General features: G+C 41.0%; 1 protein-coding gene and 3 pseudogenes across 1 annotated transcript; 2 read left to right on the top strand and 2 right to left on the bottom strand.

The window, feature by feature from the left end:
• Positions 1-13,825: 13,825 nt before the first annotated feature.
• Positions 13,826-14,349, bottom strand: LOC147464583 (uncharacterized; annotated as a pseudogene).
• Positions 14,350-17,453: 3,104 nt separating this feature from the next.
• On the top strand, positions 17,454-18,156 carry LOC147464584 (uncharacterized; annotated as a pseudogene).
• Positions 18,157-19,555: 1,399 nt separating this feature from the next.
• LOC147464585 (uncharacterized) lies at positions 19,556-19,798 on the top strand. Its single transcript, XM_086509694.1, has one exon. It carries the CDS (start codon positions 19,556-19,558, stop codon positions 19,796-19,798), a length of 243 nt encoding a protein of 80 aa, XP_086365820.1.
• Positions 19,799-28,319: 8,521 nt separating this feature from the next.
• On the bottom strand, positions 28,320-38,430 carry LOC147464586 (uncharacterized; annotated as a pseudogene).
• Positions 38,431-72,089: the final 33,659 nt, after the last annotated feature.

Below are 72,089 nucleotides of genomic sequence, written 5' to 3' on the forward strand. Positions count from 1 at the left end.
TCAGAAGTCAGTTAAAAGAGGTCTTAGTGCAAATGCAGATTACTACGGGAGTTCTGGATCAGAGGGTGAGAGCTATTCTTGAAGACCAGACTACCACAAGCAAAGGATCTCAAACTTAAATGACAGTAGGAGAACAGGCAACTGCTCTTCGAAGATTATTTCAGTTGGTTAAAGTTACTAGGAAGATGATACAGCAGGAGAACCAGGCTGTTCTTAATTTTCTAGAGTTTGTACCTGATTCCCCAGTTCTCCTGTATGCTTTACTAGCAAGAGAAGCGGAGCTGCCAAGGTTTTTTCCAGCATTATATCCTCAACATACAGAACAAGTAGATCGGCTTACATACTTTAAGATTACTGATGATCTTCAAGATTGGTATGAGCGATCAACTGTGGAATGGAAAACCTGGCAAACGCTATTCAATGATGCTCTTCAATTAAATGATTTCCAGGAATTAAAAGATGAGGTACAGAGGATCAGGCTCTCTATGGGACAATGGAAAATTCAAATTAGAGGCCTCACTAAGATCACAAATCATCTGTTGCAACTCACTGTTGAGTCCTCTAAAGTTCCTGAAAAGGACATTATAGCTAAACCAGGCCTAGGACCCCAGTACAAAGAGATGGCTGAGATTCTCTTTGAAGCTAGGATCAAAACAAATCAACTTCTTCCAGAAGGATGGATCCATACAGCTTCTCATTGTCACAAATTGGCCAGGACTCGTCTAACAAAAGGCAAACGCACGCTCTATGATCCTGACACCAAAACTTATCACCCCCTCATGCCTTATGAAGTCAAAATGACCACAAAGAGGTGGGATCAGCTTGAGTAAGAGGCCATTTACAGACTCATTCAGAAGGCAATCCTGGCACTGGGACTTCTAAGACACCATCAAGACCTAAGGGCAAAAGAAAGTGGGTTCAGTGGAAGGATACTGGGTAGTTCCATCTCAGAACTCGATGGAGGAATTTTCCAGCCGTTCTTAGAATCAGACGGTGGATTTTCTCAGCCAAGTGTTGGTATCTCTTTGGCTAGACACCCTTGGAATTACAATTATAGGGGTGTCAAGCACTCAACAAAGCATGAAATATAGCATAAAGCTATGTTTCAAAAGGATTAGATAGTGGATTTTTTCAAAACATTTGGAGTCTTACCAAAATTCAAGAAAGGAGGGAAGGATGAAGATGGCGGAGGTAGTCTCACTGGCGGAGGCGGTTTCACTAGGTGGGAACGAGCTTCCGAAAGCCGAGCAGCACACCGGTCAGTAATTACCATGACGGTTACAACAGTAACTCCAAGAGACTATAAATAAGACCCATTACATTGTAATTAGGTTTCTTAAGTATGGAGCCTGATTTACCCTTGTAATTTTCTGTGGTAAAAGCGCACATTTGTAAGGCCCCCATTATGAGGAGAAGCCATGGTGCGTGAAAGAAAATCACTTACCGGAAACCAAAATTTTCACGGACAAGAATCAGGGGCAACTTTAAAGGCCTCGGGGGCAGAGGCCCCCGAGACTTTTTTTTTCGCCGGAATATTATGGCCGGACGGTGGCCGGAAAGTGGTCGGAAAACAACCGGTCGGTTGGCCGGTGGCCGGTAGTCAATGGCCGATGGCCGGTGGTCGGAAGTCAATGGCCGGTGGCCGGCGGTTGCAAGTCAATGGCCAGTGACCGGTGGCCGAATTCAAAAGCGGACTTGTCTTCTCAAGGGCGGCCACACATGGGCGGATTGGAGGGTCCAATTTGGACTTATTCGCACAAGGGCGGCTACACATGGCTGTCTCTCATAAGAGACGGCAGCCCTTTTGGCCTATAAAAGGAGGCCATTTCTACACACATTTCATAGTGTGAAGTTGATGTAACAAGGTAAGTGTGAGGTGGTGAGAGTGAAGCAAGGCGGGAGCTCCATTAAGGGTATAATCCCTTTGTAAACTACTTCTTGTTTTGAAGTACTAAATCCATTGAGTGGCTGCTTTCCCGTGGACGTAGCCCACATTGGGTGAACCACGTATATCGTGTGTACTCTCTCTCTCTCTCTCTCTCTCTCTCTCTCTCTCTCTCTCTCTCTCTCTCTCTCTCTCTCTCTCTACTCTATAATCTCGTGTATATAAATTTGTCTCTCTCCATTAAGTAATCTACTCAATTATCTATTTAGCTACGTCTTATTTCATTACAAGGTTGGCTGTACTTTTGGGCTGTTTTATCTTTTGACTTCTTACTCTTAGTTGTGTGGTTGTAGTCCTGAAGCTATTCCCAAGCTACATTATCCTCACTTGTACTCATACTTTGTAATCCCTCATACAGTAGTCGAGTGTACTTCAGCCAGATATACTTTGTATCCATTCCTTTTGAATCCGAATCTGAATCTGAACTAAATCTGAACACTAATTCCAGTCATTCAGTTGTCTCTCTCTCTCAGCAGATGTATTCCAGTTCATGTAGTTTTTCTAGTTGAGTTTCTATCTTTTCCTCCAGTTCTACTGATTGAACTAAGGAATCATCAGTAGCTGTAAATTCTAACACTGGAATCAGCTATCTAAAGAGACCAGCTCCAGTTCCACTCTTATAAAGGTAAATGCCATAAATCAAAGGCAACTAAGTAATTTGGTATTTTCTAAAAGAGGAACTATAATGCTCTCATGAAAGGCCCACAACTTTTTCTTGATTTTTCATGAATTATGTGTGTAAACATTTTAGTGACCTACTTAAGATTAATATCCAATTCTCTCAAGAAAGAGTTGAGTTTCAAGGGTAATTTGATCATAACCAAAGGAGTTCTCTTTGAAAGAGGATTTCCCTTCCAAGTAGGGAGATCCTCCCTCCCCTCTTTTCAATTGGAAAACCCAAAATCCTTAAACCTCTCCTAGCTACAAAACTAATCTTCTCCACGGTGGCAAGGTATGCCTAAACCCCATCTCAAAGAATAACTTTTTAATCATTCATACTTCATTGCATGCACATTTCTCACTGCACTAGCATGCCCACTCTTAGGAATGTTGCATTTTAACTCTTGCACTACCATCCATTGAAGGGTTCTACTTGTACACAATCAAGTATGGACTCTTTCATAATCACTCAAGTGAGGTATGTGATTGTAAGTTTCTGCACTGTAAAGTTCTATGTTTGTAATTTATGACCCACTCTAAACCAAAGATCATCATAAAGAGCATATGCATTGTTCTTTTCAAGTTTGTATTCTTTCTTGCTTCACCATTTTCTCCCTTACATTTGACCTATTCATCTCTGGACTTTGGAAACCCTTTTTTGCCATCGAGGAATGAGTGAAATCAACCAAATTTCTAACATGAGCCATGAGGGTTAATAATCTTTGGGCAAGTTCTTGCATACTGAGGCCATTGATCGTCTTTGCATCTTTTAGATAGGCATTGTACTTAACAATTTGAAGCACGACTATTTCCATATTTTCCCTAGCAGCTTCATATAGACAAGTTTGCAGCCACGATATGGTCCATAAATGGTTATGTGGCTAGTCATGGTCGATTGCAGGCTCACTCAACATGGGTTAATGGAACTCTAAATCATCTCAAGCCAAAGTGTAACTTCTAGCTGACAAAGCAAGACAATTAAGAGTCTTGGCCCTCCTTCTCAACCTAGCTATATAAAAGGGAAATGGCACACTGCAACAACCATTATTACTATGCATGGTACTGTTAATAATAACCATGATTACTACTCATGGGTGAAATGTTAAACTACTTTACTGATCTTAATTTTTGAAGATGCTAAAATAAATAAAAGTTTAAACCAAATTTTAAATGTGAGATTCTTAATTTTGAAGATGCCAAAATAGGTAAATATATAAATTTTGTCCAATCCATCAAATATGTATTTAATTCAGTCAAATATGTCAATTATGATTTTTATTTCATTAGTTTTGTGGAACACTTGGTCTCTGTGAAAGTGAAAGAGTACTTCCAAAGTAGAGGGATTTGTTTTTTGTAAGGCGCCCGATGCTTCATTTACAAAGGACTCATCTGCACGTTGGCATGCGGTCCTTACTACGGGAAATGGCACAAATTAGAGTTTGACGCCGCATTGAATCTTGCCTCCTAAATAATGGTAGCCAGATTGTGATCACAATGTGACATGAACAAATTGTTATCTGAGCTAATGCCCATCAGAGGGACTTCCTACAGGGCTCAATGAATCAAATGCTGCTATTCAATTTGCATGATTTTCTCCATTAGGAAGAGTCATCCATGGATCTCAAGCAACATGGATGACTACTATCTTATCATGTATATAGTACCTCTCAAGCTCACCCAATTCTACGACCATAAGGAGTTTCATGGCTCAAATTATATCAAGAAGGAAGAAATACCAAAATTTCCCTCTAATTTGTAGAAATTCCCTAAGTATCCCTCAAATTTAAAAATTTCCCAATATACCCTTGTATCATGTTGGGATGTATTGCTCTGATTTTTTCATATTATATATTCATGACAATTATTTTTAATTTTTCTAGACAAAACAATTCACGAAAACATTCAAAAATAGAGGTATACATGTCTAAAACTGATGAACAATTTCATTTTAAGAGCCCACAATACAATATAAGTCTTAGTTCTATCATCTTCAATTGAGGGAGAACCAATCTTCCTATGAAGAGTTGCACAAAAAAATCTTTAGAGATGTTTATGGGGTTAATGATGGGTATTTTGGGAATTTTGGAGAAATTGAAGGGAGGGGTATATTGAAATTTTTTAAATTTGAGGGGTATTTTCGTTTGCTGAGGGTTGTGTGCATGCTGACGTGCTAGAATATATACATTGTCAAACCAGATTAAGCATCTTATCAAGTGGGAAAGCACGCAAAGGCACCACATCCAAGGCCACAATTGGCCACAATTCCCCGGATAGATATGTACATAATAGCGACTTCAGTAGCCGCTCTAGCATATATCACCTAGCATACATCACAATATGTACATAATTTCTTTTCTTTCCAGGAATGGACAAGTGTCAAAAGTGAGATGAATGTTTTTACACCATGGGCCTAACCAATGCATGAGAAATTAACTTGTCATCACAAGAAAAGTAGCATAACGAAAAAAATATAAGGATAAAGGAAAATAAAAAGGTAAGGATAAAGGAAAGGAGAAGATAAAAATAATGTAAGTAACTTGTTGATAAAGTTTTGGAAAGAAAGATAAACTATCAAAATAGATAGAAAGAACTTATCGATAAGGAAGATAATCTATCAGGATCAGGATCAGAGAGAGAGAGAGAGAGAGAGAGAGAGAGAGAGAGACGAATATGTCCAAGTCAAGAAGAACACTATACCATACACACACTAAGGTAATGTTTTCTTGTTCTTTTTATGCTATTACACTTACTTGAAAGTGATTTATCTTGCATGCTTACTTAAATTCATGCTTAAGCTCTCATGTTTTCAAAAGCAAGACTTTCCCTTTAATTACTTGAGAAGAAGAACAACTTCTTAATTTTGTTTTTATTTCTAACTATGGTTCATTACTAATCATAACCAACCACGTTGCATTAGGAAAAATCTGGACTCTCAAATGGGCCATATAAGGAGGTTTGAATTTGCATCTTATGTCTAAAGTGGGCAACCCGGTGAAGTACATAAACGCTATGTCAAAACCCTACCAACCAGCATATCATCGAAAAGATCTTAGAAAGTAGGTTATAAATCCCCAAACTCCAATAAATTTGGAGTTGATTTGTAGAAGAAATGGACTCCCCACTGAAGTTGAAATGTAGGAAGAGGTTCCATTTATAAAATGAAGTTATCACATCAAGAAAAAGAATCTTTTAGAATATAAGAAATCTGATGGCATGATATATATCAATGGATAGATCTTGACGAGTATATTCTAAATCCCAAAGGTCCGGTAATTTTGATTTCATTTGAAATTTTACCATGCGTCCGTTTTGGACAAGAGGAAGAAAGTCAAAGTCCTTATAAGGTCCATTTGAGAGTCCAAAAATTCTATAATGCTAACAACTAACCACAATGCACTACAAGAGGTCACTTAAATTACAGCACCACATTACCAACGTCACTGGTGGGCGTCAGTATATGTCTAGGTGCATATGGAGGGAGCTAAAGTTTTTAAAAATTTTGATTTTCAAATTTTCGACGTCTGTTCCAGCGCCTTTTTCGATGTCAACGCGCATGCACTTTCCGATGCTCGCTCCAACGCGTATTTTGATGCCTATACCAATTTTTGTACCGATGGTACCTGCAAAAAATGAGACCACGGGCTTTCTCTGCGCATTTCTCTTCTTCTTGCACCTTTTCTCAAGATCTCTCCTTTCCCACCTCTAACAGATCTGGTACGAAACAAGCTGTCAAAAGTGCTAATATTGCTTGTGGCTCAGCCCATAACACTCAGGTGATATTGTTTTCATGTTTACTTGTAGATTTAGGATTTAGGGTTTAAATTTGTGTTTATGTGTGCGTTTTTGCAAGTTCCAAGACATTTACAACTTTTTTTATTGCTCAAATAGGACGAATGTGAGTGCTTGAATCTCTAAATGCATATTAAAATTTAATAAAAGAAAATTTCATGCTTTAAAAGAAATTATGATTTGTGATCTGAAATTTTGTTTTGAATCATGAAAATTTTTTGTTTTGGTTTATGAAAAAATCTTGTTTTGAAGAAATTTTGTTTATGTTTTAGGTTAAGTTTAGGTTACATTAGGTTAGGTTATCTTACACGTTAGGTTATTTGTTAGGTTAGGTTATACGTTAGGTTAGGTTATCTTATACGTTAGGTTAGGTTAAGTTAAGCTACGTTAGGTTAAGCTACATTAGGTTAGGTTAGGTTAAGCTACATTAGGTTAGGTTAGGTTAAGTTATCTTATATATTAAGTTAGGTTAAGTTAAGTTAAGTTAAGCTACGTTAAGCTAGGTTAGGTTAGGTTAGGTTAGGTTAAGCTACATTCGGCAATACCGCAAGCCATAGAGCTTACCCACAGTTCATATTAAAAACAACAGAATGGCTATCCGTTCATCAATATGGCAAGCCATAAAGATTACTCATAACGCATATGCATTGTGGGCAAGCTCTATGGCTTTCCGTATTGCCAACGGCTCGCCATTGTGTTGTTTATATATCCGCGAGCGGTTTTCAAGTCCTAAAATAGCTAAGTGACCCTGAACATAGCACAATGGAGAGCCGTTTGGCAATATGGAAAGCCATAGAGCTTTCCCACAATGCATATGCGTTGTGGGAAATCTCTATAGCTTGATGTATTGCCAAACGGCTCCCCATTGTGTTTTCTATATGTTTGCAAGCGCTTTTCAAATCCTAAAATAGCTAAGCGACCCTAAAAACAACACAATGGCAAGCCATAGATCTTGCTTACAATGCAGATGCATTGTGGGCAAGCTTTATGGCTTGTCGTATTGCCAAACGTCTCTCCATTGTGTTGTCTATATGTTTGCGAGCGATTTTCAAGCGCTAAAATTGTGTAATAGGACTAAATTTTGAAGTTCTTAAAGTCGAAAAGAATGTAGTAGGCCATATCTTTCGTTTAGCACGATTTGAAAGATTGTTGAATAATCTATTAGATAGAGCTTATATGAATGAGTTGAAGATATTAAGAGAAAAATATATATTATCTTCTTTTTAAATAATACATTAAAGACATATTTCATAAAGATTAATGAATAACAGATAGTCAGTCTATGAACAGTATAATAAAAACGTAGTTAAAAATTGAGATTTTTATTAATATCAATGTTTTATATTTACGTGTTTTAGCTTAAAATGCATGAGTAGGCTTAAAATAAGTTGAAAAAGTAGTGGTGATCCAAAAATAGAGTTTTTAAGAGTCACGACCTAAAAGTTGCATTTTCAGCCAAAGAAAGACGTTTTTTCGCAATTCTGTTCATGGTGCCTCGTAGATCAGATCCATTCTCATCATTGTGAGTACCTGGAAGTCTATGTTCTGAGTTTGTTTGACCAAGTTATGACAGAAACAAATTCCCAGCAGCAACAGGATAACCTACAAGCAACAAAGGTTAGCTTACAAACAGATATACACAAGTAATATCTCTTTTGTTTGATCCAATCAAGAAGTGATTATACTCTTTTATGATGGTACAAAATGATGTTTTGAATTTGATTACCATGTTGATTTGGTTGCACGAGTATGTTCTTTTGGTTATTTTGTAGACGATGTAGGGTGTTATAATATTGGGATTGTGATCTTGTTGCGATTTCGATTATGATCGTTGTTGCCATCAAGGGATTGAGATTGAGAGTGTGATTGTGATTGAGATTGAGAGTGAGAGTGTGATTGAGATTGAGATTGTGCACAACATTGAGATTGAGAGTGAGAGTGAGAGTGTGATTGAGATAGCTCGGGGGTGGTCGGGAGGTTATAAAACGAGCTATTCTCTTCTTGTAATGGTTACTTTGTATCCATACAGACTCTTTATTTCCATCTGTTTACTCTGCATACTCTGTATATTCTTTGTTCATTATCAATGTCTTTCGCTCTCATGTGTCGCATCACAAGTGGTATCAGAGCGGTTTCAATCCTGCGATTGTGATGGAAGTATATGAGCAGTGATTGAAGGAATAAGACGAGATTATATGATAGCTCAATGAAGATCTTAACAGATATGAGAAATTGGATAAAGAAAGAGAATAGCTGGTGCAAGAAGACAAAGTGGAGGAGAAGATGGAAGTTAAACATGGAAACGGTCCATCACCGTGTCCAAGAGATAAAGGATCAAAGAAGAAGAAACAAAAGAGGAGCGATGATCAAAATGATGACGATGCGGGAGAAGCTACGAGATCAATCAATTTTCAAGAAGAGTAAGTCCACCAGACTTTCAAATGCCCAAACAAAGCCATTGATAAGAAAATATGTACGAAGATGGTTGAATTGGAGACTATTGACGATGCGGATGGTAAAGGTAAGTCATCTAACCCTTCTTTATGATGATTTATGTCTTTGATACATCATTTGAAAGCTTCTATGATCAAAGTCATGAATAAAATTTAAGATTTGCAATTGAATTTCTTAATTGATTCGAGTAGTACACATTGATTCTTGTCCTCTAATCTGACTGAGAAATTAAACCTGAAAGTAAATTGAGAAATCAAGAGAGATGGTTGAGAAGAAATTTTGCTTACATAAGGATTATTTGTATTATCATGATTTCTTATGTGTGTTTGTAAATTCCTCTTTGAAACATCAAATTTTGTGAGAATGCCAACGAAATATATTTATTTAGATAATCTTGTTCTAAAGAAAAGATGTGAAGGCAACAGTAGAAACAAATTTGATTGTAGAGTTGGACAACTTAGAAGTAGGATTCTTCTTATCATGTAAAAGATTCTTCTTAGATTGAATTCGATGTTTTGTATGTTGAAAACCCCTCTTTCCAATTCTGAGAACAGAGTTAATTTTGATAAGGGGAGAATGTAATAGGACTAAATTTTGAAGTTCTTAAAGTCGAAAAGAATGTATTAGGCCATATCTTTCGTTTAGCACGATTTGAAAGATTGTTGAATAATCTATTAGATAGAGCTTATATGAATGAGTTAAAGATATTAAGAGAAAAAAAATATTATTTTCTTTTTAAATAATACATTAAAGACATATTTCATCAAGATTAATGAATAACAGATAGTCTATCTATGAACAGTATAATAAAATCGTAGTTAAAATTGAGATTTTTATTAATATCAATGTTTTATATTTATGTGTTTTAGCTTAAAATGCATGAGTAGGATTAAAATAAGTTGAAAAAGTAGTGGTGACCCAAAAATAGGGGTTTTGAGAATCGCGACTTAAAAGTTGCGTTTTCAGTCAAAGAAAGATATTCTTTCGCAATTATGTTTGTGTTGCCTTGTAGACCAGATCTGTTCTCGTCGTTTTGAGTACCTGGAAGTCTATGTTCTGGGTTTGTTTGACCAAGTTATGACAGAAACAAATTTCCAGCAACTGGGTAACCTACAAGCAGCACAACAAGCTAGCTTACAAACAGATATACACAGGTAATATCTCTTTTGTTTGATCCAATGAAGAAGTGATTATACTCTTTTATGATGGTACAAAATGATGTTTTGAATTTGATTACCATGTTGATTTGGTTGCACGAGTATGTTCTTTTGGTTATTTTGTAGAAGATGCAGGGTGTTATGATATTGGGATTGTGATCGTGTTGCGATTTCGATTATGATCGTTGTTGCCATCAAGAGATTGAGATTGAGAGTGTGATTGTGATTGAGATTGAGAGTGAGAGTGTGATTGAGATTGAGATTGTGCACAACATTGAGAGTGAGAGTGAGAGTGAGAGTGTGATTGAGATAGCTCGGGGGTGGTCGGGAGGTTATGAAACGAGCTATTCTCTTCTTGTAATGGTTACTTTGTATCCAGACAGACTCTTTATTTCCATCTGTTTACTCTGCGTACTCTGTATATTCTTTGTTCATTATCAATGTATTTCGCTCTCCCGTGTCGCGTCACAAATACCTCGTGTCCCTAAAAACAACGCAATGGCGATTCTTTTGGCAATATGGAAAGCCATAAATCTTGCCCACAAGGCATGTGCATTGAGGGCAAGCTCTATGGCTTTCCATATTGCCAACAACTTGCCATTGTATTGTTTTTATGTCCACAAATTGTTTTCATGCCCTAAAATAGCTAAACAACCCTAAAAACAACACAATGGCAAGTTGTTTGGCAATATGACAAGCCATAGAGTTTTCCCACAATGCATATGCATTGTGTCCAAGACTATGGTTTTCCCTATTACCAAAAGGCTAGCCATTGTGTTGTCTATATGTCCGCGAGCAATTTTCAAGCTTTAAAATTTCCTCACGGCCCTAAAAACAACACAATGGCGATGCGTTTGGCAATACGGCAAGCCATAAAGATTTTCCACAAGGCATATGCGTTGTGGGCAAGCCCTATGGCTTACCATATTTCCAAGGGATCGCCATTGTGTTGTCTATATGTTTGCGAACGGTTTTCAGGCCCTAAGATACTTCGCAACCCTACAAACAATATAATGGTGAGCTATTTGTCAAATTGGCAAGCCATAGAGCTTTCCGACATGGCATATGCATTGTGGGCAAGCTGTATGTCTTGTCGTTTTTCCAAACGCTTCACCATTGTGTTGTTTTATGTTAGGTTAGGTTTAGGTTATAGGTTAGGTTAGAGCTAGCAACAAATTAATAGTAGAAAAAATGAAAACAGACTTCAAAGATGACTTGTGTACTTCTACAAATGCAAACAAACCTCAGCTAGGCTAGGTTATAGGTTAGTTTTAGGTTATAAGTTAGGTTACATTAAGTTAGTTTAGGTTTAGGTTATAGGTTAGGTTAGAGCTAGCGACAAATTAATAGTAGAAAAAACGCAATCAGACTTCAAAAGTGCACACAGACTTCAAGAACCTTAATATAGTCATTCACTTTTTTAAGACGAGATTATTACCATGTGGTCCTAATCTCCGTGCACCTCTAGACCGAGTGTACGGGGATTAGGTGTGGCTAGAGAATGTGAGGTTGTTAGAGCTAGTAGCAAATGGCGAGATGCTTAAGCGATGAGTTGTTTTTTTTTTTATAAATACCGCATCATCGACGCTTGAACACGCAACGACTATATGACGTGCAGGGTTTTATAAGTAATCTCTCTCCGCTCCCTCTCTCTCTCTCTCTCTCTCTCACACACACACACACACACACACACACACACACAGTACATACAACAATCTAGCTCTAATGCTCTCTCTTTCTCTCTCTCTCTCTCTCTCTCTCTCTCTCTCTCTCTCTCTCTCTCTCTCTCTCTCTTCTACACACACATACAAACTCTAGCTCTCGAGTGGAACACACACACCCACAAACTCTAACTCTCTCTCTCACGCCAGTGTTATTGCATTTGTGATTGCTCTCATTGCTCATATATTTGTTGGCATTTCGCATAGTAGTGTGGACGTTGATCAGACCGGTGCATACGTAAGCGATATAAATTTACAATTTCGGCTTCAAGATGAATTATGGTAAACAGCTCTCTCTCTCTCTCGTTTTGCTAAATTTTTAAGTTAGAAATTTAAATTAAATAAAAAATAGACGATCATGTTTGTTTATTAAAAGTATATATTAAAATAAAATAGCAGGCCCTCAAGCCAATATTAAATCTCAAACCCATGATTTCTGTCATGTAGCAGACGTTTCTATAAGTCCTAAATCGGCTCCCTTTGTTCAGTTAAGAAAAACGTTCTTGATGTATAATAGAAATAATTCTTACGAACTTCTAAAATGATCCATTGGTCAACTGCTTCAGATCTCGTGAGCCATATAGCTTGCCAAGATGCCTTGTTGGCACGTGGACAAGCTATGTGGGCTCACGAGACCTCAAACGGCTCACAAATGGGCCATTTTCAAAGTTCAAACAAGCTGTATAACTTGTTCACATGCCTCATTGGCACGTGGTCTCCATGCGTTAAAGCTCACCGATCCACTATTTCTGAAGTCCATGACCAAAAAACGCTCGCGGACTACTTTGGACAGACTACTTTGAAAATGGCCCATTGGTGAACCATTTAAGATTTTGCGAACCCACATAGATTTTTTGCATGACAAAGAGACATGTGGGCAAGATTTAGGACTCGCCGAGAGCTCAAACAGCTGACCGATGTATTGTTTCTGAGCGTTTTTTGCTCGAGGACTTTGAGAACGATCCATATATGAACGAGTTGTTTGAGCTCTTAGCCAGCCGTATAGCTTGCCCATATGCCTCATTGGTACATAGATATTCCATGTGGGCTCACAAGAGCTCCAACGGCTCGCCGACAATGGACCGTTTCTAGAGTCCACAAAAAAAAAATAACTTGTCCCTATTTCATACAACTCGGGACATGTGGGTTTAACATGAAAATAAAGAAAACTTGGTACATGTCGGTACTTGGTACTTGGTACATGTTGATACTTGATACTTGGTACATGTCGGTACTTGGTACTTGGTCCTTGCTTTAATTTGGTTGTAGGTTCCATAATGAAACTTTGTACTTGCAATTGGTACATGGTCCATGGTATCAATTGGTCGATGTAACTTTGTGGTAGTGTAATAAATTAACATGAAAACAATAAAACCTCTTTAGTGTTAGATTTTGTATAAGATACTTGGTACTTGATACTTGATTTGGTACTTAGTACTTGCAACTTGAAACTTGGTACTTGATTTGGTATAAGATATGTAGAATCTGACACTTAGCGTAAAATCTGCTACCTTTACAAAAAATATGAAAATCAAAAGCTTGTTAATACTAGAGCCTGACATAGAAACCAAGAAAACTTGTTAGTGTTAGATTTGGCAGTTGATTTAGAGTTTGGTATCAGGTTCCATAATGAAACTTGATAGTTGTCGTTGGTGCATGGTACATGGTACGTAACTTGAAACTTGGAGTGTATGATGCTTGTAGTTGGTGCATGGTACATGGTACGTAACTTGAAACTTAGAGCATATGATGATTGGTACTTTGAAACGTCATAGTTCAAATCTTCATCTTAAAAAAAACATTGGAAGCTTTTTTAACAATGTGTAAACTGACCAGGCGAAAAGCCACAGGCGGTGACCAAAACCACATTACTTAGGTTAATTATCTTATCGACAAATAATTAATTGTTTGACAATAGACAAATTCAGTGATGCAACAAACACATGTCAGTATATATCATCAGTAAGTTTATGTACATGTGTCCAACATGTGTGGTGATCAATCCTCACATATACAAAACAAATCTCATCATCACATATGATGTAGCAATGCACACTGAAAAATACATATATAACGATCCCAAATATGCAAAGAAATCTCTACACAGGATCACTATATGATCCATCACTACTGGAAGATTCACTATCATCGGTCTCATGATCGCCAGTGCCACCACCACTGGTCCAAACCGTGGGACTATGACTGTCCCCATCTCCGCGATCGTCACCTTCATGGCCAGTGATTGGTCCGCTGCTCCTCTCAGCCTCTCGACGTCACCCCTCGGTCTCCTGTAGAGCCACCTCTGTCATATCAGCCTCCCCATGCTGCTCCTGTATTAGTTAGTGAAATAAGCTAAGAATATATTACAGTTACCATGAAAAAAACTACAAAGCAAAACAAAGATACGTACAAGTGGATCTGGAGTGTCTGACACAAAGCACAATAGCCGCAGTATGTGGCGTACTCTATCTCCTGTGCCGTCGGTGCACGACCATAGTTTTTCGTCTACATTAAGACACAACCAAAGACTTATTAATTTTTGCATTCAATAATACTACCTTTAAAAGTTAAAATGTGAATGGTCTATACTCACAAATGTGGCCACAAATCCATCCCGTCCCATCCGCCCTAGTCTAGATGTGTGATGTAAAGCTACTCTCTTTCTTGCTGCCTCCTAAGCAAATTTGAATAAACAAAATAACATAGATTAGAGAAAGTTAGAATCAATTTAGGAAAGTTCATATTAATTCTAATATATATTACCAAAGGCACGCACCTTTTGTTGGGGAAAATTAATGCGTAGAAGCATCTCCTTGCGGAAGAATTGCCATGTCTCCATGCAAATGGTTGCCTTTCTCTTGTTTGACGGCACCATACAATAGCGCCTGTTTATTTTTTAAACTACAATAAGCGTCAAAATAAACCATATAACTATTAGACTTCAATGTTTTGTTACTTTTATTGAATTTTTTATTTTGGTCATTTGATAAATGTCTCATATTTTTATGGTAATTGAAATCCAGATTCGGATCAATCAGAGGGTACACCACCACCTCCTACTAGTGGTAGCCGGGGTGCACAGAGTTCCGATACTGCACATGAGCCCGTTTACGATGATTTCTACTATGATGAGCCTATTATATGCTGGTGTGATCGTTGTTTTGGCATGTATCGAAGGCCACGACAGGAGTGCTTTTCACATCAGACGACTTATGGTACTTTTGAGCAAGCACCACCACCTGAGGAGCGACATCGACCTATGGTTTATTTCATATCTCCCTTTGTTTGATATTGGAGTTTTAAAAATCAAAGAGTAAAATATATAATGTAACTAGATTATATATGTAGGTATCGTCACTTGATGGCGAGGATGACTTTACTACCAGTTGTGCACATGTCTCTCGCACACGGCACGGATAGGTCATTTGTCAGTTGTTGCAGCTCGAGGTTTCTTGACATCCTCTACCTCCTCCATTGGAGGCTGAGATGGGTGGAGATCATCCACTGCCTACTCATTTACACGATCTAGTACAGAGCTACGATTGTAGACGATACGGAGGCTGGCAGGGAGGACCACTTCCTTCAGATGAAGTAGTTTTTGGCTTTTGGGGCAATCGCTACATGATTGCTCCGTCCACCATCAGTGGAGCGGGACGAGGCGTCTTTATTGCACAGGATTTGCATGTGCCCCTTCATTCAGAGGTCACCCTTATGTCTTTTTGTGGACCTATATATAGATGGTGTCCATGGCATCAGCTCACTTGCTAGATCTAGCGCATGACTACTTATGGATTATGTCTCAATGCAGCCTCTCTTTCTGCTAGAGGGATTACACATGCAGAAGGCCAAAGACTCTATGTTGATGGAAGACCTTACTCTCAAGGAAACATAGCAGGTTTAATCAATAGTAGTCGAGGGAGAAGTGCAAGAACCAATTGCACATTTGTGGAGTGTGAGAATAGTCATGAACCAAGACACATGACTAGGGATGTACCAAGATGTATAGTTGTCCATGCTATTAAATCATTACGTGCTGGTGATGAATTGCTAGTCAATTATGGATGGCGTAGACCTCCATGAGCACCCTTAACAGATGAGGGTTAAGAGCTCATTGTATACAATTCTTAATGTTATTTTGAACTCTTGTACCCTAATTCTACACTTTAATTTGCATTACGTTTTGTATTGTTGCTAATTTATTTTGATATTATTTTTTGTTGTTTCCAAATGTTATTGAATTCCATGCACATCTCTCTCTCCTTTTATATATACGCATTCTATTGATACAATCTTCTTCACCTTCAAATATACAGATTCTAGATTATGACATCGATAACGTCACAAATCAACATTCACATGACGTATCTCAAATGTCAATAGAGTGCATGAGGATCCTACGTAGGAGTGATCCTAATACGTATGCAAAACTAAAGGAACAATATTCTAAGGACTTTAATAGACGTGATGATATCTTTGAGAATGACAATGGCATGGCTGATTTTATTGAGGATTGGCATCAAAATGATAGTGCGAGGGATATTCCTAACAACGAGAAGTATCTTTGAGAAGAAGCTCTAAGGCATATCTACGAAGGAAGCCAACTGACATGACTAAGTGCAATCTTACTTATTCTTAATCTTCAAAACCGTTTTGGATGGAGTAATGTATCCGTTTCAGCACTATTGAAGTATGTATACATTTAACATATTCATTTGCTACACTCTAAACATTGGTGCTTGTTATTGACCAGATTTTTAATCAACTTGCAGGCTAGTCTCTCAAAAGTTCTTGCTGACAAGCAATTCCCTTCCTGCATCACACGATGAGGTGAAGAAGATGATAAGTAGTCTTGGACTTGACTATTCTTCTATGCATGCATGTCCCAACGATTGTATTTTATATAAACATCAGTACCAGGACAATGTGACGTGCCCAAAATGTCAAACGCCTCATTATAAAGATGAGAAAGGTAAGGTCCCTATAAAGGTATTGAGACATTTTCCCTTCGCTCCATGTATAAAACATATGTTTCAAAGTCCTGAATTAGCTAAGCTTATGACATGGGGAGCGAAGCACAAGAGCAAAGATGGAGTAATGCAAATTCCGCAGGATAGTCCTGCATTTGAGTATATTGATTCGCTATGGCAAGATTTCGCAAAAGAATCCCGCAATTTAAAGATGGGTGTAGCATTAGATGGTGTGAATCCATTTTCTATAAAATTAAGTAAATGGTCTACATGGCCGGTAGTAGTTATTAACTATAATCTACCCCCATATCTTAGTATTAAGAAAGAGCATTTAATGCTCTCACTCTTAATCCCAGGAAAGCGACAATTTAAAGACCTGACAAGTTAAAGACCTGAATGTATATGTCAAGACGCATTGGTGAAAGACAGTTCATTGTTCGTGGGATTTTAGCATGGACTATCCACGACTTTCCAGGATATGGTTTTTGCTCAGGTAAATGGTTTAGATATATGCATTTTCTCATATGTTTTTTGTATATTTATTGCGCTAATAATCTTTGTTATGTTTTTCATGCAGGAATATGTACCAAGGGTTATAAATCTTGTCCTGAGTGTGGTGATTGGTTGAGATCAACTTATAGCAAAAACCTCAACAAAAATATATTTCTTCGACACAGACGATTTTTACCTAAAGAGCATCATCTACAAAATAGAAGGCAAGCCATGCCATACATTTCAACAGGAAGGTAGAAGAAGGGAAATGTCCAATACCAAACACACCAAAGGATTGGTATCTAAAGTGGGCTGTTGGGCCCGCTATCGATCCGGAGTCGGAGATCATAAGCGGTGATGATGATGACGCTGTGAAGGTGCGAGCTAGAGGAAAACGTTCTCTGGCTCAAAGTCCTTCGATATGGTACACTTTGGAATATTGGAAGGATTTGAAGATATGTCATCTTCTTGATCCTATGCATATATTTAAGAACGTTGGTCATTCGTTATGCAACATCTTGTTGGCTTGAAAGACACAGTGGCGCAAAGAATTGACTTAAAGGATCAAAACTCAAAGCCTAATCTATGGCCACTTTCTGATGAAACTGGACGTGACACAGCCTATGAGCCTGCCCCATGGGTACTCAACGCAGAAGAGGTGCAGACTATCAACAAGAGGATTCAATTGATTCGTACGCCTACAGGATATGGAGCATCTTGTCGAAACATGTTCACTTTAGATGACAAGAGCTTGTCTGGTTTGAAAACACATGATTGGCACAATTTTGTGAAGGTAATGTTTTATCAATCTTCGTAAGTATTTATTTTCTTGCATGTTTTGTTGATTGGATTAATCATGTATACAGCATGTTCTACCCCTTGTTATTGATGGATGTACTACCGAAGGAGTCCGAGACGTAATATATCGCTTTGGATCGCTTGCAAGGTATTTATCGCTCATTAAATTTTAGTGTAAAATTTAGTTGTGATAAGTTCTTAATTCAAATATAACTTTATTATCTTCTTTCTTTTATTGATAGATGGATTACATCTAAAGAAATTGACAAAGGGTTAATTCCACAAAAGAAGCGTGAATGTATAGATCTTCTTTGTTTAATGGAGAAGGAACTTCCAACCTCCTTTTTTGATATCCAAGTTCATCTGCTAATCCATCTAGTGGACGAGATAGAGCTTGCTGGTGTTGTGTCTACTCGATGGATGTTCTGGGCCGAGAGATTTATGGGAGTACTGAAAGCAAGACCAGAGGGTTCTATGGTGGAAGGATGGATGCTTGAAGAATGCATGTATTACGTTTGTGAATATCTTGAGCAAACCGATTTTGAAGCTCCACGCGTATGGACAAATGTGTCTTCTTCTACCATGTCTGACGAGGTATTGTCTGGTAAGGGAGTCCCTTTTCGACTTAAGATCCAAGATAATTTGGATATTTCTACTTTCATTGTCTATAATAGAGAATGCATGCAACAATTTGTTAAGGAGTATGAGGAGAAACTTGCGAACCAATGAGTTGGCAGACGTAAAATAAGAGATCCAGACGTCAAACCAACGTAAATAACATCGAAGACGTACCTACTTTCATGGATTGGTTATACACCCGTATGCAACGGGTGGATAGAGATCATGAGACAATCTCAAGGGAACAGAGAGAGTTTATGATCTGATGTAAAAGAAAGGTAACTTTGGGTTTTGAAAACTTTAAACTAAACAAGCAATATTCCTTTTTTTCCTTATATCATTTATATATTGATCTAGGCTCGAATGTATACAAACATGTGGGCTTATGGTCAACATCTTCGAATAAAAGCCATTGACGACTTACGTCTAACTCAAGATTCTTTCGTTGTTGCCTCTTTCAAGAAATTATCACGTGCAAGTTCAAGAGACACAAATCTTGTTGATAGTGAACTGGGTTATGTGGGAACCATAGTCGGCATTTATGAAATATCGTATCGGATCTTCAAACAGGTGAATGAAATCCCTCTTCATACAACAATGACATGTAGATTTCTTGAAATTATACATAATTTTAAAGTTTTGATTCGTGCATTTTGATAGGTGATTCTGAAGGTGGATTGGTTTTGTGCCGAGTATAAAGGCAATAGTGCCACAATGAGAAGAGAACCGTCCAAATTTTGGTCCGTCGACTCCTCAAAGTTAATGCGTGTAACAAGAGAGCCTTACATTCTGCCAACTCGTGTTGAGAAAGCGTTCTTTTACAAGAACCCAGATTCTCATCCATGGTGGCAAGTTGTGCATGTCCAACCTAGAGGTCGTCAGTTGTTTGATAGCGTTGACCTTGAGGAAGCAAATCAGGATGAATTGGTAACATCCTCGAATCTAGACACAGCCATGTTAGAGACGTGTAGAATTTTCCTTGCCCATCATGATGACATTGTAGATGATGAGAATGACAACCATCCGTACTCTGACACTACAGACATCGAAGAGGAAGAAATAGTGGATATCAAGTACACGGAGGAAATGAACGTCAACACAGATTTAACAGCAGAGGAGTTTGAAGAAGTAAACAAAGATAATGAAGATGAGATTTTATTGATGGTTAATCTTAGAGATGACGATGAGGACTATTAGCCGTGCGTATCAACTCACAAATCAACCTATATTGGATAAGATTTAATCTCGCAGTAATTCATTTTGTTAAGTAATGATTTTTATTTTTTTGATAGCCTAATATGGCTAGTGGCAGGATTCGATTTCCTTCAGCCTACTCGTTTTTCTTTTTGTAGCTATGTACAAGGTAATCAAAACACGCCGCTGCTCAAGATACGAGGACACTACCACCAACAGTGAAGCCCATTTGAAAAGCCTAGCATTTTCCATAACAGATCAGCCCTGGCATTTTTGCACTGCAAATCAATCTCCGAAACAGCAGAAGAAAGATTAACCCGAGCATTAGCAGATTCCACAGCAAGATAGCAGCTGAGCCCTAGCGTTTTTGCATCAGCATAACCATCCAGCATTTTGTAGATCTACCGCGACGAAACCCAGATCTAGACCAAAGTTTTCAGTTTTCAGCAACAATCAGACTCCGCCGTAGAATCATCAAACCTTGCAGACCTCTCCTTCCCGCAGCAATTTCTCACCGCATGGTCAAATCCATGAGCGTTTGCAGTTTCAACCCAAAAAATGTAGATTTCAGCATCTGCATTTTCAGCGCATCGTCGTCATCGACATAGAGTCAAAATTTAGTGGATAAAGATTCGCAGATTTCAGCCATAGAATTTTTCAGATTCCGGCCCGTCTTGTTGTTGTCCTGATCTTCATCGACGTTGGCGGCAAGTGTAAAGAATGAGGATGCAAGAGAGCTACACAAGACAAGCACAAAGCACACAGAGATGGAAAGCTTCTTCTTCTTCTTCACAGAAAAGAGAGTACAAAATGACTAAGTGCTAAAGCTGAAAAGTAGCACATATGTACATGCGGTCACTAAGTGTGAACTCGCTAGAAGCGTACTAGGCTGGCACTATAAGTGTAGTCCAGCTATAGAATCACTGGTAGAGATCCTCCGTGTCGGTCACCTAACGCGCCAGTGAGTAAATGCCGTAAGCGGCCAAGACCCGTAGTGGATGCCAGCTCAAGGTGTAGAGCTCGACATCTCAACACTCCCCCTCGAGCTCTGCATGTCGCAGAGTCCAAGCATAGTCCGGAAACGTCGAAGCTTCTCAGCTCCAAGGGCCTTGGTAAAGATATCCGCTATCTGCTCCTCTGTGCTGACGTAGACCAAGTCGATGTCGCCCGCCAACACTCGCTCTCGAACGTAGTGGTAATGGACCTCTATGTGTTTGGTCCTGGCATGGAACACTGGGTTCCTAGCCAACTGCATGCTTCTGAGGTTGTCACAATGGATGAAAATCTGCTGGTCCACCTGCACTCCCAAGTCCTCAAGTAATGTGCGTAGCCAAGCTACCTCGCACGCCGCAACTGCTGCACCTCTGTACTCGGCCTCTGTGCTCGATAAAGCAACCGTAGGCTGCTTTTTGCTGCTCCAAGTAACAGCAGCACTCCCAAAAGAGAACATGAACCCACTCGTAGATCTCCTGTCAACAATGCTACCTGCCCAATCTGCATCTGTATACCCATACAATGCTAATGGTGCATCTGCTGCATAGAACAATGCGTAGTCAAGAGTACCTTGCACATACCTAAGTGTGCGTCGTACTCCATCCAAATGTGGCTTCCTTGGAAGCTGCATGAACTGACTCTCCAAGCCTACTGTGTAGCTCAAGTCTGGCCTCGTGATAGTCAAGTAAATTAGACTACCCACAATCTTCCTGTACATGTTGACATCCTCAACAACATCACCCTTCTCTGCACTCAGCTTTGCATTCACATCCAAGGGAATAGAAATTGGCTTACAATCAGCCATACCATACTTTGACAACATGTCCAAAGCATACTGTCTCTGTGATAGCCATACACCCTCTGGAGTCCTGATCACCTCAATGCCAAGAAAGTAGCGCAACTCGCCTAAATCTTTCATTTCAAACTCCTGTTTGAGAAGACCCTTCACATGGTCAATCTCCATAGCATTGTCACCAACAATAATAAGGTCATCTACATATATGGTAATGACCACAATCCCCACATCACTCTCACGTACATAGAGTGAATGATCAGCATGAGCTCTCCTAAAACCAATACTGACAAGATACTTGGCAATCCTGTCATACCATACTCTAGAGCCCTGCTTCAAACCATACAAAGCTTTGAGAAGTCTGCATACATAATCTGGGTAACCTGGATCGACATAACCAGGTGGCTGATCCATATACACTTCCTCTTGCAACTCACCATTCAAGAAGGCATTCTTTACATCCATTTGATGCATAATCTATCCTCTAGATGCAACCATTGCTATGACAGCTCTCACTGTCGTCATCTTTGCCACTGGAGAAAAGGTCTCCTCATAGTCTATGCCATAAGTCTGTGCATAACCCTTTGCGACCAGCCTTGCCTTGTGACGCTCAATGTTACCATCAGCCTTATGCTTGGTTTTATACACCCATTTACAGCCAATAGCTTTCTTGCCACTTGGCAATGGCACCAACTCCCATGTGTCATTTGCTTCCAATGCAGCCATCTCTTCATTCATTGCATCATCCCAATGCACATTTCCAACTGCATCCTCAAAACATGTGGGCTCCACATCCTGTATCGCCTTAGCCATGTAGGCTTGGTGATGCGCTAGATGCCCATCATAAGTCAATTTCTGAACTGGATTTCTGACTCTATTAGATCTGCGCGGTCCTGGGTCACTCCTTTTCCCTCTAGCATCTTCTTGTACTTTCCTTACACCAGGTGTCCTGACAGCCGGAATTCCAAATTCCTCATCAAGACTTTGTTCAGAACCATCTGAATCCATGTCTACATGTGAAAAACCTGATGATGCATCAACCATAAAGGGAGGTTCATCAACCTTTTCCTTTCCTTTTCGTGATACATTCCCTGTACCTGTTGGTGGAGTAACCTGCGTACGTAGTCTACCATTCCATGGTTTCTTAACAGAGCCACGAGAAGAGGAATCTTGTGGTCCACTCAAAACCTGTGACTGTGGCCTCACATTTTGTACAACCACATCATCTTTTACATCAGCCCCAATAGTGCCATGTGCATTACTGTACCAGCTGCTCATCTCATCAAATACTACATCTCTGCTCACTCGTAATTCTCGTGTAGTAGGATTGTAGCACCTGTACCCCTTTTGTTCAAGGGAATATCCCACAAGAATATATTTCTCTGCTTTAGGATCCAATTTCCTACTCAACTCATCTGGTACATGCACGTAAGCTATGCAGCCAAACACTTTCAAGTGTGCCAAATCAGGCTTTGTACCTGTAAACTTTTCCTCAGGTGTTACATCATGCACCGCAGCTGTAGGTGTCCTGTTCATAATGTACACAGCTGTATTTACAGCTTCAGCTCAAAAATGATGAGGCATGTTCTTCTCATTCATCAATGCACGTGCAACCTCTACAATGTGCCTGTTTTTCCTTTCTGCGACCCCATTCTGCTGTGGAGTATATCTGCATGTAAACTGCTTGTGTATACCATGCATTCGCAGAAAATCTGAAAAATCATTGGAGAAGTACTCTCCCCCTCCATCTGACCTCAATGTCTTGATTTGCGTATCTGTCTCCTTCTCAATCATGACTTTGAAGTCTTGAAAGTGACCAAACACTTCACTTTTGTTACGCATGAAGTAGACCCATACTTTCCTTGTATGGTCATCAATGAAAGAGACATAATACCTGCAACCATGTATACTTGCAGTATCGGTTAACCCCAAACATCTGTGTGCACCACCTCAAGTGGATTTTTACATACATTGCGCTCATGTGGAAATGAGCCCTTTAACTATTTTCCAAACTGGCATGCTGCACACACTTTATGCATACCATCCACCTTGAATTTGGGCAAACCTTTTACAATCTGTTTTGATTGCATGCTGCGCAATCTCTGCTCATTGACATGGCCAATGCGTTTGTGCCAAATGTCAACATCAGCCACAACACCTGTGCCCTGTGCAAATAATGCAGCTTTTACCTCAGGCATGTCTACATTCAGCGTAAACATTCTGCCCACACATTTGCCCTCTGTGATCAGCTTACAGCCATTCTGGAAATCTTCTACATAACAGCCATTTGGATTGAAGCGAACCTGCAAACCCTGCTCAACCATTTGTCCAACAGAAACAAGATTCTTTGTAATGTTTGGGACATGAAGTACATTTGCTAAGTACTTTGATTTCCCACTCTTCGTATTTAGAGGTATGTCCCCTACATGAGCAATGAGGTGAGCTGTGTCATCTCCTGTCTGCACATAGCCTGACACATCTGGTTTGCGCATATCTCTAAACCACTCTCCACGAGACGTCATGTGATTAGAGGCACCTGAATCCACATACCAAACATCATCTTGGGTGGAATTCTCTGCAGTCATTGTATTCATTACATGTTGCATAACAAACATGCGCTCATTTTTGCTGTCATCTGCATCTCTACTAGTAGATGCATAGTTGCCCTGTTCTCTCTTTCTACTTGCTTTTCCCTTTGGACAGTCACGTGACATGTGACCTCTTTCACCACAAGTCCAACATTCTCTACTATCTGGAGTATGTTGCTGCCTGCTTGATCCTGCACCACGACCTCTTTGACTCCCCCTGCCTTGAGACTGGTTTCCCCTGCCACCTGTATTGTTTTGATTTGATTGACCTTCTAGAAATTGGCCCCTGCAACCCCTTGGGCCTCGACCACGACCTCTACCTCTACCTCTGTTGGAGTTAGAATAGAAGGCCTGTTCAGAATTATTTCTGCCATGAGAAGAAGATGTGTCAAGGTTCTTCTCCTCAAGAATAAGCATAGAAATCAAATCTTGGAACACGGGGATGTCGTCTCTTGTATTCATGGAAGACCTAAAATGTACATACTCATCTCCTAGACCATCCAAGCATGCACGGACAATGTCATCGTCTTCCACTGAGACTTTAATAGATCCAAGAGCCTCAATGATACTCTTGATCTTCAAAGCATAATCATTGATGGAGAGGTTGTTCCTCTTAACTTGATTTAGCTCCGACTTTAGTTGAAGCTTCCTGGCCTTGGTGTTCACCTCGAACACTCTGCCTAAGTTTTTCCATGCAATAGCGGGGGTTTCAGCATCCTGTAGATAGCCCATCATGCCATCTGTGATGCTCATAGAAAGCCAATACATCACTTTGCTCTGGCCTTGTTGCCAGTCCCTCAAAGCTTTCCTTTGTTCTGCTGTAGCATTTGCCTCGGGAATCTCTGGTTCCTTTTCATTGTCTCCTTCTACATAGTCCCAATAACCTTTTCCTTTTAGGAAATTTGTTATTCTGAACTTCCATGCAGGATAGTTATTTTTCTCAAGCTTCTCAGTAACAATCTGACTGAAACCGTCAGACATCTTGAAGCACTAAGACAAAATAGCTGCAATCTGCAAAAACCTGCAAATCTGCTGAACCTGCTATCGTGGTACCTGTAATGCTTTCTACACTCAACGAGTGTCCACAATCAAGCGTACATACAACCACTGTACTTGTACAGTAAATCTCTGTATACTGCACTTTGGAGACCTGTTCAGAAACTTGTGGATTGCGAACGAAGGGATTGTGATGCTCTTGCTCTCTTAGCCTCTCTTGCCTGCACCAGGCTCTGATACCATGTAAAGAATGAGGATGCAAGAGAGCTACACAAGACAAGCACAAAGCACACAGAGATGGAAAGCTTCTTCTTCTTCTTCACAGAAAAGAGAGTACAAAATGACTAAGTGCTAAAGCTGAAAAGTAGCACATATGTACATGCGGTCACTAAGTGTGAACTCGCTAGAAGCGTACTAGGCTGGCACTATAAGTGTAGTCCAGCTATAGAATCACTGGCAGAGATCCTCCGTGTCGGTCACCTAACGCGCCAGTGAGTAAATGCCGTAAGCGGCCAAGACCCGTAGTGGATGCCAGCTCAAGGTGTAGAGCTCGACATCTCAACAGCAAGTCCATAGCATATGATTGTTTGCGCTTTGCTCAAGATGACTGCTCCGAACTGTGCTCAAGGTTCCTTTTAGTTCTTATGGAAGGGAGAGCCTTCCGTTCTTAATCGAAAGTGCTATGATCACAAACAAAGTGAATGGACACTATGCGTGCAAGTGTAGAGACTGAGAGATAGAGAGAGAAGAGAGATACGACACCAGAGACGTTGTAAAACCCTCCTCCGAAGGCCCCACTCTCGTCGACGAAAGTGGTCTACTATTGATTGCACAAAGTGGTACAATGCGGATGCAATGGACTAATGCAACTTGGGACTATGCCGGTGACGACGACGGTGATGACGACGACGACTTTAGGGCTGAAATATATGGTCTTCTATGTGCTGAATTTCGGGACTGTTTCGGTGGCTGAAAATGACTGCTTTGGCTGCATTTTCGAGGGCTGAAAATGGAGATCTTCTGCAACCAACTAGGGCTGATTTGGGGCTGTTAAAAACGCTGATCTGCTGCGTTTTTATACTGCGGAATTTGCGTTTTTCTACTGCTTGTATAGCTTCCCTTCTCGAGTGTGGCTTATATAGCTTCCCTCCACAAGGGTGATCACCCTAGGTAGAGACCTCTCGTCGGCCAAGGGCCCTCAAGGTCGCGTCTCACGAAGTCAACTCAAGAGGACGAGTGACTGTGGAGGGTCTCGGAACCCGCCTATGCATAGAGACCCGTAATACTCTCCCCGCCTACAAGAGAGCACGATGTCCTCATCGAGTATATTCGATTTGATAAAAATTGTAGCCTTATCCCTACTGTCTGCTTTAACTGAGAAGGCTGCCCACTCCCCTGTAGACATGGATGTCATGTACATAGCATGTAAACTATGCCATAAAGCATGAGTTGTAGTCTCCCTCGAGACCTGTCAGTAAACAACCAGATGCAAATGAATCGTAGACATTTCTAACCCATCAAGATCCTTCCAATCATCATCACACATAGACTTGGGCTTCGCCGATAAACCACACAAGGGTTTATCCTGCCCCAAATCTGCCAATGCAACAAGCACCTTCCAAGCAACAAAATCTGCACCATCAAACTGTGTCAGACCATAACGCTGGAAGTCAAATGAAAAATCGGCCATAATGCTCGCAAAAGATCAACCAACAATGAGTAGCAAATGTCAACCAAATCAGCCCTAAACTGGCTCGAATCGCATCAACAAAATTCTGCAAATATGGCTCAAAACCTGATGCAAAATTGCACCAATAACCGTGCAAAACCTTTCACAAAATCACAAGTCAATATGACTCAATCGCGCATAAATATCTGACAAAATTTTGGCAGAGTCTCCTTTGTAACTGGAGCAAAGTCTCAACAGTCAACCTCAAAGAGACAATAATATATGCCACAATGGACAATCCGGTAATAAACTCGACCGGAATCACCTCACAAAGTCATACATAAGAGCATACCCGCTCTTGCCGGAGTACCACTCAATGGCACCTCAAATGACATACATGTGAGTGATGATTGCTGCCAAAATACCTTCCAATCGATGACCAAATGTATGCCAGATAACTATAGCAACATTTTGCAAAACGTTGCAAGATCTGTCGCTATGCGCAATGCGAAATACGGCACACAAGGGCATACACAAGTGACTCCAAACTCCAACCAAATGATGGCTGAAAGTCACCTATCAAAGTGGGAGTAAACTCAACCACTAAACTTTCAAAGATCGAGCAACTTGCGAATACGTAGAAGCTATGGCAAGAACCTGAATAAAATCCAACAGAGTTTCTTCTATAAATTGAGCCAAATCTCAACTAATCTCAGCCATAAACAAATACACAAATCCATATATGGCATACATAAACCACCAAGACCATGGCAACATAGCTCACTCTCACATGAGTGGCTCTCTGGAAAAATGCATATCCAAAAACCTGTGTACACTTATGAATCTACTGGTTGCTGCAGAAAATACTCCATGTGTGTGAGATATACCAAAAACAGTGTTTTTGGGACCCGAAAGCGCACAAACAAACCTGCTGCTGTACCTGCTATAATTCAAAGAAGAATTTCAGTAAATAGACATCGCCATCGCTTCTGGAGCGTGCCAAAACCCTGACCTAAACTCCTGGATCATGTAGATCTGATTCTGCATGACGGAGCTACGCAAAAAACTGCGTTTTAGAGCCCGAAAATGGCAAAAACGAGTTGCACACAGTCTTGAACCTGCTCCTGCTCCACTCTGCGTGATGCAATGTACTCTCAATGCAAGAGCTCTGCCAAAATAGCATCCAAGCACTTGAATGTCAAGCTCTCCTCCCGCCGAGCACTTCTCTATTGAGCTCCACTGAGCTCAAAGCTCCTCTCACCAAGGAAGCCGCAACCGCCTCCTCGACCAAGATTGACCACACCAAGTCTAAGCTCCAAAGACATCCCGCTGCCCGGTGTTGAAAAACCCCATTCGGGCCAGTACCGGTTAAGGTATAATAGCATGTGCCTAATCACTCGCACAGCACAACTCCCCGAATGAAAGGTGGGCTGGTGCTGATCGGAGCCCGCCCTCTTGCAATGCGTAGTCTTGTTGCATTCGCACTCAGTGGCTCGCCCATCTCTTCAAGGGGAAACACATCGGCCATACATAACCTGCCCGAGCATTGCTTTTCTTCTCGTACCTGCATATCTCACCCTGCACCTTAGTTGTTTGTTGCCCCTCCGACTCAGCCCGATACCTCCTAGTTGTGGTACATCCTCGATTATGCGATCTAGTCCTTGGCTGCCTGGTATGATGTCGAGTCCACCTGACTCGCTCTGCATCCTCTTGCAACCTGCCTTGTCGCGATGGGATCCAATGGCCATCTGTGGCCTGCATTTGTGCCAGCACTTGTCTTGCTACATTCCATCTGTCAGAACCAGCAAAACGGCTCTAACCCTTCGGGCTTAGTCCCACATCGGCTTAGCACCTCCGCACATTCGGGTCATTCCATAAACAAATGCATCCCCGCATGGGTAACCTTCTCCCGGGTCCCATATGCATATCTTCACCTCCAGTAGGTCACTATCCTCCAGTAGGTCACTTGCATCAGAGTATACAAAGATTGCTCCCTATTTCCTTTCCAAATTTGTTGAAAGCTTGTCCCAACATCAATCTCTTTTGTCACACTCTTCTTGGAAGACCACATTTTCTTGTAAAATTGTGTGTGACACAGGCTCATATGATACTTCAATTGCTTCTTTGTTTTGCGAGGATACTCCATGTAACAGGCTCATATGGTACTTCACGTGCAACAAACTAAAGTTGCTATTGTAAAACATAGGGAATGAAAAATAATTGGGCCACAAATATTATTTGATTGGGTTCCCACAAGCATAATGAACAATGGTTGGTTTGCTTCCTCCACCTCATTACACACAATACTTGTATAATATACAAGGCATAGACTGATGCCAACCTCCCAGCTCAAAAACCTTCATATGTGTCATCCACAGTTTCTAAGACACCGTCTCAGTCTGATTGGTATGAAGACACTTGGAAAAAACCAACAACAAGAGAAACTCATTAGCCCTCAAAACATGTCTTCTCAGGCAGAAGTAATAAGCTGGTAGACTCTCAGTAGAATCAGTATGCCAGTACATAAACAACATACTTCCCTCAATATGCCCAGCTTGGGACTAAAGACAGTCAACCTTAGCATCATACCATTTGTCAAGGGGTGAAATAAAGCCTGAAAGAATCCATCTACTTAAGGTAGTAGTTTTCTTGCAAACATCCTGGAAAGCATCGTAAATGATCAGGATGACATTGTCCATAGACAGACTATTCAGAAAATGCATCCTACACACCATGGATCTTCACAGAATGAAACCAACACCAGAGATATCAAATCTGTAGCTAGCACTCCTTTGGTTTGTCTTGCTCAGTGTCTTTTTCTGTTGGAGCCCAAATTGCTTGGAAGTCGAGCAAAGCTGAGCAGCACCACCCTCCAAAGTTGTCTAATTACATCAACTTGGATGATGCATACTGGCTTGTTTGTTTGTTTCCCAGAAATTCTACTTGCCAACTTCCCAGCTCAAAAACCTTCATATGTTAATCAGATGGTGTCTCCATCACTGAAGATAGACGTACAGACGGTTGAAAAAACAGATTGGCCCTTGAAATAGTAGAATCGGTCATGCCACTTCTCCTACGCAATTGCAGCTACCCAGTCACTTAGTGTAGATGCATATCCATCAACAATAGAAGCTCAGCTACCTAGCATTTTGGAGACCCATCACTTAGCGTTTTTGACAGTTTTTAGCATGGCGTTTTTCAGCAATGAAAGACCAGCAGATTGAGCCCCTAAAGCGTAGCACATTCAGCTACAAGAAACCTCAGTTTTCAACCCTAAACCTGCAGCTACTCTGCCGATGATGCCTACGTGCAATATAAACATATGGCTGATTAGATGAGAGTTCTTAAAAACTACTTGATATTTAATCCATAATCACCACAATAGATATACCTCTGAGACTGACGGCCACTAGCCTGTGAATCAGGTGTCAACTGAGTACTAGGAGGTACATTAGGAGTAAGCCGCTGACTCTCATGATGTGATGTACCTGGAATAGGAGTCCTAAGCAAACAAATACATCAAGGGAATACATATATTAAGATTTCTATATTTAAAAAAGAATGAAATTACTACTTTATCAATCGAGAATATTACCGATGTGCTATGGTCCAATCTGCATGAGAGGAAGTCTCCACTCCAGTGTGTGGCTGGGAGGATGTACCCTCTCCAGGACGTACGGGCAAACTGAATCACCCAAGAAACTCGATGGAGCTGTCTAATCTGACATAGCCTCCGTCAAAGCCTCTCCTTATAGTCCAGTGGTACGTAGCAAAGTCTTGATGAACGTCAAATTCACTCTATGACCCTGGTCACTCATCATATCTGTATATTTAAAAAAAACCATGTGTCAGACTAACACAAACATCGTATCTTCATGTAACATCAATGCAAGTAAAAATATTAATAGATCAAGAATCTACAGATGAGGTCGAAGCAGCCATGAATGGAATGGACTACAACAAAATAGATCAAACAAAAATGCTACAGATGCTTCAAAAGGTTCTGAATCAAATGCAAGATCAGGTAGCAAAGCTAAAAGATAAACACACTCAATAACAAATTCAATGCAAGAGTAAGCTACATGAGAGATTTGATGGTTTGTGGTCGAATGCAGCATGAGCTTATAACCATATGGTAGATGTGGACAAAATGAAGCAGGCCTGGATGTATTCCTAGAAAGGACTCAACCTGAGCTATATGTTGTTGTTGGTAGCACTTTCGCTTTTGCTTTCGCTGCCTACTCTCACATGGTACCAGACGCTGAGGTTCTTCTCCTAAGCCGACGATCCCCTGCTGATTGCTTCCATCACGAAAAATTCTCTCAAAACTGAGATCGCTCCCCCTTGGTGGCTGTGTTTTCTACAAATAGCAGCGTTTTCACCTCTCAGGCTGCGTTTTCTGTGCTATGGAGCCAGATCAGTCATCGTTACTCGCTTCTCTCTCATCCCTAAAGGGATTACCCCAAATCATCCCTAAGATCTTGTTCTTGGCGGACAACACACAAGCCTTGCCTAATTAACACCTTTGCATAAACTCTCAACCCTTGTGTTAATCGCTTACGGGCACCAATTCGATGAAAGGACGCTTGTTCTGTAGCTTTTCGGATAGGTGGCTCCTACGCTCCTGCTCTCTTCCAAATGCAATCACATATGCTCTAGAATTTTTTCAGCTAATGCAGAGAGAGGGAATCTCTCCAAATGCAATATTATCTTAAGGAGTGCGTTGATTGCAGGATGAGATATGTTTTCAACAGATGCAGAGAGAGGGCATCTCTCCAAATGAAATCAAGTACACTTGCATCTTGAAGTCATATGGAATTGCACAAGATGTTGATATAGGCAAAAGAATTCATTTTGATCTTGTTAGTCAGTGTTAATTGTGCTTGGCAGTGGGCATTACCTTGGTCGACATGTATGCCTAATGTGGTGCACTTTATAGATCACAAAAAGGGGGAGCGATTCTGGCTACCTCCCCAGACACATGTAGTGTTTTTCCTATTCATCACGATGGTGTTCTTTACAACCCCGAGGGGGATAGCGCAGATAGACAGAGAGACGTGCTGACACATTGTTAGAGAGATGAGAGAGAGAGAGAGAGAGGCAGTTGTCCAGCGTGGCTAGAAAAATACACTTTCCATAACCAAAGAAAATAAAGGCAAACTTGGAATTTGTAGTCGAGCGTAGAGGCCATTGAACAACAGCAGTCAGAGGCCATCGCGCAGTGCGACTCAAGCTTTTAGGACATGTAGGTGGCTAGGCCGTCTCCCTCAATGTCTCGCATACGATGTGAGCGGGATGGAAACACACAGAACGCCTCTATAATGACACAACACACACTCTTGGAAGGATACACACACACACACACTATGGGGCACCACTCGGCTTACACAACCCACCTGGCGGAGACAGGGAACACACCTATGGAGTGAGAGGAGAGAGACTATCCGTGTGCCCACTCCATAGAGAGAGATACACACACACACACACTCAAACCAACTCAACTCAAAAGAGGAGAATTTCTGATGTTTAGATACAATTGATCTTGGGCCAACACCAACGAGGCAAATAGCTCACACAGTATGGGTAAAATAAGCCAGATACAACCACAAAGTTAAGCAGAGGCTTCACTCACCGGAGAAACTTACATAGCCAAAATAGCAGAAAAATAGTGAGGAATTTGGCAAAATGGACAGCACCATCTCGTTCGAAACGGCTCAAAACCCCAGTCTACATACAATGTCAAAGTGCTTAAATCCGGATGAGCAGTTTACGGCCAAAACAGGCTCCAAAATGAGCAAAAACACAGTTGCAGTTGTTCCTCCTCTTCTGTCCACTCTTTTTCTGGTCTTCTCTCTGTTTTTTCAGTTCCCACACTTAGCTTTATTACTTGGGCACCCTTGGCCTTTTAGATGATCTCAAACGGACCCCAAACAGGCCAAAAACTGACCTCGCAGTGCATAGTTGTCACCCTGCTGCATCCATACGCACCCAAACATTTTACTTTTTGATGGTTTTCCAATGTGATCCGAAAGCCTGACACCCCAGTCATTGTAAGACCCATCTTCTCAACGCATGAGTGTGTTATGACACATATTTGGGCTCCACCATCCACATAACCTTGTCCCATATTTTTTCTTTTGTGCCACACATCTACTATTGACAAATGTCTGGTAGCTCGTCCATTGCCAACACCTTTACTTAAACTCTCTCTGGATCTTTCTCCATTGGGTTAACCATCCTCTTCCATTGTCGCTTTAGCTTAGGCACCATCTCTATAAGCTGCCCAAAAGTAACATCTGCCTTTCTGCTTGTCAGATCCTCCTTCAAGTCATAGCTTAATTTCCCATCCCCTAGTGGAAAATCTGAAACATGAAACTTGCGACAAGCCCTCTTTCCTCTTGGCCTTGACATCCTTGCCTTCATGGCTTTTTCCCTTCTTCTTACTAGGACCTGGGGCACTTCTTCCTTCCTTGTCCTCTGTAGTCCTCTTCCCAATAGGCATCACTAATGTATCCTCTATCTTTGATGCCTTCTCGAAGGTGACTACACTTAACACTTTTGTATTTCCCTTTTCCTCCTGGGTTAATCCACTGGTTCCTTCTTCTCCCTTGATTTCGATGCCATAATCATTTGACCTAGTTAGCACCTTTCTTGGCAATGGGTACATGTCTCCCCCCATCCTTGGTGGCTTATCACATTGCGGGCTGATGTGGCCCAACTCTCTGCAATCATAACATGTGGGCGTCTGCCTCCAAAACCTACCATTGCTTTGTCCACCACCATTCCTAGGTCTTTCCTCACCTCCTGGCTGATTTGCAAACCTCCCTCGACCTCGATTATTTCCCACCTGACCAAGCATGTTTAGGATGATATTCTTCATTAAATCTACCACTTGCCTCATGTCTTGCCTTAGCCCATCATCTTGCACTGTTGTAGTGACCACTGCTGACATAACCTGAGGAGTAACAAAAACCACTAGTTCATGATGAACCCCTGGCATACGACCTTGTGAAGAATCCATAGGCTGAAATTCAGACCTCATGGGCAAAGACTCTACTCCTAGCTGACTCATTTTCCTCAGCTTCCACTCTTTGTTCCTTGCCACCTCTAGTGCATCTTCATATGTCCTAGGCTTCTTTAGCTCCACTCTCCAACGTATATTCGCCCAAAGACCAGCCAAGAACCTGTCCTTCTTCATCATGTCAGGCGAGGGTACTTGTGGTGCTAAGGCCTTGCACATCCATTCCCATGCCAATGCAAACTTACGTATGTACGCATCTACTGTCTCACCTTCCTTTTGCACTAAAGCATGTACTTATTGCCACACTTTGTCAGGATCTTCTATCTTCACAAACTCCACTTCCATTCCATGCCTTAGATTGTCCCAACTCAACCTTACAGGTGGATCAACCACACGCAACTCCTCTTCAAATTCTTTGGACCAAACTCGTGCATCACTCTTCAAACAAATCTAGAGAAGGCGTAACATCTGTGCAGGGTCATGAATATGGTTGCTAATGCAAGCAACCTCCATCTTTTCCAAAAAGTCTTTCACATCTTCATCACTTCTCCCATGAAATTCCAGATAAGAGAAAGCCATGGCTACCCAAGTTTAATTCTTTAAGAACCCCTTCGAACACACGTGCAAGAACCCAAAACTTTTCAATACCCAATCCCCAGAAACTTCAATGGAGCTTAACTTTAGATAAGGACAAACACATGCACATCAAATGAGTTTTCATAGTAGTTAATCATTGGAATTACAACATGCAAAGGACATTCCAGGATCTCTCGTAATCTTCTTGGCCCGAACATAAAGACTATGCGCTGTTGGAAAAAAATCTTCCTGGACACATGAACATTTATCTGGATTCTCTGAGTTAAATGAAAAGAAGTGAATTGAGGGCCATTTTGATCATCCATTAACGTCAACCATGCAACTCCCAAGAAAGCACACCTGTCTTATCCTCTGATTTTGCCAGAATTTCAGGAGTATAATAGCATAAATGGCTCAAAAGACCGAAAAAACAGCCATCATAACTTGGAAAAATTTTGGCAAAGTTTCCCCAGAAGTAGAGCAGTAAGAACCCAAAATATAGATTGTATATGTATGCATAAACTGCAAACGATAGAACCCGAGCATCAAATAGGAATCACTAATACATAGCCTATGGCCAGGTCACGAAAAGGGTGCTCTAGCTACTTGTATCACAGAAAGGATCTCCACATTTGAGAATCCCCCAACTCAATAAAACCTCACGTTATCGACCCTCTCTCGAAGGCTTATGCAAATCTCGTATAGTCAAGTCTCATAAATGACTATCTTCCAGACCAAGTCTCAGAAATGGCTGGGACTGCCAAATAAAACCAATTATGGCTCCACAAAGGCATACAATGGCAATTTCCACAAGTACGTACAGTACCAACAGACAATGCGCTCAAACAGGCGTCAACTGATGCATACCCACGGCAACTGCAAGCGACTCCCACTTGCCAATGTATCACTGAACTCGAGCTATCTGTACCTATGTGAATCACCTGTACCTGTACCTGTACCTGTCCCTGTAATCTGTAACATGTAGTCTGCAACCTGTAATCCCAAATCTCGAAGCAGAAGGTACTCGAAGAAGATCCTCCGTGGGGGCGCCAAAGAATGTGAGCGGGATGGAAACACACAGAACGCCTCTATAATGACCCGACACACACTCTTGGAAGGATACACACACACACTATGGGGCACCACTCGGCTTACACAACCCACCTGGCGGAGACAGGGAACACACCTATGGAGTGAGAGGAGAGAGACTATCCATGTGCCCACTCCATAGAGAGAGATACACACACACACACACTCAAAAAAACTCAACTCAAAAGAGGAGAATTTCTGATTTTTAGATACAATTGATCTTGGGCCAGCACCAATGAGGCAAATAGCTCACACAGTATGGGTAAAATAAGCCAGATACAACCACAAAGTTAAGCAGAGGCTTCACTCACCGGAGAAACTTACACAGCCAAAACAGCAAAAAAATAGTGAGGAATTTGGCAAAATGGACAGCGCCATCTTGTTCGAAACGGCCCAAGACCCCACTCTACATACAATGTCAAAGTGCTTAAATCCGAATGAGCAGTTTACGGCCAAAACAAGCTCCAAAATGAGCAAAAACACAGTTGCAGCTGTTCCTCCTCTTCTCTCCACTCTTTTTCTGGTCTTCTCTCTATTTTTTCAGTTCCCACACTTAGCTTTATTACTTGGGCACCCTTGGCCTTTTAGATGACCTCAAACGGACCCCGAACAGGCCAAAAACTGACCTCGCATTGCATAGTTGTCACCCTGCTGCATCCATACGCACACGTGGCACTCAGCGTTTTTCAATAATGTATCCCGCCACCACATGAAGTGGCCCCAAAATGTGGTCCTCATGATGACCTTTCTGCATAATTATCACAAGAAAACATCCACGTTGTGACCGTACTTCTTCACCTGCAGGCTCGTTCTACTCGTTTCGCCTACTAAGCGTAGGGAAGGCTCGTTGGGGTGGCTTGACGGACGGAACATGGGCTTGCAATGGAGGCATGGTGGATTGTGGGTTAAGGTCAAGACAAGGGTTCAAGAGTCTTTGCCTACTACAGGCTCGTTCTACTCGTTTCGCCCACTAAGAGCACGGAAGGCTCGCTGGGCTGGGTTGACGGACGGCACGTGGTCTTGCAGTGGAGGCAGGGTGGATTGTGGGCTGAGGCCGATGCAGAGGACTGCCCAGGGTGGGGGCACCTGGCTGCAGAATCCTCTTCGACTGCCCTGGCTCTTCATTTTTTGATAGCAAGAGTTGGCTTGCGCTCCTTTCTCCTTCGAAGATCAACATGTAAGCCTCGGTTCCTGGCATTCTGTTGGGTTTGGGAGGGGGTGTGGCTCCAGTGGCCAGGGAACCCCATTCGTGTGGCAATCTCAGATCCATACTGTGGTTTGAAGATGGGATTGGCTCCTTAGCATCCAAGAGGTTCTTCTGGCTGCTCAGATCGAGAGGGTTTGTGCATGGCAGTCGTGCATTTCAAATCAGTGCATTTCAAAAGACGACATCTTGGACGGGAAGCTCATCAAGCACTTTTTCCGCTTTATGAAATGCACCACATTTGGCATACATGTCGACCAAGGCAGTGCCAAGGACAACGTTTTCTTTCAACAACCACTCACTAACAATATCACCATAACTTCTTTTGCCCATATCAACATCTTGTGTACTACCACATGCCCTCAAGGTGCCACTGTACATGATTGCATTTGGAGAGATGCAGTCTCTCTCTCTCTCTCTCTCTCTCTCTCTCTCTCTCTCTCTCTCTCTCTCTCTCTCTCTCTCTCTCTCTCTCTCTCTCTCTCTCTCTCTCTCTCTCTCTCTCTCTCTCTCTCTCTCTCTCTCTCTTCTTGACCTAACCTTGTAGCAATCAATGCGCTGCTTGAAATAACATTACATCTAGAGAGAGACCCTCACTTCGCATTAGCTGAAAATAGGCTAGAGTATATGTGATTGCGTCTAGAGAGACACCCTCACTTCATCCACTAAAAAACGACCAGAGCTCCTTGGCCCTGCCCAAGTTGGGCATATCCCCCAATCAGTGCATCTTAAGAGACGACATTTCAGACAGAAAGCTCCTCAAGCACTTCGTGTGCTTCATGAAGTGTACTACATATGGCATACATGTCGACCAAGGCAGTGGCAAGCACGACGTCCCATTCCATTGAAAACAGCCTAGAGCTCCTGAGCCCTATCCAAGTTAGGCATATCCCGCAATCAGGCGACATCCGTGAGACAGGAAACTCTTAAAGTACTTTTTGTGATGATCGATGAAGTGCACCACATTAGGCATACATATCAATCAAGGTAGTTCCAAGCACAACCGTTGACTAACAATATCAAGTGAATTCTTTTGTCCATATTAGCATCTTGTGCAATACCACATGCCTTCAAGGTTGACTCTGTAGATGAGCTCGCCGATGAGTTTCGACTCTTTGTCAGCCAAATGAGAGGCTACAGGCTCTCACTGAGTCCCCCACCAGGAACCAACGCCTAATTCTCATGGACTCCCACCATGTCCTTGATGATGGTCGGACTCTCGCCCAACAACATGTACTGAGATCTCTCTCTCTCTCTCTCTCTCTCTCTCTCTCTCTCTCTCTCTCTCTCTCTCTCTCTCTCTCTCTCTCTCTCTCTCTCTCTCTCTCTCTCTCTCTCTCTCTCTCTCTCTCTCTCACACACACACACACACACACACACACACACACAGGCACAAGCACTCTGCTATCACATGAGAGGTTGCAGCGCAGTTGGCCAGGGTAGCCATGGCGCTAGCAAATGAGGAGGAGATGAAAGTCAAGAAACACTCACGCAGCTCATACAAAGAAAACACATCATCTAGCTCTTCTATCTTCACCCCTTCTAGCTCACTACCAGACTTGATGTGGTGAAGATGATGATGGCTCTTGCATGCGCTTCCGTTGTTGACGTTGTTGCTCAATGCCTACAACTCCATCTTTGACTGGTGCTTCTCGTTTCACTCTCTTCTTCTTCTTTGTCTCCACCTCTTTCTCTAGCCACGACATTGACGGAAAATTTCAGCAATACGCGTGCCCCGCGCATCTTCAATTACGTAAAAAAGCTATATGTGCTAATACCAGGGCCTTAGCTTGACCTCCCAGCCAAGAACAAAATAGGGTGAGGAGAAACAATGTAGGTTTGTCTGGAAATAAGAGTTCCAAATGGTTCAAGGTGTACCAAACACCATGGTCGAACCAGATGATGCTTGATTCACAAGCGGCTTTGTTGTCAAGAAATTTACACGCACATTTGAGGTACGGCCTGTAAATATTCCAAATGGACTCTGTGTAGTAGTCTGGGTTACTTTTGGAGAAGATCATCATTCCTTTAGTTCTAGCGTAAATCCCAGCATTGGACGCACATTTGGCCGGATCAAGGAAGTTCATGTTGAATGGTGCCTTGATAAGATCTCCCTTATCTAGAAACTGAACACCCTTAAGAACTTGCAGTCTGCATTCTTCCATGGTTGCTGCAGGGAGGTTAGCTAAAAAGACCCAAGTTTCTAATTTAATAGGGGCAATGAAAGATTTATTAGACAGAGCCCATAGTTGATGATCGATGCTTAGAGATTCAACTTCAATCTGTTTATAAGGCAGAAAGGGGAAGACCTTTGATACTTTAGGCACCATTTCCAGGAGGGTGGCCTCACTAAGTGTACACAAATTATTTTGGAACTCCTTTACTGCTTCGAGAGCTGCTTGGTCCCGATAGAAAAGCCCACCATTTTGCACCATCGGTGTGGCAGGAGTAGAGACAAACACCGGGTTAAGACCACAGAGTTTTTTCAAAAAATTAGACAGTTCAGCACCGCTGGAGGAAAAAGTAGCTAAATCCAAATTATGACCTTTAATTAGAACTGGAGATTGCAAGGCCAAATCAGCCAGCATCTTCCGTCCTTCAGTGACATTCTTATCCAATGTAGCGAGGATTTTGACCCAGTCATTAAAAGATAAGAGGTGAAGCAAAGAAGACTCCTCCTCTACGGAGGATTCCAAAATAAGGCCAGAAGCTTCGGGATCATTTACACATCTTAAGACCAGACAGCTGGCCATGGAGATATGTTCCATAGGTATATCCATCCCTTGCGCCAGAGTCAAAGTCTGTTCAAGTATAACCAAACATTAGTTCTTATTTGTGGGGAGCTTGTTTTTAGTAGACTATGGTAAATACGGTTTAGTTCTAAAAATATGGTAGGGACATGTGTGGTCAAGTCGTTGGGCAACATATATCTTTACATATATGATGGCCGTCACAGACCGGTCAGCAATTGCCCTCCTACGAGAGGTTAGTCTGTATTGCTTTTCATGAGAAAAGTAAGTGAATTGAAGCATGACAAGATGGGTGTGGATAAAAAGGTCATTGGTAGTTCCTCCTTCTTAACTACCTGTCATCCCGTAGAGGATATCACCACCAAGAGGAGGAACCCCACCCTAGGCTAGTACAACACCACCTAACACCTACCAACCTTTTCAGGGTTTACAGTAGTGGGTGTTAACTAGTGTTTAGGCTTAGTGTACCCAGGAGTCAGAGCCCTGACTATCGCAAAAATTGCGATAATCTTGTGTTTACAAGTGTGTGTGTTTCATTTATTCTAGGGCTACAATAACCACAACTGAATACTTACATATTCAATAGACTCCAGACTCCTGATTCTCACAAAAGATAATACAAAACATCCCTTGTTATTACAGACATTTTTCATTATTACAGTATACAAAATCCATCAAGCTTGGAACATCGTAAATGGGGGTATGATACAATCACCCATCTGAGCCAGATAGCAGTAAACAAAGCAACGGCAAACAAGATAGACCCTTACGTGCATCCATACAAACAGAGCAACATTTCGTTAGATCTGGCTGCGTATAGACAGGTATCATCAGGTCTAGTCAGTTGTTATCCATGTCAATCTAATGAAAACTTAAATTACTGCTATACCTAATAGTGCAGACCATAAGGGTCTAAGTATATAGGCCATAGTTTTCCCCATAGGTCATGACATCCTAGGGGAGGCCAGTGAAGTGCCTAATCCAAATATTTACGAAATCTCCCCACGTCAAAGTATCATTAACAAGTCAGGTTACCTAAAAACAATGCAAGCTTTTCAAACATGCATAGAGTGCAGGTGGCCAAGTGGTGGTGTTTTACAATCATCCAATTCGTGCATAACACCCAATGTTTTTACTGGGCCGTGTCTAACGAAAATTCGAGTGTGATTTAGTGCACACGATATAGTATATAGCTTATCCTCATATTTCCCAACCATAACGACGAGTATGTAAAAACTTTTGCCAGAGTTTTGTTTGAAAAACGGATTCTTTTTCAAAAAAAAACCAGCATCTCTCAAGGAGACCCTCAACATGAGGATTTGTAGCATAACCTTGTCTTTGAAATTAAATCAAATTCTTTTCCAAAACATCCTCCTGAATCCCATAAATCCATTTCCAAGAAGAAGCTATCAGTGATACACGATCTTTAGCATGAGTTGACATAGCCATAGTATGAGGGACTACACCTCTTACTACACAAAATGTTATACCTACCTCTACAGATGCATAAGTTTTTAGTCATAGGCCCAAAACTTAGTGTATACAAACAGGGGGTATACAAACCAGTGGTTCATTTACTGTGAGCTCAAAGTAGATCAATCATTGATTAGCCGAGTGGTACCTGCTGATAGTGATAAAATTAAACAACTAAATCCAGCAACAATGTTTGTGAATATTATGCAGAACGAAAAGGCCCATCCTAGGGCCATACTTTGCTGTAAATACCCGATTATGATTTTTTTTTTTAAACCTTTATTTAGTATAGTCTGTACAAAAGTTACATATTGCAAGCCATATATTTTTTATAAAAAGTAGAATTCAGGCCGGATTTCCCAGCAGCAGCAGCCTTCTCAGCCAGAGTTATTCCAGACATACCATACCTTCCATCTCTTAATCCATGTTCATATGCCAGACCCCTCTTAAAACATTCATAGGGTAGGTATATTTAAACACCATTATAGTAAGCTCAGACAATGACCAGTTTATGAAACCTTAGTGTTAATTACTGATGAAGAATCATCGCCATATACAGTATCCATAATCAGCCAAACAAATTTGTGACTCATATGCAGTTAGGATGCACCTTATCAGTACCATATACGTTCCGATGATCCATGTTAAACCAACTAGTTAGTCATAGTTTCATGATTCCCTTAGTTTGGCAATGTAACAAAACGCTCTGAAGAAGTACCAATGTCAGTATAGTCAAGCACACTCAGCCAGCAGTTAATTTATTCTATGTTAACAACCTGATGTATTTCCACAGTTTAATGTAATGCTATTTTACGGATGGACATCCATCTAGCTCACTCTATCTTAGTCCCAGTGCTACTCTAGATTAGTCATGCCATGCAAAAGTCAGTAGTATGTACATCAGCATGGACTCAGCAGCAAGCCCATCTTACAGGACTAAATTAAAAAATGTGTCTTTACTATATAGTCAGAGGAAGGAGCAACAATACAGCAACCCATAAGTGCCTTATATTCACAGCCAGCTAACAGCTCAACTAGTGGCCCGCATATATTGAGCCCTATACAAAGCTTAGCAGGGTCAACTACTAGGTGATCTTTCCTTATGACATTTTTCAAAATATTCCAAGTATTATCAGGGTTTTAAAGATGCAATAGACCAATCCCCAACTCAATCCAACCAACGGTAGACCAAGTACGGTGAACCAGAGCTGACTAAGGTGAACCAAACATATAATCACTGTTTATACGGGCTATCAACCACTAACAGATGTAGTTCCAAAATGAACCAAGTTAGCAAGCCTGAGTCATAAGGGCCAGGATGTATAGTAAGTAGCCCAATGGTTATGGCTAAAAAGGAAACATGTAACTAGAGTCCCGCAGCTATTGCCGAGCCAGAATGAAGAGGAGTTAAATGTACGACAACAATCATTATATTATGTTTCTTCAGAGAACAGACAAGTAATCCAATTTTTTAAGCCACAGCCTTCAAGAAGCATTCTAACCTGCGTAGCCTCGAGTTCATTCCCAGCAGTCGGTGTTGTCTTCTTAGGCATGATTACTAATGAAAGAATCTCTCCCTTCACCTCACTTAATCCCTCAATGCCAAAAAACAAACAGTAGCACAAACGATCTAAGTGAGAAGCACAAAGGGGCTCTCACCTTTATACATAGCAGGACTGGTAGGAGTACTGAGAGGCATTCAAGGCGTTATTTCCCCGAGGCCTTGGCACGTCTAGCCATGTTGAGCTCCGAAACCAGCTGTACGACACAGTAAAGCCTCCTATAGAATCCGCAGGCTCAATTAGATGGTGTGGCATAGGCAGGCACAAGTCCCCATCAAATATCCGTGGAGGCATCGCCTTGTATGGCGCAATTTCCACATGCGCGGAAATGCAGGGCTCGGTGAAGAGCAAGCCATGCTACCACTGGGTAGTCTCACAGTCAATTACCCAACAGTGAGAGCCAAGTCTTTAAAGGACTCGTCCCCCTTTTTTTAAAAAAAAAAAACCCTATTGGTCCATGTGCTAGGGTAGTATCATGTGTTGAAAGGTTCGACTAGGGACACTATCGATTAAGCCCTCAGCCACCCCGTATTTTAATCCAATACGGTCAAGCCTGCAATTAGTTGGATGTAGCTTGCAGACATTAGGTATAGTTCTTTTTACGCGGTGTAGTGAGAAAACCACATGTGTGTATGTTCTATGTGTGTGTACTGTTTATGCGGTCCCATCGGGCCTAGTATAGACTTATGTAGAGCAACAAGCCACTACTTGGGTGTGTATGTGTGTGTGTGTACGTGTGTATGTGTGTGTGACTTCTAGAAATCAGACCGATTGTGAGCATGCCCGGCCATTCAGGCTAACAAGACCCATATGTGTGTGTATGGTTGATGCACTTTCTTCTAGCATAGTATTTATGTAGCGTAAAGAGTCACCACTTGTGTGTGTGTGTGTGTGTGTGTGTGTGTGTGTGTGTGTGTGTGTGTGTGTGTGTGTGTGTGTGTGTGTGTGTGTGTGTGTGTGTGTGTGTGTGTGTGTGTGTGTGTGTGTGTGTGTGTGTGTGTGTGTGTGTGTGTGTGCCCTCCCAATCCCAGGCACCATACTCTAAGAGGTAGCAGGCCCATAGAGTATGGGCCTACTACCTCATCATAGAGATGAGCAAAGTTTTATTTACTTTACATCCAGGCCAATCTTTTTCTTCAATCGTCCTAGACAATAAGCTCAGCAGCTCAGTTTTCTGAAACCATTTCCTTGAAATTTTCTAAGCAATTTTGTGATTTCTTCGAAAGCTACATATGTATTAGTTGAAGAGTACATGATTAAATGCAGCATGCCAAGGGAAGAGTTAATCGCAGTTTTATGTGGTCGGTTACTTTTACTTTTCACAAACTCAGAGGGTAGGATCTCCAGTTTATCTCGCTTTCAACTGAATCTTGTTACAAAATCACCAGAGAATGGTGAGACAAGAGTTATTCCAATATTGAGATAATTTGTACTTATTGCAAATGATTTTGAATTGATATCAATGTTATGAGCAGCAGTGGGAACCACTGAGAGTACTGAGGGATAAATGTTTTGGAAGGAGTCAATGTTGGCATGGTTATTAATACTAAAGATATCATCCATAAACCGAAAAGTATACATAAAGCTAGGTAGCATCATAGCCGTATGATGACACGCCAGTTGTTTTAATATCCAAGAGTATTCAAAGTAGCCTAAGTACAAATTACACATAACCGGTGAGCAGGAGAAACCCATAGGGATGCCAAGTACCTGTCTAAAACATGAGTTTCCAATACGTACGAAACAATTATTGAGAACCCAGATTATATGTTGAAATAGCTTATATCGATCAAAATGAAGTGGCGTTTTAAGCGCAGTAGTCTTTACCCATTTTGGTTTCTTTACAAGGGAAATCATATGGTATCCTTTCTTATTTTTGGAGTTGAAGGTCAGCTCAATTATCTTTTCAAGAGTGTTAATTAGGCCAAAGTTTCCTGATAAAGGTATATTCTCATAACATTGAGAAATGTCAGCTGTAAAGATGCTATATATCTTATCTGGTAGATTTAATAATACATCTGCAGCATTTTTTATAATCCAGAACGGGCAGATGTCAAGGCCAAATAAGTCCTTGCATAGTGTCTTCTTTCTTTCACAAACCGCTTCAAATTCGAGTAGAATAAGATTAAGGCATACTGTAATGTTCTGTGTAATATCAGTATATATACATTTGGAAGCATCTGAGATCCATCGAAACTTATGCTTATGGCTTTTATATGTAGGAAATAAAATAGGTAGTTTCCTGCAAGTGTTACCATATCCTAATGCTTGTAGTTCAATTAGGATATTATTTGTAAGCACAAAAGGAGTATGGTTAGATGAGTAAAATTCATTTCCACTAAGCCGTTCTTTGGTTGCCTCCCAAGCAAGTTTTTTACACATGATACTAGCATTGTTTGCAGCTTTGTCTAAGCCGACAATGAACCACTTGCTGGCCACTTCTTGACAATTGATCGCAAGAGCAGGTGTTAACCAACTAGTGTCATTGCTAAGCCATTTTATGGGAAGAGAACTAATTTTCTTTAGAAAATTGATTTTGACATATTGAGCTAAGTCTTGTAGGACTTCCGACTCCAGTTGGAGTGTTGTAGTAAGATCTGCCAAGCAGTTTAATAATGCGGCCATAGCCAAGTGTGGGTTAAGAGGTTCACAAGGTATATGATTAAGACCTTTAGCCAACAGGCTTCTGATACTTGGATTTCTAATAAAGTTAAGGTCCATAGTACAAACATGGGCCCCAAACTTTTCAAATTCTTTTACGTAATCAGGGAAGTTAGAGCAATGACATACAGGAACTTGTTCTTCAGCAAGAAAATCGGTTTTATAAAACAGTTTTTGTATTATTTCACAATATTTCCATCCAATCAGAACATTATCAAGCTTGCTGTTATCACAAAAATAATCAAAAAATGCATCTAAGAAGATACCTCTAGGTGTGAAAAAGTCAAAAAGTTTGTTAATATAAAGGCAGTGCACAAAACTGAGATTCACATTCTCCGTAGCCTTCGCAAGACATCTTCTTCCAGAGATAGTCCAGCCAACCTGCACAACCATATTACATATCAAGGAGATGTCGCACCAGTAAGCTTCTGCCTCTTCCTCTAGTAAAGCTTCTAGCTCTTCCCCTATTAACAGAGTTAGAGGAAGAACTAGGGGTTAGAAAAGACGGAAAGGCATTGTTAGGGGAGGTTAAGGCAATAGGTCGTTTTAATGAGGGGGTGGAATCCTCTTCAATACAAGGTTTAAGTATTCCAATAATGTTCTTAACTCCTTTGAAGTTACCGTAAGTAGTTAACACTAGGTTGGTAACCTAACAGGACATAAAAGTGTCCTTTCAGGGTTTTGAAAAAAACCTCCAAAACCATAGTAGATCCACTCATTTTATAAAATCCTTTCATGAGGTGATAGTTCAAGGCCTACTACACATGGAAAAAATAATAAACTTGTAAAATTTCTCATCTTTTGGTCACACCAAGCCTCCAAAGTTGATGGACCCGTACATTTTCATAAAAACAGTCATTTCTTATGTTCTGTTGCATAAAAATAAGATTAGGGATTTTTGTTGGACTTGAGATAAATTCCCTAGTTAACTTCAATGGGTCGGTGATCAGAACATACGATTGCTTATCACTCACTATTTTTTGTTTTGCCAAAAGAAATAGGTACAAAAAAGTTGAATTTTTACCATTCTGGAAACCTATCATCAAAGTTTCTATAGCCACGCTCAATACAAATAATATATGCATGTTTTCTTAGTTCCCTATTGTCCTTTAGGTTCATAAGGAGCCATGGAGCATGTCAAAACCATAATACATCTCTTACCAAAGGGAATCTTGGGGACAAAGATGAAGTGTTGAATACAGCAAACATGAAAAAACTGGGTTCAACATTATGAGTTGTAGAATCCCATAGAAACTATTCAATATCTAGCCAAATTTGATCCTTATGACTAGAAATGGTTACTACCTACAAAATGCTTGTAGTTGTCACAAGAAACTAAGAATATTGAAAAAACTATACTTGATATACTAGAATGGTTCGTTTTCTTCTATAATTGAAAAAATCAACCATCGTTGTCTACTATGAAAAATAGGGTATTAGGCGCCCCAAAACTCAAGGAATATTAGCATTATGTTACACTATGTGACATAGAAAATCAAAACTATATTTGGATATCATGAAAGCCACCAAAAAAATCATAGAAGAGCTAAAATTGGCTAAAAAACAGGATTTGACAATTTTTGTAATTTGGTCATAACTTACAACTTTAACATTTATTTCTCCCTAGAAGCATCAGTACATGTTGAGGACTACTAAAGATAGTTCTCTAGAATTATAGACCTCACATACATGAATTCTAGAGTGGTATAGTTGCAAAAATTTGAAAAAAGCCAAAAACATGACCCGTTTTTTCACACAGTTTAGGTTGTGAAATGTTGTGCAAGGACAAGGTTAAAGATGGAATCGATATTCCAAAAAAAGGTCGAGTTTTTTTTAGCTCATGAGACAACTTTCTAGACAGATAGCACCTCAAAATCCATTTTGAAACTCTTGACATAATTCAAGGAAAATGGTCACTTAACAGGACATAAAAGTGTCCCAGGACATAAAAGTGTCCCATTACCAACCTAGTGTTAAGAATGTTCCCGGGACATCCTCCTTGAGCTCCTTCAAGATATCCAACATCATATCTCTAAAATGTAAAAAAGCTATATGTGCTAATACCAGGGCCTTAGCTTGACCTCCCAGCCAAGAACAAAATAGGGTGAGGAGAAACAATGTAGGTTTGTCTGGAAATAAGAGTTCCAAATGGTTCAAGGTGTACCAAACACCATGGTCGAACCAGATGATGCTTGATTCACAAGCGGCTTTGTTGTCAAGAAATTTACACGCACATTTGAGGTACGGCCTATAAATATTCCAAATGGACTCTGTGTAGTAGTCTGGGTTACTTTTGGAGAAGATCATCATTCCTTTAGTTCTAGCGTAAATCCCAGCATTGGACACACATTTGGCCGGATCAAGGAAGTTCATGTTGAATGGTGCCTTGATAAGATCTCCCTTATCTAGAAACTGAACACCCTTAAGAACTTGCAGTCTGCATTCTTCCATGGTTGCTGCAGGGAGGTTAGCTAAAAAGACCCAAGTTTCTAATTTAATAGGGGCAATGAAAGATTTATTAGATAGAGCCCATAGTTGATGTTCGATGCTTAGAGATTCAACTTCAATCTGTTTATAAGGCAGAAAGGGGAAGACCTTTGATACTTTAGGCACCATTTCCAGGAGGGTGGCCTCACTAAGTGTACACAAATTATTTTGGAACTCCTTTACTGCTTCGAGAGCTTCTTGGTCCCGATAGAAAAGCCCACCATTTTGCACCATCGGTGTGGCAGGAGTAGAGACAAACACCGGGTTAAGACCACAAAGTTTTTTCAAAAAATTAGACAGTTCAGCACCGCTGGAGGAAAAAGTAGCTAAATCCAAATTATGACCTTTAATTAGAACTGGAGATTGCAAGGCCAAATCAGCCAGCATCTTCCGTCCTTCAGTGACATTCTTATCCAATGTAGCGAGGATTTTGACCCAGTCATTAAAAGATAAGAGGTGAAGCAAAGAAGACTCCTCCTCTGCGGAGGATTCCAAAATAAGGCCAGAAGCTTCGGGATCATTTACACATCTTAAGACCAGACAGCTGGCCATGGAGATATGTTCCATAGGTATATCCATCCCTTGCGCCAGAGTCAAAGTCTGTTCAAGTATAACCAAACATTAGTTCTTATTTGTGGGGAGCTTGTTTCTAGTAGACTATGGTAAATACGGTCTAGTTCTAAAAATATGGTAGGGACATGTGTGGTCAAGTCGTTGGGCAACATATATCTTTACATATATGATGGCCGTCACAGACCGGTCAGCAATTGCCCTCCTACGAGAGGTTAGTCTGTATTGCTTTTCATGAGAAAAGTAAGTGAATTTAAGCATGACAAGATGGGTGTGGATAAAAAGGTCATTGGTAGTTCCTCCTTCTTAACTACCTGTCATCCCGTAGAGGATATCACGACCAGGAGGAGGAACCCCACCCTAGGCTAGTACAACACCACCTAACACCTACCAACCTTTTCAGGGTTTACAGTAGTGGGTGTTAACTAGTGTTTAGGCTTAGTGTACCCAGGAGTCAGAGCCCTGACTATCGCAAAAATTGCGATAATCTTGTGTTTACAAGTGTGTGTGTTTCATTTATTCTAGGGCTACAATAACCACAACTGAATACTTACATATTCAATAGACTCCAGACTCCTGATTCTCACAAAAGATAATACAAAACATCCCTTGTTATTACAGACATTTTTCATTATTACAGTATACAAAATCCATCAAGCTTGGAACATCGTAAATGGGGGGATGATACAATCACCCATCTGAGCCAGATAGCAGTAAACAAAGCAACGGCAAACAAGATAGACCCTTACCTGCATCCATACAAACAGAGCAACATTTCGTTAGATCTGGCTGCGTATAGACAGGTATCATCAGGTCTAGTCAGTTGTTATCCATGTCAATCTAATGAAAACTTAAATTACTGCTATACCTAATAGTGCATACCATAAGGGTCTAAGTATATAGGCCATAGTTTTCCCCATAGGTCATGACATCCTAGGGGAGGCCAGTGAAGTGCCTAATCCAAATATTTATGAAATCTCCCCACGTCAAAGTATCATTAACAAGTCAGGTTACCTAAAAACAATGCAAGCTTTTCAAACATGCATAGAGTGCAGGTGGCCAAGTGGTGGTGTTTTACAATCATCCAATTCGTGCATAACACCCAATGTTTTTACTGGGCCGTGTCTAACAAAAATTCGAGTGTGATTTAGTGCACACGATATAGTATATAGCTTATCCTCATATTTCCCAACCATAACGACGAGTATGTAAAAAATTTTGCCAGAGTTTTGTTTGAAAAACGGATTCTTTTTCAAAAAAAAACCAGCATCTCTCAAGGAGACCCTCAACATGAGGATTTGTAGCATAACCTTGTCTTTGAAATTAAATCAAATTCTTTTCCAAAACATCCTCCTGAATCCCATAAATCCATTTCCAAGAAGAAGCTATCAGTGATACAGGATCTTTAGCATGAGTTGACATAGCCATAGTATGAGGGACTACACCTCTTACTACACAAAATGTTATACCTACCTCTACAGATGCATAAGTTTTTAGTCATAGGCCCAAAACTTAGTGTATACAAACAGGGGGTATACAAACCAGTGGTTCATTTACTGTGAGCTCAAAGTAGATCAATCATTGATTAGCCGAGTGGTACCTGCTGATAGTGATAAAATTAAACAACTAAATCCAGCAACAATGTTTGTGAATATTATGCAGAACGAAAAGGCCCATCCTAGGGCCATACTTTGCTGTAAATACCCGATTATGATTTTTTTTTTTAAACCTTTATTTAGTATAGTCTGTACAAAAGTTACATATTGCAAGCCATATATTTTTTATAAAAAGTAGAATTCAGGCCGGATTTCCCAGCAGCAGCAGCCTTCTCAGCCAGAGTTATTCCAGACATACCATACCTTCCATCTCTTAATCCATGTTCATATGCCAGACCCCTCTTAAAACATTCATAGGGTAGGTATATTTAAACACCATTATAGTAAGCTCAGACAATGACCAGTTTATGAAACCTTAGTGTTAATTACTGATGAAGAATCATCGCCATATACAGTATCCATAATCAGCCAAACGAATTTGTGACTCATATGCAGTTAGGATGCACCTTATCAATACCATATACGTTCCGATGATCCATGTTAAACCAACTAGTTAGTCATAGTTTCATGATTCCCTTAGTTTGGCAATGTAACAAAATGCTCTGAAGAAGTACCAATGTCAGTATAGTCAAGCACACTCAGCCAGCAGTTAATTTATTCTATGTTAACAACCTGATGTATTTCCACAGTTTAATGTAATGCTATTTTACGGATGGACATCCATCTAGCTCACTCTATCTTAGTCCCAGTGCTACTCTAGATTAGTCATGCCATGCAAAAGTCAGTAGTATGTACATCAGCATGGACTCAGCAGCAAGCCCATCTTACAGGACTAAATTAAAAAATGTGTCTTTACTATATAGTCAGAGGAAGGAGCAACAATACAGCAACCCATAAGTGCCTTATATTCACAGCCAGCTAACAGCTCAACTAGTGGCCCGCATATATTGAGCCCTATACAAAGCTTAGCAGGGTCAACTACTAGGTGATCTTTCCTTATGACATTTTTCAAAATATTCCAAGTATTATCAGGGTTTTAAAGATGCAATAGACCAATCCCCAACTCAATCCAACCAACGGTAGACCAAGTACGGTGAACCAGAGCTGACTAAGGTGAACCAAACATATAATCACTGTTTATACGGGCTATCAACCACTAACAGATGTAGTTCCAAAATGAACCAAGTTAGCAAGCCTGAGTCATAAGGGCCAGGATGTATAGTAAGTAGCCCAATGGTTATGGCTAAAAAGGAAACATGTAACTAGAGTCCCGCAGCTATTGCCGAGCCAGAATGAAGAGGAGTTAAATGTACGACAACAATCATTATATTATGTTTCTTCAGAGAACAGACAAGTAATCCAATTTTTTAAGCCACAGCCTTCAAGAAGCATTCTAACCTGCGTAGCCTCGAGTTCATTCCCAGCAGTCGGTGTTGTCTTCTTAGGCATGATTACTAATGAAAGAATCTCTCCCTTCACCTCACTTAATCCCTCAATGCCAAAAAACAAACAGTAGCACAAACGATCTAAGTGAGAAGCACAAAGGGGCTCTCACCTTTATACATAGCAGGACTTGTAGGAGTACTGAGAGGCATTCAAGGCGTTATTTCCCCGAGGCCTCGGCACGTCTAGCCATGTTGAGCTCCGAAACCAGCTGTACGACACAGTAAAGCCTCCTATAGAATCCGCAGGCTCAATTAGATGGTGTGGCATAGGCAGGCACAAGTCCCCATCAAATATCCGTGGAGGCATCGCCTTGTATGGCGCAATTTCCACATGCGCGGAAATGCAGGGCTCGGTGAAGAGCAAGCCACGCTACCACTGGGTAGTCTCACAGTCAATTACCCAACAGTGAGAGCCAAGTCTTTAAAGGACTCGTCCCTCTTTTTTTTTAAAAAAAAAACCCTATTGGTCCATGTGCTAGGGTAGTATCATGTTTTGAAAGGTTCGTCTAGGGACACTATCGGTTAAGCCCTCAGCCACCCCGTATTTTAATCCAATACGGTCAAGCCTGCAATTAGTTGGATGTAGCTTGCAGACATTAGGTATAGTTTTTTTTACGCGGTGTAGCGAGCAAACCACATGTGTGTATGTTATATGTGTGTGTACTATTTATGCGGTCCCATCGGGCCTAGTATAGATTTATGTAGAGCAACAAGCCACTACCTGGGTGTGTATGTGTGAGTGTTTGTGTGTGTGTGTACGTGTGTATGTGTGTGTGACTTCTGGAAATCAGACCGATTGTGAGCATGCCCGGCCATTCAGGCTAACAAGACCCATATGTGTGTGTATGGTTGATGCAGTTTCTTCTAGCATAGTATTTATGTAGCGTAAAGAGTCACCACTTGTGTGTGTGTGTGTGTGTGTGTGTATGTGTGTGTGCCCTCCCAATCCCAGGAACCATACTCTAAGAGGTAGCAGGCCCATAGAGTATGGGCCTACTACCTCATCATAGAGTTGAGCAAAGTTTTATTTACTTTACATCCAGGCCAATCTTTTTCTTCAATCGTCCTAGACAATAAGCTCAGCAGCTCAGTTTTCTGAAAGAGAGTCAAGAGAGCGATGTGAGCTTTAGGAGGGAGAGAAGAAGAGAATACGGCGACAGGTGCAATGGCGGTAGGAGTAGAAGAGCAAGGTATGCTGCAAAAAACATGGCATACCGCGTTCTCTTTCTTTTTCAAAATTTTCAAGATAATATACGCGATAATATGCGCGGTAATAGTCACGGTAATATACGCAGTAATAGTCGCGGTAATATACGCGGTAATATTTAATTTACAAAATAAATCCTTCCCGCACCCCTCTCTCTCCTTTGGCCACACCATTTTGCTCTCTCTCTACAAAACGCGAAAAAGGGATGCGGTAAACGCTTTGCAAGTTTTATAGTGTTAATGCTTGCCCTTAACCTGGTTAGTAAGTTCCTCTTATGCAAGAACTAAGTATCTCATATGTCATAGTCCTAAAGGCACACTGACTAGATCCACAACTCACTTATAGTGCATGTCTAGTGGATATGTAGGGTGCAACCCATCTCGATATTGCACATTTGAATACATTTAATAAATTACACACGACTCTACAAATTGAGATATATACTCGGGGCGTTCACTTTGTAAAATTTTCTTATATCGCGTGCATTCACAAAAATGGATTAAAAGTACTCCTTATAGGCATTATGTACACATGTTTTTGTAACTTAAAATCCCTTTTGTTTGAATGCACGTGCTATGTTACATATACCTTAGTGAACTCCCCAAGGATACATATTTATATATACCCTTCCACTAGTATTTTTATTTCAACTTGGATCAAAAGGTTTCCCACACACCCTTGTGTACAACTCTAAACTCTCATGAAACTCTTGCATGAGCTTTAGTTAAGTCTCTTTTTTACAATAACGCTTTGTGGTGTAACACCCTTTTTTTTAGGATGCTTCCACAAGTAATAATCTCTCAAAAAGTACCCAATATATGTTCTCTTGATTGACAGATATGGAAGAAGAACTTAACCACGCTGAAGCACATGCCATCTACAAAGAAGAGAGAGATCGTTATGGCCAAGATAAAGATCTCGAAGCTATTGCATGGATCAAAGAGGACGAGTCCAGATTTGCAAGGCAAGACTCTCAGCTTTAAGGAGTGCAGGAATCTATGTCCAAGCCACTTTGTGCGCCAATATTTATTTCAAATCAGCGGCAATGCCAAGAAATCATCTCTTGTAAAGCTATCAGATTTGTAGCACAAAGGATTAGCACGAGTGTTGCTACAAAGATTCAAATGTCGAGAGAGAGTTATGCCAAACAACAACCAAATGGCAATGTACTTTACATCGTAGTGCTATGTTCATGGCATCCTTGGGAGGCGTGTGGATTGGCCAGACCGCCCCAAGAACTCTGGCATTTGGCATGGTCCAATTGCAGAGAAAGAGGCTGCAATTCACGCCAATAATCCAATGCCTCCATGAAAACTTCCCATAATTCTGCCTCCCGAAGAATTAGAGACACTTGTTGCATTGGCAAGCCAAGGCCAAGATCTTGCAAGCCAAGAAGAGACACCTGATATTTTGCGCGGCAAAACCCTTGAGCTTGAGATAGAGCTATCAGAAGCCCAAGCCAAGCTGCAACAGTATGCAATACTCTACGGACCATTGCCAAATCAGGCTCGTCCTTTGCAGTAAGGATCTCCAGGCCCATTTCCTACACCTGAAAGTGTTGAGTTCGATATATACGAACTACTCAATGAGCTGACTCAATCTTTGGGTTGAGCACTTTGCTCACTTTATCCCTATCTATTTTGCCAAAGGGCTACATTTTTTCTAATCAGAGTTCATCATTTATCCCCTCAGCTGGCCATTTTTGTATTCTCAATCAAACAAATTATATTTTATTGTATCTAACTGTAATTATGACTCTTATTGCAAAAGTAACGAGAGAGAGAGAGAGAGAGAGAGAGAGAGAGAAAGAGAGGTGAACATGTTGTAGTGTAAAATGGCGATGTGTCATAATTTTACATACTCACAGCAAGCAAAACTTATAGACCTTAGGCCATACATCTTCATCTCCATCAAACACACCAATCTTATCGTCTATTTCATCCATATCAGAGCATTCTGAATCTATTTCCCATTCCATATCATCATCGTCGTCTACTTTTGCAGTTATAGCTTCATGGGTTTGAAAAACACCATAGTTCTTTTGTGTTGCTCTTGTCGCAATGTTCACCGGCTTATGAACGAGTCTCATGTTGCAAAAAACATAAACCAAATCAGAAACATGTTGAGGATGAAGCCAGTTTTGTTTCTTAGTATGCAATTCAAAAGCCGACTAGTTCCTCTCACAACTTCCACTTGATGCTGCAATAGATAGAACCCTAACAGCAATGTGTTGCAGCTCCACTTTCTCCCCATCATACTCCTTCCACCATAGAGGTGCACTTGTGTGTGCAATGGCATCTATATGCCATGGATCCTAGAACATGCCAGTTCTATTAGCATAATCAACTCGCTGATGAAAAGCAGTCTTCCCATCCTCTTGTCCTAATAGTTGTGAGCACACTATTTTGAAGTTACTCAGGACTTCTTTATTGGTCAATTGTCAATGCATTTGAAATTTAGGATCTAATACAAATACGACACCATGCAACGGCGAATGCAATTGCACCCATCGCTTATTGGCAGTTGTGATTATGGAAGCTTTGTCCTTTGCACCAAAACCAGCATGCTCTCTTACTTTGTGCAATTCCTCTGACATATACCAATAGACACGAGCAAAGACAAAAGAGTATTTGTCGACTATTTGCAAAAGATCTACAAATGGTTTGGCCAGGTGACAATTCTCTCTACATTGCGCTAAAAAACTTGCGCGTTCACAAGCTATACACACCTAGTAGCTGCCTCTTCGTAGTTGGGATACTTGTTGAGCCATGCATCCTAGCGTTTATTAGCTACTATTTCAATCAATGCAGACTTCACTTCTTGCAAGGTGGCAAAAACATAATATGCAGTTGCAAACCTTGTTGCACGAAATATCTGCAAAGTTTTGTTGAGTGATTTTAATCAAAAAAGAGCATACAAAAATTGATGCGCTCTAATAAATTTCACCACATGATTATCATCCAACATCGTTTGTTTTATGACGGCCATTTTTCCAATGTCTTGTAATAGCAAACTAAGGGTATGTGCGGCACATGGCACCCAAGTAATTTTTGGGTACTTAACTTGGATAGCCCTTCCTACAGCCTTGTAATTGGATGCATTATGTATGACAATTGCAGTCACATTCTTTGGTCCACCTACCTTTGCTATGGCACGCTCATATATCCTTGCTAGATAATCATTGGTATTTTCTTTAAAAGAGGGGTCAATGGCTTCTACGAACATAGACCCTGTAGGATTGATAAGCATCACATTGATGAGCGGCTTCTTCTGACAGTTGGTCCATCCATCCAACACTATGGTGCAACCATATGCAGGAACAAAGTCCACCACCGTGCGTTTGAGGATGGCTTCAATACTGTCTTTCAATTTATCTAGATACTTTGTGCGCATCTTCTTATAATCAAGAAGCACAAACCTTTTTCTGGCTGTGCTCATTAAAGCATCTTGAAATATGGGGTTGCGCATAGCATTGAATGGTATACCACACGCCACAAAATCTTGCATCCATTTCAAGTGCAACTCAAGAAACCATTGCTTATCTATCGCTTCATATAGCGTTTGGCCATTGGAAGATGCTTTACTAACTTTAGTTGAGCTAGGATATGCTAGTGCTGATGTTGAAGTATGTTTGTGAAAAGGAGTTCACTAGGGAGTGTGATCAATTTTCTTTCATACGCACATGCTCTGTCCTCTCATTGACAAAAACATCACAACATCCATTGCAGCTTGTTTGGCATTAACACTTTTCTTTTTAACTGCAAGAATTTGCTCTGCAATGCGAGTGTACTTTGGCAATCTAGCATGAATATCTCTTGGTGATGCCGTACACTCAGACACATTACCAGGGACTTTAAACAAATGCTCTTTGATTCTGGTCGCATTACCACTAAGCTCATGGCCACATGTTTTGCATTTCAATCGAGATTTATTCTTTCCAGCACACAACTTGTGGAGGTAACTCCATTCATGTCCTTTCACCATGCTGACAAATAAATTTAAGCTGCCAGATCAACAAATCCACTTGTTAATTTCGAGGTCAAAATTACTTCAAGGCAACAAACTACACAAGCAATGCTCTATTGATCAATATAGTGATCAAAATCTCTCCACATTATCAATTAATCTCATGCTACATTATTAATTAATAATAGATAATAATAGTCTTTGCATTCTTCAATAAACTCATGTCAATCAAATCATATTTTGATGCACTAATTAAATAACTTCATCACTTCAAACAAAACGTTTCAATCACATTGTAGTATATCGATTCACCTAAAGTGAAAGCTTTGGATTTCACACATTACGATAATCGATAATTTTAATCCATTGCACTATATCAATTATCTAAAGTACAAGATTAAAGCTTTCACACATTAAGATAATCGGTAATATTGATCAAATCTTGCAATTGATTCTCATTGGAAATGAGGATTAATTGCAATCTTTGACGATTGTCATATCTATCTGAAGTGCGAACATAAAGTTCTCACACTCCACGGTAGATCTTTGAAAGCTTATCTATCTGCATTTGATGCACGTGTACAATCACACAGTATGATAGACGTAGCAATCCAAATAAAGATAATGTAATATCAATGTATTTGGACATGAGATTCCTAAATTTTGATTCCAGTGAGAGCATAATGTGATGGCTCTACACAGGACAACAAAATTTCTATCTACGGTCACTTTGAGCTGAGAAAGTATCTACACGTCAAAATCGAACTTAGCTAAATAAAACTGACCTCTATTCTATTATATTGTGTTGACAGATAACCTCATGTGAGAGTATACTCTGCACACAACGGTAATCTCTAAATTATATCATTAGTTCACTTCCACGTGTTCAGTTTAGCAAGTGATTTCTAAAAAATAAACACCTTGTATGAGTGAGAGTTTGAGCTCTAAAAACAACATACAAAGTTTACATAATTTGATTCTAAAACAAATAAAAAAACTAAAAAAACATTAAATTAAATTTAATCAAAAATTTGAAAATTTTTAAATTTTTATTTTTTAATTATAAACAAAATTCATTTTTTTGTCTCCTATTGACATGAAATACCTTTTGTGAGGAACATTAGTCTCAACAAGGCGCGTTGCCGATATATATACTTTTTTTTTTATCAATACATCTTTCGATCCAAAAAAAAAAATGTACTAAACATCTCTCGATCGAAAGATTTTTCGATCAAACGATACTTCCATCGAAAAAATGAGAAAAAAAACATTGTCCGTTTTTTGCTGACGTGTCACCATATAATATGCCCGTATAATATGGAGTCAGGTAAAATACACCCATATATGACGTATTATACGTTTCTCATATAACGTATAATGCAACTTAGTTGAGGATTGAATGACATACATGGGACATGGCTAACGTATCAAGGATCTTGCATTGGCTTGGTCTAAACATACGACGTGGAACCAAAGAGGGGTGGTGCCTAAACTAGTATGGTTGGTGTTGATTTTCTACCATATTTTGGAATCCTTTTAGAGCTCAGTTCATGGAAGGAAGCAAAGCCCTTCGACTTATGTCTAGCTCAGGTAAGTTGGAGGTGTTCTAACTCGCTCCAAGAAAAATGCAATTCTCTCTATCCCGGGGATGTGGATGGATAGACCAGTTGATTGCATAGTGTACGGTGCTTCTAATTTTTCATTTATGGTTTAAAGTTATGGCATACCCAGATTTTGATATGCATTGATTCATGGTTCACTTGTTTCATTTAGATGGGCCATTGGGACATTTTAAGATTTTCTTTTGTCATTCTATAGTGTCATTTATGCACTCCATTTAACCCTCCAATTCTCTCTCTCTCTCTCTCTCTCTCTCTCTCTCTCTCTCTCTCTCTGTCTCTCTCTCTCTCTCTCAATGTACTGTACACATTTATTCACCCTCCACTTGGTCTTTTTCTTGATTATGCTTTCATTCATACACATCTTGTGGTAGCACTAGTCACTAGGTACCTTTAGATGTAGCCAAGCTCATGTCTTAGAAATTGCTTTTGGATGGTCCAAGAACTTTGGAAACTACCCAAATACGTTAAATTTACAAAATGATTTATTTGGCTATTGAAAGGCACTTTGTGAAACTAGAAAGTGCTTTTGGGTGGCTAGTCCACATCAAACCCCCCTCCCCCCCCGCTCCCCTTCCACGTCGGTACAACCTATCCCCGAGGAGGTCACCTAATAAAAATGTAGCCTATCACGCACGTGAGTTCAACAGAAGGGTATTTAAATTTCTTGAAACTTACAGAAATATATACACAAAAGGACATTATTTTTTTAAATTTGAAAAAAAATTACAGATTTTAAAAGAAAATGATACATTGTATTCTTAATAAAATTCACAGATAAGAAGTTTTACAAACATGTCTTGAACGCACGTGATATGGTAGTTTTACACATAATGAACCCCCCCATACCCTATCCCACTGCCCAATGCCTACCCACAACCCTGTGCGTGTAGCCCCCACCTCCCGCCCATGCCTGCCAGCAACCCCACCTGCACCTCCTTCCCTGGCCCCACCTCCGGCATGCTCATCGTAAGATTTGCAGTCTTGGAAGGTAAACAAATTTTGCCTTGGAAGGTAAACATAAAACGTTTCAAACCTTCAATTTCTATCAATTAACCTATAGACTTGCCCAATTGTATGTCCAGTCAATTCTAAAACGTAAGATTGTCGGTGCTAACTGCCCAATATTGCCCTTAGTCCAGACTCCAAAGGAAAATCAGTGTAGTCGGTGCTCACTGCCCATTGCCCATAGGTTGCAATATCGGATGAAGACAACGGACATTCTGGGCGTCCACACGGGACTCGTGACTTAAAGTAACAAATGCAAATAATGCCGGGATGCCGACCAAGCTACCATATCCGAAATTATCCTGTCAAATACTGTTGTCTGGCCAGCTGGTTTGGCTTCTGATCCTCTGGCAGGCGCAGGATGGCAGCGAGAAGTGGAAGCACTGGGCACGAGGGCCAGGGTTGAAGTGAAAGTAGTCAAGGAGAGTAGATGGAGTCCATTAAAGCTGCGGGGGGCATGTGATTGTATATAAGGAGAGGCGGATGACAAGGCAGCAGGGATCTGTTGTGTGCATCTGTGCGTGTGTGTGTGTGTGTGTGTGTGTGTGAGAGAGAGAGAGAGAGAGAGAGAGAGACAGAGAGAGAGATGCAGGGAGGACGTAAAGAGGTAAGGGAGGCGACAGCCTTAGTGATGGTTGCGGCCTTGGTGATGGTGACGGCGTTACTGATGGCCGGGGAAGCGGAGGCGGGGTGCCCCAGCATTTCTGGCGCGTGCAGCAGCGGGGGCATCCTGGGGGGCAGCAAAAATTGCAACACCTATTGCCAGAGCTGCCACTATAGCCCTAAATCTTCCACCTCCTGCACAAAATGCGCCAAAGGCTCCTGCGACCGCTCCTTGACTAACCCCATCGGCACTTGCATCTGCTACAAGCCTTGCCGCGCTTGCCGGGCCGGTTAATTTTCTTCAATAATTACCATACGTCCCGCCATGAATAATCTTGGCATTAGTTATATCCCTTTCACCCTCCACGCATGCTTGTACGTCCACCTCAATATTCACTGACTTCACTGTACTGCGTAATAATCTTCACTTTGAACACGTTTCTCTCTATCGCATTCATGATTCCAGTGGCATTCCACCGTTCAGCTGCACAGGGCTGTATTTGGATCCAAAGTACGCAACACGAATTACTTTCGATGCTGTATTTTCTAATGTTAATTTTTTGAAACTCCAAATCCCTTAATTAGTCCCGCCAAAAGGTTTTAATCATCTCTCTGTCTCTCTCGTCCTTTCCTCGGTCAACCATCTCCGCGCGTTGCCGGGTAATTATTATAGGTCCTAACAAAGGTGAATTATATATGTAAGAGGTTGCAAATCATTCTTTGATACCAATCTTGAGAGCTTCTCATAGACATTAAGTTTTTGTGAGCTTCTTTCGACAAAGTTAGGAGTGCTCTACTTCTATTCATGTGGAGAGAGAGAGAGAGAGAGAGAGAGAGAGAGAGAGAGATCCCTCCTTCTATTCTATCTTGGTTTGGCAATGCTACCAAGCTTGTTTATGCATATCAAATAAGTTGACATGGTGTGAAGAGATGAAAGCTAAGAAATCATAAAACTATATTTGAGAATGAAGTGGGTGTTATAGAATTTACTTTAACAATGGGAATGCAATTGGACTAAATGTCTTTGGTCCACTCTCTTACTTTGTTCTAATTAAGCTTGCGTCTTCTTCTGAGCAAGACATGGTAGAAGTGCACATCATAATCTATAATATGGTAGGGAGGAGTCTTCCGCTTGGTCTACCTAGGGTTGGTAACAATGCTACCACATCCAATAGGACAAACTGGTTGTGAGTTTTTAACACTAGAATGGTAACAGGACACTTTTATGTTCTTGGACACTTTTGTGTCCTGTTAAGTGACCATTTTGCTTGAATTATTTGAAGAGTATGAAAATGAATTTCTAGGTGCTATATATCCACAAAGTTGTCTTATGAGCTGAAAAAAACTTAGCATTTTTTTTGGAGTATTGATATCACCATTAACCTTACTCTTGCACAACATTTTTGAACCTAAGCTATGTGAAAAAACGGGTCCTGTTTTTGGATTTTCTTCAATTTTTGGCAACTATACCACTCTAAACTTCATGTTTGTGAGGTTTAGATGGCTAGAGGCTAGGCCTTCATAGTTCTCAACATGTTTTGATGCTTGTAGGGAGAGCTAAGTGTTAAAATTGAAAGTTATGACCAATTTACAAGAATTGCATAATCCTGTTTTTTAGCCAAAATTAGCACTTTTATGATTTTTTTTGGTGGCTTTCTTGATATCCAAATTCAATTTTGATTGTGTAAGTGTAATGTATAACATAAAGCTAATCTTCCTTGAGTTTTGGGGGACCTAATATTCTATATACACTACAAGAGGTTGTGTGCTCTTGTGACGCTGTTAGCAACGGAAATACACTGGGTTTTTATAACCCCCGGCCTCGCTAAAACCGTCGCTATATGCGTCGCTATAGGCGTCGCTACATGCGTCGCTAAAAGCGTCGCTATATAGCGACGCTCATAGCGACGGTTATAGCGACGTTTACACAGAAGACTATAGCGACGCTACAGAGCCATAAATAGCGACGCTTATAGCGACGCCCGAGAGAATTTTTTTTTTGGTGGCAGGGCATTGAATGCCCTGCCACCCATCAACCATATTGTACTTGATTCACTTTTTAAAAAAAGTGCAAGGGTAGATAATAGACCCAAAATAGTCACCCACAAGACGCATTGTTTGCAAAATTGACAATTGTACACATCATAGGCAAAATGAATTGATTGGCAAATGTAATAATGACAATTGTACAACATCATAGGCATAAAGAATTGATTGGCAAAAGGAACTGCGGTGACAAATGTAATAATATACATGGTTCAAAAAGACGTATAAAATCCGTCTCATGATACATAAGCTATGAGAAACCCTAAACTAATGCTATCTAGCTACGGCTAAACTGACGTCGTTTAGTCAGACGTCTCATCGCGTCCAAGCGGCGTATCTGTCGGATTCTGCAAAAAAAGACAATAAGACAGCTTTCAGTAAGTATAAACATATAACGACATTTATAAAACAATACAAAAAATAAAAAAGAGTAAACCCTAATACTAACCATGCCACCGCGAGAACTGAGAATGTCCATCAGGGCGTTTAAGCCCTTCCTGCCTGCGTACTCGCGCTCGTACGGTGTGGGATCACGTCCTGTCATCGACCACTGTCAAAACATACAAAGATTTCATTATGTTAGAATTAAAAAACTCATAAACCCTAAACTATCGAACATAAAGAGCAATGTGAAAACACTTACAAAATCAGCCTCAAATGATGCCCATCCACCGCTCCCCAAGTGGTGCGAGCTCCCTGCCTCTACTCGCGCTCTGGCTGCATCCTTTTGTTGCTTCCACTTGTCGGGATTCTCGCACGCTGCTTTCTTCGCATTCTTCCAATCTTCTTTGGCCAGCCAATCTGGCCTGTTCCACCCATTCTTGATTGCTTTTTGCACTTCGGAACGCTTGTGTTTGCAGTATTCGCGCATTCGAATCTTCATCAGGTCTTCATTGAAGCGTTGATCCCATGTTGGAATGGGAAACTCATCATGAAGTATGCTGATGACTCTGTTTTTTAAATCACTTGGTACTTCACTCCATTTTTTTAGTATGTAGTGTCTAAACAGCTGAGAGCAAAGACCACGCATGCGCGAGATTACCTTCTAATTGCCATCATCATCCATGATGATGCCGTCGCTGATGTCGACGGAGTAAGGCAAGCCCTCTGGCCGGTGACGCGTGAACCTGGGTGTCCCGACAGGGGTCTCTAGCGGCGTGTCGATGGGGGTACGGACGTCAAGTGTCTCCACCGGCGTCTGGGCCCCGAAGCGAGGAGTGTCGAGTGGGGTGGCTCCTGGCGGAGTAGGTAGAGGTGTGTAGCTTCTAGGAACAGTCAGCCATGCAAAACCTGGTGTAGATGGCGATGCTGTGGCTGGTGTGGGGGCGGGCAAAGAAGGGGAGGGTAAAGAGCCTCGTCGAACACGAGGCGGTGTGGAGGCATCGGTGGCGGAATCCCCACAACAACTGCCACCGCCACCACTAGAGCGCCGGTGTCTAGACGAGTGTGAAGCTCGTCTCGTCGACGCCGAAGCTTCGGAGCGCGCCGAATGCTCCGAAAGAGAGGGAGATGCGGATGGAGTAGGAACGCGCGATGATGCGTCAGAGCGATGACGCTCCACGTACCACTGTCTCTGCTGCGGTGACAAAGAAGAAAGAAACTCCTCATCATCCATACCTGCATTAAACACACGAATATTTAAACTTAATATTGAATGAATAGAGTAGACAATGACGTAAAGACCATTAAATACAATGACGTAATGACGCATATAAATACAATGACGTAATGACGCATATAAATACAAAGAGCGTTATACACCATGGAAGGTACTTAGAGAGCCAGAGCTTTTACAACAAGGAGCAAAATTGTTCAAATACAATATTTGTGGCTTTAAGAGATCTCTCTCTCATCCTCGCATAACTCAGCATAACTTCCTATATCTATATAGAGCTCTCCGTTTAAACACATATCCTCTGTTTCATTTTGTAGCTCCTCTGCATGCACCCCATATAGAGTAGTAGCATCTTGATGCTCGTCTGGCACCACCGCAGCGGCTTCTGATTGAACATCTTCTCTGATCTCCTCCATTGATGTCGTTGTGATTGGCACATGGTAGCCTTCATACGTCCTTGCACTACGAGGGGCTACCTCTATGACGTACCACCAGTTTGATGTAGACTTTGTAGGATGAAATATTACCTGCCAGAGCCACATAACTTACATGAGAGCTTTCAAGCACATAACTTGTAAAAGGGGGATGTTAACTATTTACATACTTACTTGTTCACAATGCTCGGGTAGTACTAAAGTGTCTCTTAGGTCAGTCCATTTCTTAGTAGAATCCACCTCAAGAAAACCAGACTCTCCTCTACGCACAGTAGCGTTGCGACCCTCCATGATTATCTTGAACCATTGCACGTCGAACAAGTCGACAAAAAATCCTCTGTAATCGATCCTCAAAATCTCTTGCAGCGTGCCGAAGTAAGTGAGTTCCGCCACCACAGGATCTGCATCAGAGGAACGTCGTCGACTAGACTGTTCAAATTTTGCCATGATTCCACAATCTTGAGTAAAACGCTTTTTGTCGATTCGTTCCACCCTAAAATGTCGACCTTTACACCATGCTGCTGTGTATGACTTATACTACAACGAACAAAGATTATGAGTGGCCGTTCAAACGTTTATAAATAAAGTCACTTGCTAGTCGTACATTGCAAACTTACCTTGGTCGCGCAACCCCGAGAGTACTCCCACTCTTCTTCAGTCACTTCGTCACCGCATTGTTGTGCGCTTTTCAATTGGTTGTGCAACCATCTTAAGCTCGTGAAGGTTGGTAGGCTCTCCAGAACCGCTGGATAGTGCATCGGTGGTCGTCTTCCCCGTCTCCACTCGATTCGTGCCCTTTGTCGCTCTTGCTTTGCATCCTCATATTGTGAAATCCACTTTTGCATCACTGGATTGTGAAGCATGCAAAAACGGTTGATTTTAGCCTCTAGATCTTCCGTCATCTTCTTCTCAACACCGAGATTGCACATGACAATCCCAGATATGCGCTCATCATCTATGGTTCTCCATAGCGTGTCCCAGGATTTATCAAATCCTTCTAGCTACTCTCCAATGTACACTAGGGACTCTGATACCAACCAACCTTCTGCCATGCTACCCTCCGGACGTGCCTTTTGACGCACATATCCCTTAAGCGTTTTCATGAAACGCTCTAAGAAGAACATCCATCTGGAATGAACTGTGCCAGCTATTTCCACCTCATCAACTATGTGAACAAGAAGATGCACCTGAATGGTTAGCATTGTAGTAGGAAAATGTTTCTCAAACATGCACACAAGCTCCGCAGCATTTAGTTTGGCGAATGGTATGGAGTCTACGTTGATCTCCTTTTGTGAGATCCATTGCACCAGCTTTGCAAGTTTGTAGATTGTGTTACGGATGTCGAGAGACAAACATCCCTCAATGGCAACCGATAAAATAAACTGTAAAGTATGTGCAGCAATGATATTAAAGTCCACATTTTATGCAATGATATTAAAGTCCACTATGAACGTACCTGACACATTTTATGCCAATCGTGTCACTTCAAACCGGTAAGCCATGATGCTAGGGCGGCCATGGACTTACATTCGAAGAAATGCTTGATGCGAGGAAGCAGAGGGAAATGTCGCAAAACCTTTTGTGGAATTTTTGTCCCGTGGAGATCTACTCGATATCTTTCGGAATCACATTTCGGACACTTCTCCATGTCTATGTATTCCCCTCTGAAAAGAATGCAGTCATTAGGACAAGCGTGGATAGAATTGTAATCCATCCCCAAGTTTCGCAAAATCTTTCTTGCTTCATCTCGGGAATCTGGCATCACATTGTCAGCTGGTAGTATGTGCTCTTTCAGCAATCTACACAACATAAAAATATGATACAGTCGTGTAAAAATCTATCAGATCATTATACATTTAGAGTTTTATTAAAGTAAACTAATTGTAATAGATCACCTGAAAAGCGTTGTGACGCTAGTGTCACTCCATCCAAACTTTGCCTGCATGTTGAGAAGAACCAGGAGTGCTTTCAATCTAGACATACGTGCTCCATTATACAATGGCGTATCGGCTTCACTTTTCATATCATCATAGATAAGCCTTTCTGAATCCATGATCGTCTCGATCATTTCATCAATCTCGGGCTCAAACATTGCCTCGTTGGGAATGTGCTCTGCATGATCATCCCTCGAGCTGTCAGAGGCTACATCTTGTGGCCTCACATATGCTGCTTGACCAAAGCGCCTGCGAACACGTCTATTGGGTTGCAAGATTGCTGCTTGTTGGCCAGCGTCAGAGTCCGACGAGTTATAATTGGCAACAACTCGATCTATAATAGATGGATCGAACTCGCCAAATTCGCGAACGTGCTGCAAAGAAACACGTCTTGTCCGTCGCACAGCATGCTTGCATTGATTACAAGGACATAAGACCCTCGTTGAGAGATAGGTGTTTCGGTTGGACGGTCCCACATCCTCGTCGCTACTCATAATGAGGATAAAAAACTTATAACCTGGACAACAAATTTAATATTCTATTGGCATTCTTCGTCTTATCTCTCTCTCTCTCTCTCTCTCTCTCTCTCTCTCTCTCTCTCTCTCTCTCTCTCTCTCTCTCTTTACCTCACATTCTCTAGTCATGTCCAATCCCCGCACACCTCGGTCTAGAGGTGCACGGAGATCAGAACCACCAGGTTATAATCTCGTCTTTATTGGTCAATACCTATATTTGTGGGTACAAGAAATCTACACTCCCACGTCTACATGATACTGCATGTAGTGGACAAAACCCCTTTGCCTCTTCTCTAGCTGTAGCACTTCAGAGCATCTTAACATCTTTTCACAGTAGATCTTTTCACTGTTCGTCTAACTCTAAACCCTAAACCGTAAGTAATTCTTGCGTGGACTCGATCTAACGTAAATAAACGTAAATCTAACTAAAAATAAACCTAAATCTAATTTAACGTAAGTCTACATCTAACCTAATCTTTAACGTCTTTTGGGATAGTTTCCTACGACGTTAAAACTCTCTTCTTCTTGTGTGTGTGTGTGTGTGTGTGTGGGTAAACCTAAATAAACCTAAGTCTAATCTAATATAACATAAATCTAAATCTAACGTAAATTATGTTATATTAAAAACAAAGAACTAAACTAGCAGGGATTATAAGAACCTTAAAACTGATTTAACACATAATTTTTCACATAACTCGGCAAGAGTTGGCATTCTCATCACTAAAGATGAGAGAGTTAACTTCCGGCGGTGACGCTGCCTCATCTCCATCCACATCTGACGACAGCAATTGGCCCTTTAGACCGTTCTTGCTCTTGTTACTAACTTTGAAGTTGCTGTTGAATGACTAGAGGTTGTCTAGATAGTCATTGTGTCGGGGATGTAGTGATTCTTGCCGCCCTAAAGATCCACCTTCTTCCCTATCTTCTGAAGACATTTCACCAGTACTTTTGGATCGACGGAGCCCACCATGAGTGAAGGCAGCAATACACTATATTCCATTGAGGGCTTTCTTCACCCGCTTCATGCAGGCATCGCAGTTTATGGAGACCTAAATCTAATCTAATATAACGTAAATCTAAATCTAGCGTAAATAAACGTAAATCTAGTTAAAAATAAACCTAAATCTAATTTAATGTAAGTCTACATATAACCTAATCTTTAACGTCTTTTAAGATAGTTTCCTACGACGTTATAACTCTCTTCTTCTTGTGTGTGTGCAAGTGTGTGGATGTGTGTGCCAATAAAAAGAGATAAATGGTATAACCTTTCTATCACCCATGCCAAGTATGATAGATTGATTATGCCATTTCCCTCTTGAATAATAGGTCTTGAGTTCAACTCCTCGTCGGCTAGATCTTTAGGTCTTTTAATTTTAATTAGTTTCTTACGACGTTAAATTAGTTTCTCTCTCTTTCTCTCTCAATGTGTGTGCGTTTTTTTGGATCGTATGCATGTTTTCTCTCTCTTTTCCTCTCTCAATGTGTGCGTTTTTTGTTTATGCATATTCTCTCTCTCTTTTCCTCTCTCAATGCGTGCGTTTTTTGTTTATGCATGCTCTCTCTCTCTTTTTCTCTCTCAATGTGTGTGTGCATTCTTTGTTTATGTATGTGTGTGTGCGTTTTTGTTTTTGTTTGTACTCTCTCTCTCTCTCTCTCTCTCTCTCTCTCTCTCTCTCTCTCTCTCTCTCTCTCTCTCTCTCAAACACTATGTGTGTGTGTGTGTATGTGTGTGTGTGAGAGAGAGAGAGACGGAGAGAGAAAGAGGGGAAGGGAACATGAGAATGAGGAGAGGGAAGGAGCATACCTGGCTCTCCTTCCTCTCCTCGTGTGTGTGTGTGTGTGTGTGTGTGTGTGTGGAGAAGAAAAAGAGAGAGAGAGAGAGAGAGAGAGAGAGAGAGAGAGTGAGGGAGACGTTACCTGCTCCTTGCTTGAGGGCGCCGAAAAACTCAGATCTGAGATCTGAGTTTTTGGGCGCGCTCGGTTATTTTTTTAGCCCAGCCGGCGTCGCTATGAGCGTCGCAAATTTCGTTGTAAATTTGCGACGCTCATAGCGGCGCTCATAGCGACGCCGGGAAAATTTTTTTCGAGCGTCGTTGTGTGAGCGTCGCTAATATGAATAGCCTCTTGTAGTGATAGCATAGTATATGATGATGGTTGAGTTTTTTGATTGCTGAAGAATACGATACATTTTAGAGTAGCAAATATAACTTTCTCAACATTGCTACTTTCTTAGGCCAATTGTGTGTATTTTCTAGGTAGTAACCATATCTAATCATAGACTACAAACTTGGCTAGATATTGAGTAGTTTCTATGGGTTTCTAGAGGTCATAATGATAAACCTAGTTTTTTCATGTTTTCTGTATTTAGCACTTTATCATTGCCCCCAAGGTTCCAATTGTAAGAGATCCATTATCCTTTTGACATGCTCCATGGCTCCTTTTGAATCCAAAGGCCCAAAGGGAACTAAGAAAACATGTATATAGTATCTGTATTGAGCATGACTATAGAAACTTTGATGATAGGTCCGCAGAATGGCAAAAATGCAACTTTTTTGTACCTATTTTTTTTGCCCAAAAAAAAATTAGTGAGGTAAAAGCAACCATATTTTTTGGTCACCAACCCATTGAAGTTAACGGGGAATTTTATCTCATGTCCTACAAAAATCCCCACTCTTACTTATATGCAATCAACCGTAAGAAATTGCTGTTTTGGGCAAAATGTACTGGTCCATCAACTTTGGAGGCTTGTAGTGACCAAGGGATGAGAAAAATTACAAGTTTCTCATTTTTTCCATGTGTAGTAGTTATTGAACTATAAGCTCATGAAAGGATTTTTCAAAATGAGTGGATCTACGATGGTTTTGGAAATTTTTTCCAAAACCCTGAAAGGACACTTTTATGTCCTGTTAGGTTACCATTCTAGTGTTAGAGATGAAGGCTGGAATTGGAGCTGATCTCTTTAGATAGATTATTCCAATGTTAGAGTTTACAGCTACTGGTGATTTATTAGTTCAATCAGTAGAACTGGAGGAAAAGATAGAAACTGAGCTAGAACAGTTACATGAACTGGAATACATCTGCTAAGAAATAGACAACCTGAATGACTGGAATTAGTGTTCAGATTCAGTTCAGATTTAGATTCAGATTCAGATTCAGATTCATATTCAGATTCATATTGGATACAAAGTATATCTAGCGGAAGTATACTCGACTGCTGTATTAGGAATTACAGAGTAAGAGTACAAGTGGGAATAATGTAGCTTAGGAACAGCTTCAGGACTACAATTAACCACACACTAAGAGTAGGAAGTCAAAAGATAAAACAACCCAAAAGTACAGCCAACCCGATTACAATGTAATGGGTCCTATTTATAGCTTCTTGGAGTTATTGTGGTAACCGTCATGGTCATTACTGACTAATCCGCTGCTCGGCTTTCCAAGAGCTGGTTCCCACCTAGTGAAACTGCCTTCGCCAGTGAGACTGCCTCCGCCATCTGCATCCTTCCCTCCTTTCTTGAATTTTGGTAAGACTCCAAAATTTTTGAAAAAAATGCACCGTCTGATCCTTCTGAAACATAGCTTTATGCCATAGTTCATGCTTTGTTGAGTACTTGACACCCCCTATAATTGTAATTCCAAGGGTGTCAGCCAAAGAGATGTCCACACCCAACTGAGAAAATCCACCGTCTGATTTTGAAAATGTTGGGAAAAATCCATCGTCTGATTCTGAGACGGTTGGAGAATTCCTCCATCGAATACCCAGATGGAAGTACTCAGTATTCTTCCACTGAACCCGCTTCCTTTTGCCCTTAGGTTTTGATCGTGTCTCCGAAGTCCAGTGCCAGCATTGTCCTTCTGAATGATTCTGTAAATGGCCTCTTGCTCAAGCTGGTCCCGCCTCTCTGTGGTCATTTCGACTTCATAAGGCATGAGGGGATGATAAGTTTTGGTGTCAGGATCATAGAGTGTGCATCTACCTTTGGTTAGACGAGTCCTCGCCAATTTATGACAATGCAAAGCTGTATGGATCCATCCTTCTGGAAGAGGGTGATTAGTTCTGATCCTAGCTTCAAAGAGAATCTTGGCCATCTCTCTGTACTAGGGTCCTAGGCCTGGTTTAGCCGTAATGTCCTTTTCAGGAACTTTAGAGGACTCAACAGTGAGTTACAGCAACTGGTTTGCGATCTTAGTGAGGCCTCTAATCTAAATTTTCCATTGTCCCATGCAAAGCTTGATGCTCTGTACCTCATCTTTTAACTCTTGGAAATCATTTAGCTAAAGAGCATATTGAATAGCGTTTGCCAGGTTTTCCACTCCACAGTTGATCGCTCATACCCTGAAGATCATCAGTAATCTTAAAGTATGTAAGCCGATCTACTGGTCCAGTATGTTGAGGGTATAGTACTGGAAAAAACCTCGGCAGCTCCGCTTCTCTTGCTGGTAAAGCATACAAGAGAACTGGAGAATCAGGGACAAATTCTAGAAAATTAAGGACAGTCTAGTTCTCCTACTGCATCATCTTCCTGGTAACTTTAACCAGCTGAAATAATCTCCGGAGAGCAGTTGCATGTTCTCCTACTGTCATTTGAGTTTGAGGTCCTTTGCTTGTGGTAGTCTCTGGTCTTCAAGAATAGCTCTCACCCTCTGATTCAGAACTCCCCTAGCAATCTGCATTTGCACTAAGACCTCATTTAACTGACTTCTGACATCTTTCATACATCTATATGTCGGCTTATTCCCTAGAAGGAGTTCTAATTCCATAGAAAGGGAATGGCAGTCTGCAGTAGAATGCCTCTGCCAACCACTTTATCATCAGTAGTTAATATCCATTCAGGCACTCTCTATAGTAGTTGTATTGTACTAGGATGCTTAGGCAATTGGCACACTCCTAATCATGGAAAGCAGCTGATTTCCAATGTTGAACCATTTCCCTAGCGCTGACATATAGTCATTGAAATCGCTCCAGATTAGTGATAAGATCATCATCCTCCAGATACATCCTGGTTATAGGAGCCTGCTAATGTCGTAATCTCTTGTTCAGCGTGATGAGCTGTAATGAATGTTGCTCATCACTTGTTGGAATCTCAGTCACAGCTTTGCCTTTCCCTTTATCATCTGTACCGTGCTATGACTGGTGTGCTGGTGAATTTCCAGCATTGCTGGTTTGAATGCTGCAACAAGGAAACGAAAAGCCAGTGCACAAGGAGTGCCAATAGCAGGTCTGGACATTCCTGCTGCCTACCGCTTTGTGGCTGAAGCTGTGAGTCTTAAAAATAATCCTACTTATGTGTCCGAAAAGCTATTTGCTATGCTCTTAGCAAAAAAATTGGACTCTACAGTTTCTATCAATCTCTGTCAGATATTATCACACAATGTGCTTCAACAGACTGCCAAGTTGAAGTCCCAGAATGTCTTCAAAGCTTGGTATGTTTGGCAATTTCTTTACTGGGCATCTGCTGCGGACGCCCATGCCCAGGTAAGATTGGCTTGGAACTAGAAGCCATTTCCAGTGCCTAGCAATGTTGAAGTATCTTTAGATGAAGAGTCCCCAAAAAACCAGTTAGTTACCACTGGACAAAAGAGGAAGGCCACACAAGAGGAGGCTGGCAGTCCTAAAAGACCAAGGACGACTTTGACTAAAAGCACTGCTCTTCTTAAGCAGTTAGAAAGCCATATTCAAACAGTTTTCACTGAAAAGACTCCGGCCAATCAGACTGAACAACCTCTCAATCAGACCACTGGTGGAGTTACCCAGTCAACAGGGCAGTTTTCAACAACTACCAGTACGGGACATGACCAGTTTGATAAGACCACTACTGAGCAGCCAGCAGATTAGACTGACAAGGGAAAAGGGCCAGCACCTTCAAGTCCACTAGGAAAGGTTTCCATTCCTTATAGTGAAGCAGCCCTACGA

The sequence above is a fragment of the Adiantum capillus-veneris genome, chromosome 1 (genome assembly GCF_014529385.1).
Source record: "Adiantum capillus-veneris isolate H3 chromosome 1, ASM1452938v2, whole genome shotgun sequence".
In the NCBI taxonomy this organism is placed as follows: domain Eukaryota; kingdom Viridiplantae; phylum Streptophyta; class Polypodiopsida; order Polypodiales; family Pteridaceae; genus Adiantum; species Adiantum capillus-veneris.

What these genes read in the sequence shown, in the direction of transcription:
- LOC147464585 (XM_086509694.1), top strand. Translation starts at nt 19,556, where the DNA reads ATGTTAGAGACGTGTAGAATTTTCCTTGCCCATCATGATGACATTGTA.